General features: G+C 47.4%; 2 protein-coding genes across 11 annotated transcripts in view; one reads left to right on the top strand and one right to left on the bottom strand.

Moving 5' to 3' along the window:
• LOC144155153 (septin-7-like) overlaps nucleotides 1–5,998 on the top strand; it is a 97,587-nt gene extending 91,589 nt beyond the window's left edge. For 4 of the 5 annotated variants that reach the window (XM_077686432.1, XM_077686429.1, XM_077686428.1 and 1 more), the window contains exon 12: nucleotides 1–2,524. This exon is cut by the window's left edge and continues 1,405 nt beyond it. Coding sequence is in view for 1 of the 5 variants with exons in the window: in XM_077686427.1 (XP_077542553.1) it covers nucleotides 4,436–4,487 (52 nt within the window). In the remaining 4 variants the exon portion in view is untranslated. Of the gene's footprint in view, nucleotides 2,525–4,435 lie in introns of those variants that run through there. The other variant, XM_077686427.1, reaches the window with a different exon arrangement.
• Nucleotides 5,999–20,203: 14,205 nt separating this feature from the next.
• Nucleotides 20,204–46,831, bottom strand: LOC144155152 (uncharacterized). Of its 6 annotated transcripts, XM_077686422.1 has the most exons (7): nucleotides 46,710–46,831; nucleotides 45,564–45,634; nucleotides 43,048–43,121; nucleotides 37,085–37,165; nucleotides 29,294–29,395; nucleotides 24,418–26,266; nucleotides 20,204–22,099 (listed from the first exon to the last, which is right to left on the bottom strand). In XM_077686422.1, exons 5-7 carry the CDS (start codon nucleotides 29,374–29,376, stop codon nucleotides 21,389–21,391), a joined length of 2,643 nt encoding a protein of 880 aa, XP_077542548.1. In that variant the 5' UTR covers nucleotides 29,377–29,395; nucleotides 37,085–37,165; nucleotides 43,048–43,121; nucleotides 45,564–45,634; nucleotides 46,710–46,831; the 3' UTR covers nucleotides 20,204–21,388. The 6 variants fall into 6 exon arrangements, with proteins under 6 accessions (XP_077542548.1, XP_077542546.1, XP_077542549.1 ...); XM_077686420.1 differs by lacking the exon at nucleotides 37,085–37,165; XM_077686423.1 differs by lacking the exons at nucleotides 37,085–37,165; nucleotides 46,710–46,831 and adding an exon at nucleotides 46,189–46,207.
• Nucleotides 46,832–71,619: the final 24,788 nt, after the last annotated feature.

Below are 71,619 nucleotides of genomic sequence, written 5' to 3'. Positions count from 1 at the left end.
AGTAAGGGAGTCACAAAGACTAAAAAAAGTCAAGAAAATTGCACTTCGTCCACTGCAGATAAGTCTCTGGAATGTGCAGCTTCTTCTGTGGCTTTTATGTGAAAGGTACAAGGGACGGGGGAAGGGGGGGGCGGGGAGATTGTTTCGTGCACAAGTTACTTGGCAGATCTTTCCTGCCCTCACTGCTTAGCTCGCTGTGGCGGCCACTGGGAGGGCCGGTTTTGAAAAAAGCTCCCTTCACCACAAACACGCCTTCATTAAAGGTGACACAAGTGGTGGCGAATATGCTTCTGCTGTGATCTGTGCTGCATTTACAGTGATTATTTTGTGCATCTAGCATTGAGTGGATGTTTGTGCTTTCAGAAATTCCAAATGCAGTGTGCTTATCCTACAATGCTGGCACTTATAATGCAACAGTGCTTGTAAAATTATGGGTGCAGTGATAACCCAGCCAGAGCAGTTGTCACCAAAATGGTGAACATGAATCGCACAGTTTACACTTGCTGAAAGTGAAAAAGGTTAAAAGTCTTCCCACATTTGTTTGTTATATGGGATGATCAGTAGACATTCAGCCATCTTGGAGAGAATGTTTGTCGAACATAAGCACGTGCCTTGAAAGTTCGGTAGTTATTGGCAATAGTTGTAGTAGAGCTTTAGTGGGTAGTCAATAAGGCTTCTCTTTTATTCTTTTAATGGAAGTCTTGGTTCATGTGATAATCAATGTACTGAGGCTTCATAGTAATTTTTAGCACCAGTTTGTTTATAATAATTACTAGGCAGTTTTAGAATAGGGGAAGCCGGCATTGGGGGCCCCCAAGAAGTTAAGGGAACCCAAACGCAACGCGCTCGCGTGCGCCGAGTTTTAGAAGAGGGCGTCCCCACCAGCCCGCAACCGGCTTGCGCTTGCGTTGCTCAAGTCGGCTCGGGCGTTTGGAACTTTAAACGTAGCATCGTGACAAATATTTGATCGCCACTATCTCTACAGCTGCGAATGACAATCCCTAACAACTTGTCACCGCACTATCATCCCCTTCTTCTCATATGGAACTTTATTTTGGCGATAATTGCCGTTTGAGCGAACGGTGACCAAGACATCTGCCGTGGCCTGTTTTGATTATACCGCGCAGGTGCCGCCATCTTTCGGCCACTCGCTGCATCGCGCACCGCGGTGCAGGGTTGGACCGTGGAACCTCCACGGCCTGTCTGTGTAGGCTTAGCATTGCGGCAGATATCTGATCGGAGCTTTTAAAATCAGCGTTGATAACAATTCCTAGTACAATTTTTCACCACACTAACATCTACTTTCTCACATGTGGAACTTCTTTTTCGCGATCAGATTGATTGGAAGAATGGCAACAAGCTGTTGCTATTGTAGTCTGCGTCAGTTCGAGCCGCTTAGTGGGCTGAGCGGGCAGGTGCGGCCGGCGTGTGCGCGGACCGTTGCCAAGGGCAGAAAACGCTTCACTATTATTGCTTGCTGTATCAATTCCTTGCGAACGACGCGCGGAATCTACAAATTCAGCTCAGCGATTGTCGTAGTTGATCGGGTAGATCGGGAAACGAGCCGTAGGTTTCACTTCAGCCGTGGTCACGCACAGTCTCGCCGGCTGCGAGAGCGACACAAGGAATGCAAGCTCCTCTTGGGCCCAGCTTTGAAGCGCCCGCTATTTCGGTAAAATAGCGTGCGCGCTAAACGCAAACCCAAAACCCCAAGGACGGCTTGGGTTCTGCGCATGTGCCGTACAGCGCCCCAAGGCGCTTGGGGACCCCCTCCTATTCTAATGCTCCCTACTGACTCTGTTCAGGACTAGTAGCTTCTAAATCACTTTGTGCTCTTGACCCCAGTGACTCTGGCTACATAGAACATTGGGGTTTTATTACACTCCAGTACCAAATGGGAACATAGAGCAAAAATCTGTCTGGCTGGAAGTTACTTGAGCAAACCAACTTGCTGACATTTGGCTAAGAAAAGCCAAGCTTGATCCCTTCCTCAGGTAACTGCATCAAAGCAGTTGCTAAAAATTCAAGCTAATTTTTAAACACCAGTTTTCTTTAGCCAATTTCCTCCAATTTTCAGCCGATACATATATGGCCTAAAGGCTGCACCTTAATGCTTGCTGCATAGTGTATATAGTATGAGGCTTCTTTTTTTATTTGGTGCATTGGGCATATTTGCCACTACTAGGAATGCTAAATTCATTTTGTGCAGCTAAGACCAAATAAAGGGACCATAAAAATCTGTTTTGTCTTAAAGTTATTTTATTCCAAAGGGTTGTGTTGTCTGTTACAGAAGCATGTTTTACTTATTTCTTATGAGTGCGTACATCTTTTTTGTTGGAGACAGTTCAGCTGCACCCTGCAATCTTCTTTCTCTCACCTTTCGCTTACTGCAGTTTAAGGTGGCACACCGTTCTCCTGCAAAATATTTATCCTGCACACCAAAGAAAGGCCTAGTTTCAGTTGGGCACTACGTTCTGCATTTTCAGTTTTATCATGTTGGTTAATAAATAAAATGTACTAAATATATGGTTACGCCGTCCTTTGTCTCATTGCATGTTTGTATTATCGCAGGCTTCAGTTGGCCAATGAAAAGGTTACTTGGGTAAAGGTCTTACATTGGGCCACAAGCCTAGAAGCTTTGCACTAGGGTACCAAATTGGGCTATGCTCAACTCCCAACCCTTGGTGGACTGCAGAATTTGTTTGAATTAATGCATGGGGACAAAACAAATCAAATGAAATGCTTCTCATTTTTGAAAAGTTTATTGCGTTTTCCTTTGGGGGGGGTTTGAGGTGTGGCTCCTTGGGAACATGTTGAAATGCTGCTTTTCTGCCAAGCTAAAAGGAGAAGCTTTGCAGATGGAAGCCAAACCAAAGAACCTCACAAGCCAAGTTTGTATGACAGTGTCAGCACTTCATGCTGATTAACTGTGGCTGCAGGTGACAGCTATGTGAATGTTTTCATGCAGGCGTGAACAGAGTAAGGCATCCTTGCAGTTGGTACTCTTAAAGGTCCTAGCCAAAAGCCCACATTTTCCTTAATCTTCTGTCAAATTAGGCTGTAGCTGAGGTGCATATTCCAACCTCAAATGGCTTGCAGTCCATCTGCACCTAATGGTCAGTCAGCACAGTTGTGGCTTGTGCAAAGGCAACATTACATGGGTATTTTCTATCAGTGTGGTTTGCATCTGGTCCCACTGTATTCCAGTGTCCTGCATCCTAATCAAAAAATGGCACACGAAAGGGCTGATGGCGCAAAGAATAAAAGGAATTGAGTTTAAAAGAAAATTATTACCTGTGCTGCACAGCCATATCAAAGGCCTTCTGAATGCCTTTGAACAAATTTTCTAGCGAGTGGTTCAACTGTGAATGGGAAGTTGCCGTGTAGCGCAGGCATTTTGATGGGAGTAATGCCCAGGGCCTCAGGAATGTCTGAAAAACATACTTAACGTAGGCACAGCTCGATGGCTGTGGGTAGCGATTTCATTGTGGCCTTAAGCACGTTTTCACTAAATGTTCTTTCAGATTGGCGGTACAGATACGGGTGTGTGCCTGCATGAAATTATAGTAGCGCCATCATGCGGCATCCATTAAAACCTGCGATCATATGACATTGCTCAAAAAGATGGCAAATGGCAATGCAAATGCGGGTATGTGCCAGTCTGACTGGCATCTGCACTATTGTTCAGCTGTTGTAGGGCTCAGCATTACAGCGACATAACATTTGACTGGATAAATGCCTAACAAGGGAAATTAACCAGGGCTCTCAGTTGTAGCGGAAAGGAAAAGGTTGCAAGTAGTGCGTAGGTGTCCTCGAATTCCTTTTTGTGTGTGTGCATGCATGCGTGCTGGCTGGCTGGCTAATTTTTTGCTTGAGAGACGTCACAAATGTCACTTCTGGTCACAGATGGCTGGCTCCCTGGCTAACCAGAAGTGACACTACATTTATGCAAAAGTGCATAGCAAGCCCCTGGCTGTAGGTACTGTGTGCTGAATAAACTAGTGGGCAATTTTCAATTCCAGTTGCTTATGTTCCCTTCAGAATTTTTGCTGAACATTGTGCATTTTCGATATCAGATTATCAGTTGTATTAATTTTCTGATTCCTTGTCAATTTCAGTGTATCTGGGTGCTACTACTACTTTATTGCCCAAGCAGTCTGGATTTGAGTGTTGTGTGCGAAGGAGGGCATGGTCAAACATTGCTGGCAGCATGTTGATGGTGCGATGTGAGGCAGTGCAAGTTAATTTCATCAGTAGCCTATTTGAGCTGTTTTGCCTCATGCCCACACAGCACCACTGGTCATGCCCTTGGTACATGCGTGGCTCTGTCAGGGCCAGAGCTTTTTCTGCTTGTACACAACAGCATCTGGCTGTAGTTGCCGGGTGCATGGCTAACAAGGAGGCTGTGTTGTTTACTTGCTGTCGCTTTTTCCAGACAACTGGACGGCAAAGAGAAGCGTAAAGAGAAGAAGAAAGGCCTTTTCTAGGGGCCACCCTTGGCAATCCTGCAGGGCCATCGGAGACAACCAAGAGACGTGTGCACCACCCTTCCTTACCATTATCCTCTCCTTTGTGGCCACACCTCCCATTCTTGTCCCAGAGCCACCATTTTCAAGAAGTGTTCTCCCTCTTGTGCGTGGAAAAGAAGCCTGCTTACGTTGGGTGCCAAATGTGGTGCGTGCCAAGCAAGCTGCTCTGGGCAAATCGTCCACTTGGAGGCGTGCAGCACGCATATATCGACGTTTGGAGTGCACTTTCTTGAAAATGGGCACACACACCTGGGAGGAACAAACTCCACTTGCAGTAGTGTGCCGGCAAGTGTGTTCGAGTAGTTTTGTTTTAATCCTTGTGGGTCACGATTTGCCAATGATGCTTTCCTCTGCTTGAGAGTACAGATTGTCAGCGTAGCCTCTGGTTGCCAACATTTACGTGTTGTGTGCCATTTTGCTTGGCTCCCTTGCCAACTACAGCATGCAGGTTCAGCCTTGGTACTACTCGTGATGAAGCTCATTTATGGCCAGAAGAGACCAACAGTGGATTCTGATGTAGTTTTCTGGCCGTGCGTGAGGGCTCTGCCCAACCTCAACTTCAGGACAGGCTAGGGTTGATTGACTAAGAATGCGCAATTGTAACCCCCTGCTCTTGATGTATTAAACGGATTATTTGCTTTTGTAACTGGAGATGAACAATGCGTGTGCCATCCATCGCTGGTGCATCCTTGTGTGTGCACGATGTGGCAGAACAAACTGGTCACTGCTAGCACCATTGTACCAAAATGCTAGCCAGGAACTTTGATTCATCCAATTCCATGGCTTGTTGCACAAGGTTGTGACATTGTCTAGCGCAAGTGCATTGCTGTCGTTGGTCCCCGGTGCAGCCTGGCGTCGTGCCCCTGCAGTGCGACCCAGCACCCCTCACTCAACAGCGGTCACACAGCAGAAGGCCCGCCAGCGGCCTCGCCAAATAAGCTCAAGCTTCTGTGTCGTTGTGGTGCGCTTTTGTGTACGCACTTAGTTCTGTTTGCCTGCATTTCTTGGCCCCACCAATTTTACCTGAGGATGCAGAATGTCTCAAAGTGGTGTGCCATGGGCCCGACTTTTTGCATACATTCCCTTGAAAGAGCATCTGTTTTGCTACCTAGAGACATGGAATTCCCGTGGCTTTTCAGTTTACACACACACATATATATATAAATATATTATACATATAGTAAATGTGTGCAAGAAAGAACCTTGTTTCAGGTGGCCAAAGAATTCTGCTTGCCTTTTGTTGTTTAGTCTTCGTACGCTGATTTTTTTTTCCATATTTATAGCCATTGTCTAACTTGTCCACTATTTATACTTGGTGCCACGAACTGCGTGTCGTACGTGGTAGGCGTATCGAGAGAGGTGTCTGCTTTAAAGTGATAGCTCTCATCCTTACTGTCAGCTCCCGAAGTGTAAAAAAAGTTCCCGCTATTGTTTTTGTACAAATTAAAATAATAAACTGTCTCTCATTCCTCTGTGTTTCTCTCTTCGTCCGGTGGCCAGGACTGTAGAGTGCCATTACTTTTGTATGTGGCTTGGCAGATCCCACGTGTCAGTCACCCCCATTGCTCCCATGCTTTAGGGAAACACTTGTCTGCCATCTGTCAACAGGAAGTTCAACTAGCAGATGCAGCATCATAACCCATAATGAAATCTCAATTTAATTGGAATGACGTGCTTAATGCCAGTAAAAATTACTGGGGGCATTTGTGTATGCTTGCGTGGTTTCTAAAAGCATTGAGCCTTTAGCAGCAACTGTCATCTTCACTGGCCAATACTTCCCCTTGAGTGGTTGTGCGAATTGTGGTTCGGTACATGTTGACATTGCAGCCGAACGGCAATAGATTAATGGTGTGTGTAGAGTGCTGTCCGGTGGTAGCAACATTCAATTTCCAAGTCTGCATCGTGGGCTCGTCACCAGCCAAAGCCCAAGAAGCCAGATGCTCACGAGTGAGTGAGAGTGAGTGAGTGATTTATTGATACAGAAAGTGGAAAAAAAGTGAACTGGGGATATTTTGAACTCATTTGGAGTTCACCAGCATACAACCCAGTCTGGGGGAAGGGGCTAAGAGAAAAAATGGGGACAAAAAGGGAGAGAGAGAAAGAAAGAGATAAGGAGTGCGTAAGGCTGGTCGGCAGGCATTCGGCTGCAGCCGTTGTATGAGGTTCGTCTCCTCGAGGAAGGCCAGGAGAAGTCTGAATGCTTCCCGCCGAATGGAGTTTGGGCCAGTCGGGAAAATTAGGTCCTTCAGGGTGTCGGTAGGCAGCCCGAGACGCTGGAGTGCGGCCCGAAGCTCTGCTCGCGGGGTATCGTGCTGGCGGCAGGAGCAGAGCAGGTGCTCCAGGGTCTCCGGTTCTGGGCAGTCAGCACAAGTGGGCGATGACCGGCGGCCTTGTCGGTGCAAGCGGGCTGCCACGTTGCAGCAATCGAGCCGCATGCGGAGGAGTATGGAGCGGGCTTCCCTGCTGATGCGGCCAGGCAGGACTTGTGGAGCTTGGCCGCTGATAACTCTGGGGTCCGGGTGCATCGTCTCCACCTCCCGCGCCAGGATGGCTTGTGCGGCGTCGAAGGGCCTCGGGTCGCTGGAGGCAGGGACCCCATCCTGGCGTGCAGCACCTCTGGCCAGGGTGTCAGCCACCTCATTGCCGGTGATTCCGACATGAGATGGCAACCAGTGCAGCCGCAGGTCACAACCGCGGTACTGGGTCCTGGAATGTGGACTCTTCCCCAAGGCATATTTCTTTACAAAGACATTTATTTCTCCTCCAAGTCGCTTCAGGCCGGGCACATGATGATGATGGTGATTAGTGGTTCTCCCTTTGAATAGGGGTGTCGTTGGACTTGCCTGTTTTGTTCCACTTACTTGCCCTACTCCGAGCTAGCATAATAGATTTGCCTCTGCCTTCTCTTCCTCGCCCCTGTTTTAAGCTCCCATCGCCCCCTCCCCTTTTTTCCTCCCCCCCCCCCCCCCCCCTTCCCCTCTGTTCTAAATTCTCATCTGCATGATTACTCCGCTGCGTACCCATCCCTTTCCTACTTTTTCTCCACCACCATTCCAGCCGCCACTTCATCACCTCCATGGCCCTGAAGTTGAGGCTCCCCCTCGCCCCAAATCCCAGAGCCCATACTAGCGTCGTCTCCACCTCGCCCCGCAGTGGCTGTATCTCTGTGCAGTCCCTGACAATATGGTCTATAGTTTCCTGATCACTGCCACAGCATGCTTGTGTTTCATCCTGCTGCCTGTAGATACTCATGTATGACTGGGTTCTTGGGCACCCGGCCCGTGCTTCAAAGAGCAATGCAAAGCAATGCAATTTCTTTGGCAATACGAGAGCAATGCCTCTCGTATTGCCATAGAAACCTTCCTTCCTGATTTCTAGGTTCTCTGTCCTATAAGTCTCCAGGGTTTTTTTCACTTCCATCCTCAGGGCCCACTTCGTCGTCTCTGCTGACTTTACCTGCCTTTTAACTGTTGCATATACCCCACTTTCCCCTACGAACTTTCCCTACCACTCGGTCAACTGTCTGGTCCTCCGTTTCCACATTATCTTGCTCTGCGCTTCCTTGCCTCAAAGGATGACCAGCCCATACCCCGTGCCGCTTTGTTCGTAGTTTTGGTGTGGGCTCCTAGGGTCAGTCTGCCTACTGGCCTCGGAGTTACCTCAAGGCCCACTTGGGTCTCTGGTTTCATGCACAAAACCGAATTTCCGATAGTTAATCCTGGTACCATGACCCCCTTCCAGACTCCCCTTACCACCTCATATTTGTTGTAGCCCCAGAGGGCTCTGTGCTTCATTATAGCCACATTCCATCTTTTTTTGTCATGCTCTTGGTGAGCCTCATGCACATGCGTCTAATCTTCGCTGTCGTTAAGCCATACTCGTAAATATTTATGCTCTTTCACCCGTGGTATCTCTACTTGTTGCACTAATACTGTTACGTGCTCCGCACCATTGTTAAAGGCCACGATCGTCGATTTTTCTCTGCAAAAGGCTAGCCATGGGTGCGTCGCTTCTTCACCGCATATATCCATCAAGGCCCGCATACCTATCTGGTTGTCTGCCAATGTCGTCTGCATACATTAGTCTTAGAACTTGTTATTCCACCATTTGCCCGTTTTTCGTGTATGAGAAGTTGAACCTCAGCACACTGCCCTCTAACTTCCTTTCTAACCCTGCCATGTAGATCATGAACAGCAGTTGAGAGGGGACAACCTTGTTTTAAACCCTTGCATGTGTATACAGGCCTATTGTATGTTATCCCCTCCCATACTATTTGCACTTGGTTCTCCCAGTATAGCTCCCTGAGTAAGTTAACAAATTCTGCCCGCATTCCCTCGTCCTCCAAGATAATCCATAGCCGCTCCCTGTCTACGTTATCAAAAGTCGCTTTATGTCCAGAAAGGCTCACCAGAAAGGTTGGTTTTGCATCTTCGCCACCTGTATGCATTGGCTTACTACAAATAAGTTGTCATCTAGCCTTCTGTCCTCTTGAAACCCATTTTGGTTCCCCTAGTATCCTATTTTCTTCTACCCACTGCTCTAGTTCAAACTTCACTTCCATGCATTGCTAACCTGTACAGCACTGACGTGACGGTTACTGGAGTATACGAGCTCGGTTTAGTCCTGTCTCTCCTTTGCTCTTGTAAATTAAGTTCATCGTGCTCGTTTGCCACGTGTCCGGAATTGCCTTTTCTATTCCTGTCACACTGATGATTATGATGATTAGCGGCTTCCCCTTTGTAACAGGGTGGCGTTGCACAGCACACTACCTGTTAGACCAAGCGCTACCTAGTGGTTAGCTTTCAACACTGCCGCAGTCTTCTTGATGGTCTGCTAAATAAAGCTTGCTGTTCGTCCTATGTGGCTTAGCAGGTTGCATTGCGGTTTTTAACGCTTACGTGCTGGGTTCGAGCCTCAGCAGGTTAAAAAAATGCTCCCTTAGTTCAAATATATGCATTATTTTCATAATTAAGGGTGGTTTAGTATCTTTTACGTTGCTTAAGGTGCAAAGGGGAGCCTATCACCATGTTTAATTAGTTTTTTCATCACACTGGAAGTGCCTGGCCTGCAGTGACTTAACAGCGAAAGGTCACCGACGGTACTAAAAGCATTCCACGGAAATAACATGCAGCCGCCTTTCACTTACAAAAATACACACATCACTACTACAATTTTTCTATCAAAGCGTAACCTAGCCAAACCTGCCAATATTAAAGGGGCAGACAACCGATTTTTGTGAACTGCATGTTGTCTAGCTCATATGAAAGCCAGCGTTTTGTATACTGGAGTAACCAGTAGAAATTTATAAAGTCTGAATGGTGGTGACACGTGTCTAAACGCAACACTGCGTTACGTATCCAAACAACATGACGATTTTAAAGCGTGATTTAAAAACCACATGAAGGAATAGGGACGGTTGCACGTTATTGTTGTTTTAGCTGGGGAAAAGTTTTCAAATTCCGCTTTTTATCTCGCATGCAGTTAAGGGGGACTCATCTGAACTTACTAATTCATGACCCATGGACTTAAAAAGCATTATGTACAGATACAAAAGGTTTTACGGACACATGAAAGAGTTCCGTACAGCCTTGCTTGCTTCTTTTGGAAATATGTAATTTCTTTACTAAAATAAAAATTACACACACATTTTGGTTTATCCAGTTTTCACTTTATGTATTTCAGCACAGAATTGTGGCATATTTCCAAAATGGGTAAACTGGGTTGTTTGGAGCATTTTCATGGATCTGCAAAACTTCTCCTACTGGAGCACGATGGTTTTTAAGCCCGTGGGTCATGAAGTGTAGCAAGTCCCATAGGAATGTTGACAGGTAATGCACGGCTCACTGTCATGGTTGCTAGTATTCCTTTTGGTGGGACATGTATGGCTGGTAAAACTAAACATTCCGATTTAAAACGTTCTAGGGCGCTATCAGCAAAACCGTTTCGGATTAAGGTGTTTTAAGTGATGCCCTTTGATTTGGAATAGCGAAAATACACCCAACAAAAATCGCTTGTCTGTCCCTTTAAAATTCCAAAAACTTGGCTAAGCCATCAAAATTATTTGACCAAAAACTAAAGAGAACTTTACCATCCCTTCCTCAAGAACGTTGAGAAGAGCAAAACCTTCACTAAAAGTGGGCCCAACCTTTGCTGAAAGTGCGCCCAATCGATTGTCAAACCTTCAAAGACTCAATTCGCAAATGAAGAACGAATCTATGCGACGATTTTTCGCACACCAAGCATATCTGCAAACGATCTAAATGTATACCAATATGTGGTATGAGATAAAGGCATACTATGGTATCCCTTCTTCGTAATCGATGCGTGTATTGCATCTAGAACCACTCCCTTTTCATGATTTTCAAGTAACCGTTTTAAGCCAACGGAAGCCCGATTTCACGCACGTGCCATGTGTCCAGACTCCAGAGATCTTGTATAGGAGCTTTCTGTCATCAGCCAACCGGTCTATAGGGAAATGCATTAGTGTTTTAACAAGATGCCATTGGTCCAACTAAGGAAGCTTTCGCTTTAAAAATGCTTGAGCCACACATTGTATCGTGGAGCTAAGATGGAATCTCTACACTGCCATAAATAAATTGGCCATGAGCCGACTGCAGCTGTCAACTTAATTGGCCAATCCCTTGAGTGGGTACACACGGTGACCATTCAGAGCTCTGTACTGAGGAGCTATGAATCTATTAGTAGATGCAGAGCATCTGATTCACTCGCCTTGTCCCTCCGGCGTCGTCGTCGGCGTTGTCCACCCCTCCCCCATTCTCCTCGCCGCGCCAGCTGCGCTCTCCGCCGCTCACCCCCTCTCCTCTCCAATAGTGAACACTCTCTGGCGAGGGGCATTGGATTGGATTCGATTGGATTGGATTGGATTAAAGTGGATTGTTTTGCGTCATAGCCGCTGCACGTTGCGTCATAGCCGCGGCAGACGCGCAGGGGCCGGCGCATGTGCAGTACTCGCTCTTCCGCGGTTTCCTCTCCTTCGGGCGCGCTGCGCATATAACCGGTGTGCCGTTCTCCGGCGAAGCAACATCCACGCTTGGCTCAAACACCTAGAGTCCACGCCGCTTTACAAGTACGCCAACGTCGTCATCGACTGGGACCGGCTTACGCAGTCCCCTCAACGTTATGCGCGCTATAAAACGCGGTCCCTTCGCCACTCTGCCTATGCGTCGCATTTACACAGGGGTTCCCGCGAGGGGAGGTGGGAGTTTTTCGTTGCTTCATGGAACTAACATGATACACAATGTAGTTGCGAATTTTCACCAGGGGAAGCCGTAATGCCTTTGCATTCTAAGCACATAAGCTGACTTATGTGTACCCCTAAAACCCTGTGGTGCAGGCGTCACTATGCACCATTAGGTTCGATACTTCTTCCTCCTGCTGACAGCAGGTGTCGTTATCATTGGCCAATCTTCTTGGGCGACCAGTTCATAGACCATTTGCAACTCTGTACTGAGAAACTATGAATCTATTATGGTAGTTTCATAGAACCAGCATGACACAAGCAATGTAACAGGAAAGTATTGACAGGGGAAGCCATAATGCTTCCGCAACCAAAGCACATAAGCAGGCATAAGTGTACCTCAAAAGTCGTGTTTTATGTGGTGGAGACTAGTGGTTAAGTCACTTGCCTGTCACCGCACGTCCCTGGGATTGATTCGTTTCTGCTATTCTCTTTTTAAGTCGGACTCGTGGAATTCTCTTTTTAAGTCGAAGACTCATGGAATTTCAGGGCCATCTGTAGCTCACAGCACCTGGTTTTCCACCTCATGGACATATAATGCTTTCATATTAGAAAAGTATTCAGTTTTCATCCAGCTGTTGCATTTTTTCACTGGTGGACATCATGTTCAGAAACACACCATTACCAAAAGAGGAAGGGGAGCATGTGGTCATCACATTCAAGGCGGCGTGTTGCCACTGGCACGTATTAGGCGCTGTTGAAGTGCTGGTTGTTCACATTGGTAGGGATTTTTTGAAAACACTTGTCTACATTTTTCCATATTCCGTTAACTGGCTTCATTCCAAGTAGTCCGAGATATTGTTTCGCGTGTACAAGAGGTGATCTACCATCATAAAGGTACAAGTGTGAGCATGGCCACTCGAACTTATAACTTATAAGTGCCTGCACAAGGGCAGGAATCGTGTCAAGAAGTTGCTACCATTCCACAGGTATGCATCGTGAGAATTCCATTGTGTACAGGAAACCTAATTTTAGATTATTTTTGTATTGTGACTGTTGTAGGAATTGTATTTACTGTTTATAAAATGGTCTTGCAGTAACAAGACGCTGCCATTACTGTTAATGCCTCACTGATGGCGATGCACTGCAGGACGGCATGAGAAAAGACTGTCCAGACAGCGCTGGCTTGACTGGTGCGCCTCTCTCGGTCCGTCATCTTCAACGGCGTCCGTCTGGCGTACTTTTCACGCCATGGAATATGGAAGTCGCCCTCTGGAAGCAGCAGCCAGCGCTTGCCTTGCATCCAACAAGGATCCGGCACAATTCGCTCCCGACGTTGCCCGGGCCTTGTTTCCAGCCTTTGATGCTGTGCCAGTGGCAAAGCCGGTTCCGTTCCCCCTGCCGAACAGTGTGGGCTTACAACCAACTTGCGAAGCCATTTCGGGAATCCAGTCACCGTTTACAATGGCTGAATTCTTGGCCGCAATCAATCAAGCTAAACTACGTACTGCTCCGGGTCCCGACGGCATTACTTACGAGGTGTTCAAAAATATTGACGACCCAGCTCTCACGATGCTTCTGGACTCCTTAAATCAGGTGTGGCTCTCTGGTAAACTCCCTGAATCGTGGCTTCGGGCGGATATTGTTCCCATCCCAAAGCCCGGGAAATCACCACATGAACTCCGTAACTTGCGCCCAATTGCCTTGACATCTACGCTGTGCAAGCTGTTAGAGCGGATGCTTGGCCACACGTCTTCAGTGGTGGCTTGATACTTTTCAGTGGTATCACCCGGCGCAAATCGGATTCAGGCCTCATCTTGGTACTGAGGATGGCTTGGAATACCTGTCATCTATGGTTTTGGTGGGAGGCCGTTCTCGCCGTGTGAGGACTGTGCTAGCCATGGACATATGCAAGGCGTATGACAATGTTAGCCATGCTGCCATCTTAGAGGTACTAAGTTGTCTCCGCCTCCCAGACAAAGTCTGTGTCTTTGTCCGGCACTTCCTACAACACCGCTCTTTCTCCGTACGCATCAACGGTGGAAGTTTCGGCTCCTTTACACCAGTGCGCGGTGTGCCACAAGGGTCTGTTCTGTGTCCGCTACTTTTTAACATTGTCTTGTTGCCGCTAGCCTGGCACCTGGCCACTATTAAAAGACTTGTATTTCCTCATGTACGCGGATGACATCACTGTATGGACAGTCCATCCAGACCTGCCAAGCCGAGTGCCTCCAGCAAGCGTTAACAGACTGCCAGAAATGGTGCGAGTATGTGGGCCTCACGCTCTCTCAAGAGAAGACTGCTGCACTTACAGTCGCCAACGCTTGGGGCCGTCGCTCCCTTGCAGTATCGCCGATTGTTCTACAACTGAACGGTACCGCCATTCCCATTGTCGGACACCTTCGGGTTCTGGGCTTAGAGATATCGGCCTCAGGGTCGGCAGCTCAGTGGATACGATCTGCTCGACAGAAAGCCGGACAACTGCTCCACCTTGTTCGCCGCATCTCCCAAAAGTCTGGCGGGGCTTGCTGGACGATGGCCCATCTCCTAGTGCGTTCTGTACTACAGCCAAGGCTCGTGTACCAGGCACAGTTCCTGCACGACGCAAGGGAACTGGGACCGGCTGGAGGCTATTAACAGGGCCGCCATGCACACTATTACTGGACTCCCCCGCCTAACACCGATTCCACAGCTCCAAGCAGAAGCCCAACTAAACACGCTTGATGAACTCATTCATCAGCGTCGTTCCGCACGCCTGCTGAAACGTGGACTGGTTCCAGAGGCAGCAGCTCTCGCCGCGTACATGGGCCAGCCGCCGAATACGATGCCAGCCTTTTCCGCCGCAAGGCCGCCCTGGCTGTTCCATCAGGTGACGGACAACAAGCCTCTGACAAGGCTACACGTCCGTACCTCGGGCCCTCACCAGCCTCCAGATACCGTCCTTCATGTCCCTGACTGGGCGCCTGAGACGCAACCGCTGGTTGTCCAGGCTTTTGTGGACGCTGGGGCATACGACTGCTTCGTCACCACGGCCTTGACGTGTCCCTCCTACCCTTCCCTAAATCAAAGCTGCGCGTACGAGTCACTCCGTGCACTCCCAAGCCTGCTAGCAGAACTTACTGCCATTAGGGATGGCCTGCAGGCACTTGCATCGACTTTGACTACTGGGGACAAGCTGGAACTTTACACGGACTCAACGGCAGCGATTTGGGATTTGCGTCACGTTGCGCGTTGTACAAGCTTCGCCGCTCGCATTCACGAGGTTATGGACACTTATCCATGCCCTGTCCGCGTTTCCTGGATTCGCCGGGACACGCTTTCTGCCCACACTGTGGCAGATCGCGCCTGCCACCGAAGAGACCTCCCACGGCCACTACCACTACTTCGAGTATCTACCCTAGAAGAACTGCTGGTGGAAAAAGAAAACCTCCGCCGCGCCACGCGTGCTTTACTTCCACCGCGTGGAACTGACCTCCCCAGTGGGCTCGCTCGCTGGGAGGTGGTCTTGCAGCGGAGGCTTCGAGTTGGGGTGGCGTTATCCCCACCAGTTATTCACGCTTGGCCTGCCCGATACCACGTTCTGTTTGCGGACACCTGCCCCTTCTGTGCGACTCCTGCGCCAGAAGCTGACGTTGAACACCTGTTGTGGACTTGTTCAGGTCTTAGAAACGCCAGAATCCAACACCTCCGAGGCACAGGGCTCCATCCTGGGAGACCCCCCGATCTTAAGCGTTGGATATGGAGACCCCAGTACCGGTCTCTTCTTGGCTTTCTGTGTGCAACTGGTGCAATGTTGTACCTATAAACCTCCCTGTTATGCCGTAGGGCAATCTATCGCATTAAAAAAAAAAAAAAGAAAACCCCAACATTACACAATGGGAGGGCACACGATCTCCAATACATATGCAAAGACCAAATTAACAATGCTGCGCTAACTGAATCAGCACATTCAGATTGTTGTAGATTTGGACTTTGGCTGATTGGACTGTGGACTTTCTATTTGTATAGAAGAAAGCTTTGCATTTCAACAATCTTTCTTTCAAAGAGAGGCATTAGATTTTTTTTTCTTTTTCAGAACTTTTCCTTTAGAGTTCTGGCGATAAAAATAAGATCGGCAACTAAATAATCCAAAACGTGAGAGAATATTCCCCAAGCATAACGCTGTACAAGTGTACCACGATGCATGTTTCAATTACGTTAAACTTGTGTTTACCCTTCCGTTTTGGGGTATTAATTTGTAAATTTTGACAACGGTTTCTCACTGTTTGTTGGTATAAATATTCTGTATTTTTAGTCATTCTGTTCGCAAATAATTTTTCTATTGCACATACAGGCGCTTTATGCTTAGTTTTTTACTGGCATCAGTCATTGCCTCAGGTAGCCAAGCAACCCGTCAAGCGATTGCTGAACGGCTTTAAGCTTACCTAGCTTTCACTCAAAGTGGGAAATCTAATAAATAAATGAATAAGCGAAGAATTTGCTTTTGGGCTTTGGGTGGTACATAATGCAATCACATGCCAGGCGGCATTTTGGCATAAAATTCAAGCACCCATTTCTGTATATGTCTTATGCCACGATTTCCTATTGCAGGTGGTTGATGCGGGAAGAGTGAGGTGGGGGGGTGCTGGCTGTAGACTAGATTCTACAACGCAGTCAAGTGGTGGGAGGAGTCGCACAACCCGCCAAGGCCGAGGCAGCTGTCAAGCTGCACTTCGGCTCATCAGTCTCCTGGAGAAATGCGTGAAGGCAGCTCTGCTCTCTCCATTCCGTCGTTCTGTGGTCTTCTATCACTGGCTCTGTGCCCATAGTGATACAAAAATGATCAGAGCGCCATGAACACCTTGCTGACATGCCCCATCTATTGCTCACGCAACACCAGATGAGTGCACCTTCGGCTTTGCTCTCTCAGCAGCTGCACAGTGTGTATCAACCACCACGTGACCGAGAAGGCACTTGGCACGAGACGGGGTTGTGCGTCACATGTGGTCTTTCCCCACCACTGGAACACACGTAAGGGCTCTAAGCTTGCCACAGCGCAAGTGAGGATGGCATGCGGGGCAATGCAAGTGCAAATGAATGAGCATATGCATACAGGCGAGAGGGCAGCTGCGCTGAAAATTAGTGCATGCTAGTCGCAATTGTCCAACTTTTAGCGCAAGGGTGCTGGATATGCCACTTGCGAAAAACCTTGTCCGTGTGCGAAACCAACCTGTGCACGAGCCTGCCGAGCTAGCAAGAGGAGTGCGCCTGTTTCTAGGCAAGGCCTGGGCATGCACAGATGACTCACTTGTTAACGGAAAAATGCAAAGCAAGATAGAAGAGGATGCGTCGTTCTTGCTTGCAGACAGTCTTGGCACTGCGCTGCTTCATTCAGCTGTCACTGTCCTTGATGAAACCTCTAGTTAACCAGCGTGATCCGGTTAGGTCAGCTTCATAAACAAGACATGCTAAAACATGGGGGAATACCTGCAACACAGCTACAGTAGCTCCCTGTGCAGGTGTGGGAACTGTACTTACGTGCTTGACCAAAATAACCAAGCAAAGATAGTGTTGCAAAGCTTCTCGAGTGCTGTCTAACACGCAATATTGGCCATCTCCTTAAATTTGCCAGTGAATTCAGTATGAAATGTTTTTAAGGAAACAGTATGCTTTCATCATTAATCTGCAGTAACCCTGAACGTAGTGAACCGGAATGAAGCATTTTTTAGAGCCCTGAAGTTCTTAAAACCTTCAACAAGCCTAGCCGCCATCCAAGGTCATGAGCGTACCCAAGACGACATTTGCAGTGCCAAGTTCGGGGCATAATAGCAATGGCAAAGTGTTTCCAGTTTCCAATGAGGTGACGACTTCGTCCCATTTACAGTTCCTATAGTTCTCACCAACACTGCTCATCATCTCGCAGGGCGGCAGTACTTCACATGGGGCTATTCCACTTCTTCCAAAAACAAATGAGCACCTCAAGACTAAATATTTAAACTCGTACGTCCATATGTGAAGGTAGTAATATATGCAGAGGGACTCCAAGTGGACCAAACCCCAAACACCACAAAACATTCAGAACACCCTTTTCTCATCGCTGTAGGCAATACAATGTCGTACGTTTTCGTACACACTGCAGGGAGGTGTTTGGACAAGTTCTGCCCAGCTCAACCTATGCCGCCGCCTGGAACAGTGTGCGGGAGCTTGCTACTCTGTGAAGAGTCAAGCAAGCTACTTGAACTAGCGGGCAAATTGGATTGCATTTGTACAAGCATCATGGACTAGAAAAGAAAAAAAAAAATATATGTTTTTTATCACAGCAGACTTTTCGTAGGAAGATTTATAACGAAGGGGTGCAACATGGACGAGTACGTTGGTTGGTACTTCGGCATGCTCTGTGGAGTTTGTGACCTTTAACCAAGTCCTCGTGTGATCAGCACGTGTGAATGCCACAGTGCCACTTGCAATACTGAGACTGAAAGGCCTGTTATGGACAGAGTCCATAATGGCTCAACCCCACCTTAATGGCATTGCAAGCCTGGCCCAAAAAATGCTGATCATGGGCACAAGTAAACCATTACGTGTTGAACTACCACTTCAGCAGTCATGATTTAAAATCTGTTTTGTCATGATTGACCAGGCAACATAGTCATTTTGCCTGCACTGCACAAACATTGTGTAGCTGGCACAGTCGTTTTGAGGGTGGAAGGTCTAAAAAACCCAACATAGAATGTGTTTCATCAGTTGCATTTCATGCAGTTAGTACTGAACGGCAACATGCACAGCTGATGGAAGTGCGGTACGTTAGACCAACACGCAGCTGATCATTACCGAAATGGAATTAAAGCCTGTCTTCATAGTTCCAAAGGAAGTGCATCATGAGTTATTGGGAAATCCAGGAGAATGAAATAAGTGCTACCGACAGCCAGGGCATGCACTACTGCACTCTGGCTACAAGGTAGCATGCGTCCTCACAAATATCGGCAACCAGACCCTCTCAGGAACAGGAACCAACCCTAGAAGGGATTGGGAAAGCTATGAAGGTATAAATTCGCATTAGCAATGGCACACCCTCGCGGTGGAATCGGCCAAGGAGCTTGGAATCAATTCATATTGGCAGCAACCTTCCTCCAGTGAGTCAGCATTAGCTACAAAAGGGCACGTGTCTTTGCACCGGACCGTCCACAAAGCTAGCCAGCCGTCCGATTCCAGAACTTGGGGCGTATGCAACTTCACTCAGCTCCACCTCAACACATTGCCTTCCAGTCTATCGGTTAGGTAAGTTGCGGTGCATACAGAGTATCTGCAATGATACACAGCACATTTGTGGTGCATGCCAGTAAAACTTGATTTGTTGCTTTTTTTTTTTTTTTTTACTGATGGTTATTAAAGCCACTAAACAGGAGAAGCGAAGACCATTTTGACCAAAGTGGAAATCATTCTACCTGAATCCATTACAGCCTTCTTCTGTTATGTTTTTTTTTTGTCTGGTCACAACATAACAAAAGTGGTCACACAACTACACTGAGCTGCACTAATGGTAGTTCAGAGGAAAGACTGCCACAGGCTACACTTCCGTATCAAACTCCCTCAACACAGAGCAGATGCAGCCAACTTCCGTATCTAACTCCCTCAACACAGAGCAAATGCAGCCACTTCTTTGCACATCAGGCCATATCTGGAGATGTCGTAATCAAGCGCATGTATGCAAGCATAAACGCAACCTCGCTTTGAATGAGCCATACATCCATCGATTACGAGCCCACTGCTTTTGGCAGCCCGAAGCATCTCTCTTCCCCAGCCTGTACTGGCTCAGCAGCGTTTCATTAGCTTGGCTGCACTGGACAGGCCGTGGTTCATCTCCACTGTACCAGAGTTGCCACGTCAATGCACTTCTCCAAAAACTGATGCACTTGCCTTTCCTGAACAGCTGCAAGAGATGTCCTTCCGCACAGCATCTTACGCTGAGGTTTTCTGCATGAAATTCCCGTAGACCCATTGCTATCACGTTGCAATGTTGAAGTGACGATCAAATGTGGACAACTTCAGCTCGTTGCACGGCAACACTCATCTTACCACCTCCATGCCACATTCACAGTGTAGTGGTGAAGTTTGTAATACATAGTAAAGTAACATGCAATGGTCATCAGCCACATGATCACTTACACTGTCTGCCTAGAGTTACAAAATGCAACTAAAAAACTTAAATCTTTTTAAACAAAAAAAACCGTTACACAGATAAATAAAATTCAATTCATGCATTTAACAATTGATCTGAATTATAATACAAATATTTTATAATAGTTGTGAAATAGACAGAAAAACCTACATATCGCTAAAAAAATTTTTAGGAGTAATGCAAGTATATTTGTGTTCAGTTCGGTTATATTTAAAATCATGATGGCAGACCTCTCTTGCTGCTGAATGACCAAATTAATATGGCTTCTACGTACTGATCACTATTTAAAAAATAATAAAAACACATTGTACAAATTGGTGAAATGCATTCCTATAAATAGCAAACACAAGTTCACTTTTCAGGTTTAATTGACGTGCAGACTTCATCATGTAACAAGATCATGCGTAACAGTGGTTCTGTTAGGAACTCGTGCACATCTTTGTTTTAATTCCTTTCACTGCTATTTACAAGGGAGTAAAAGCAAACATCGTTCAATGTATACATACTGACCCACTCTGCAAGGCTGAGTGAGAACATATCGAAGGTGGAAGGGTGCGCTTTGCAGCCTTGCATGAGTATTGATAAAAAAAAAAAAAAAAGGTTAAACTGTAGACTCAACTTTTCTAAAAACAAAAGTGGGAACATCAAAAGCACACCCTTAAAAGAGATCCACCTGTTACATAACATATGGTTAACAAAAATAAATAGACATGCCAACAGGGGAGGGGGCTGAACACCACAGTCTATATTGTACGCACATCAGCAACCACATTAGAGAAGGCAATGTTTTTTTTGAGAGTTTTTGTGCATAAATGAAAAGACAGGATGGGGATGAGAAGCCTGCAGACACTTCTTTTTCTTGAAGAAACGAAGGGAGAGGGGTAGAGAGAAAGAGAGAGAGAGCTGCTGAACAGAGCAGCCAACTGAGTGGGCGAAAATGCGCACGCACGTGAAGGGCAGCATGGCCACGTTGCCTTGTCAACTTTCACCGCTCAGGAGGGCCCCTAGCCATCCAGGCCTACACCATTCACTAAACATGCTCCTACACACTCGAGTCCACATCGCCCCCAGGGGCCTGCAAAGCAGGGCAGCTGCCGTATGCAGCCACTGATGCAGGGAGAGGGAGTGCAGGCACTGCTGAGCAGCACAGCCACGTCCTCCGCTCATGAGTTGGCCTTGTCAGCTCTGCACCGCCGTTGCTCTCACAAGTCAGCCAGGCCCCAAGCAATTCCTTTCTGTCATTTGGACACATTCCTATGCCTTGCATACCTCCCCATTTTCAGAAATTTCACCCCTTTCCTCTAAGGGGAGAAAGAACTAAGGGAGGGGAGAACTGCCACACATAGCAGCCCATGCAGCAGGGAGAGTGTGCAGATGCTGAAGAACAGCGCAACCATGGTCCCCTCTCCTCAGCTGCCCCTGTCGACTGGGCGCTATCACCAGTGGGGGGGGGGCCCCCAGCCAAGCCATGCCCAGGAAAATGTCACTCATTTAGACGCACTCCTATGCACTTGGGTGAGGTCGCTCCCCATCCTCCTGATGGCCTTCAGGCTTTTTCGACTCCAGCTCAGCCGCATCCTCCTTCGAACAGTTTGGCTCGTCCACATCCATGGCCTCTGGACGGGTGGCCACAGTGTCATCGTCCTCGTCCTCCTCCTCCTCTGAGCTGTCCTCCTCGCCAAAGTCCGACGTGTGAATTACTATCATGCCATCAAAGGAGCACAGACACCGGTCGCACTTCTCAATGTGGCACACGCGAACACGGCAGCGCCGCATGTGCTTCTCCTTCAGGTGGCTGGTCAAGTCCTCAACGTCCTCCTTGCAGGCCGCACACCAGCTGCCCAACTCGGGGTCTGCCGCAGGAGCCTCCCTGACGGTGGGGGCCTCTTCTACTGGGTCGGGAGGAGGGGCAGGCGCGGCCACAGGCTTGGGCACAGGCTTCACTGGCACACTGGTGGCTTCCTTTGGCTCAGGCTTGGGTGCAGACTTGGACAGGATGGCCGGCTTGACGGGGGCTGCCGGAACCGAAGGTGGGGCCACCGTTGGCCGCTTGGCCGGCCGCTCTTCCGAGGCAGCGGTAGACGAAGAGCGCTTCATTGCGCCACTATGCACCGTGTACACGTGCGTCTCGAAAAGCTTGTAGAGGTTGAACGTTGCTGTGCACACAGTGCACTTGTAAGATAGGTGAGCCGGCTTCAACACCACACGGTGCACCTGCACAAGGAATCAGACAGTACCAGCAAATGGTGAGACTCGCATAGAAAAAGAGAGAGGGAAAAACAAACGGCACTGTAAATGTCCCATAGAAATTGGTGAGGAAGCAACGTGAACACAGGTGATCGGTGGACAGACTAATTTTGGACTTTGAGGGGAAGAAAAACTACCTAGAATACGGGAATGGTCTGTACAAGGGTACCAAACAAGTCCACATTTCCTAATGTAAACGCTTGTCACCCGTGTCCACTTTAATGCAAACCCTTTTTGATTCACACACTGAAGAGCGGGAGCTAGATTTACAAAGTCTTGATAGCTATACTGCACATTGTGGCAGCATTCCCTGCCAGAACGTCCAGACAAATTCTTTTCCTCAGAGTTAACTACCGATTGATTGACTGTTTGATAGGGCTTAACGCGTCGACGCTACACAAGCGATGAGGTGCACCATAGTGGAGGGCTCCAGATTAACTTTAACCACGTGGGGATCTTTTAACTCTTTTGTTACCGCGAGAAATTGACCGATTTTTGGATGTCTAAGAAAACATTTTTCTCTGCTAAAACATTGGTTAGGCACTAATTACAGGAACACAAAATGCAGATGATTTAATGCTCTTTCCAATAACACCAGTTTTTAAAATGTTCTTGTACATCACAGATGCGAAAAAAACATCGAAATCAAAATTTTTGTCGTGTTGTCGAAGAAAATTATAAAAAAGGATTGTATAAACAAACCACCCGTAGCAGAAAAATTTCTGATATACATTTTTTAGGGAAACATTTCAAAAACACGTCCTAGAAAAAATGTTGACTTGCGGGGAACAGTTTGTCAGATATAAAAAAATGTTAGCACGTGTGGTGCCCGTGCTATGCGGTGAAGCCAAACCTCCATTTCAAAATAAGCGATTTCGGGTGGTTCCCTGGAAGAAATGTGGTCATTATCAGAGGCACTAATTTGTCCCCACATGACATTAGAACATCTTGTCAATGACTGTCTTTGCGTTTACGGTCAGCACAGTATTCAGGACAAGCACGCGATATAGAAAAACATTCGTGCAGTTGAAAACGAAACTCCATGGTTGATGCTTGTTGACGTTCATTTCCAGTTATCTCTCAAAACGTACACTTGTGGTTTAGTATCACCTTCTGAATCACTATTGTAGCTTCGCTTGCAGGAATGAGGTGCAATGCGCTAGAATCTTGCCCGCAAACTTTGGCCGAGTTGTTGCGCAATGAAGGAGTTCAGCACTACGAGCCTCCTGCATTGCAGCACCACCTAAAATTTTTGAAATGAAACAATACCAAACCTGTAGAAGACTCCGTCCGAACAGACAGTTCAAATAAGGAGGAACACTAGACCTCCGGAGATACCCTCGTATGGAAACGAACAGCTGGCAGTGTGTAAGGCCGGTTTAAAGCGCTCTCTCGTCGGAACTGATATCTGGTGACTGGGTGTTATCTTTTGACTTGCATTCGAAGTTCTTATCACAGAAATCGGGTTAGGGTTGGATGAAATCAGCAGCGGCATGCATTTTTCGAGGATCAGTAGTGGACGCTAAAGGTGCATGGCAGGTAGGCTTGAAGTTAGGTAACTGCAAAGTAGAGCTAGATATAAATTTCGCGATGCAGAGACGAAACCGAAACTTGTAAACTGTTTGTGAATGGCCCTGTGGTAAGTAGGATTACAACACAACTTAGAACAACGTGCTCAAAGGCAATAAAACTACCAAAAATCATAAAGTAAACTGCAAATAGCCACTGATTGATATCTTCAGGCGATTTCGGGGATTATTGTGCAAACCTGACGATTGAAAATTGTCTTCTGAGTCACCATTCGTGCTCTGATAACAAAAACCAAACGCTGATGCAGAGTAATTACGAGTGGCACGCATTTTTCCTTTGTAGCAGCGACGCGCGATGACTACGCCCCTTTCCCACACCCAGGTGATGCAAACGCGTGTCAAAAATCACGTTTTTGTTGCAAAAATGAAAACAAAACCGATTTTGAAAGGGCATTTTCTGAGCTAACTCCAAATAGCTTTATTTGTTCCAGAAACGCCTGGAATGCTATGAAAAGGGGCTCCCAAAGTATCGTTCAAATTTAACGATTTTGAATAGGCTCGGTAACAAAAGTTAACGTGCACCGAAATCTCAAACCCACAGGCATTTTTGCTTTTCGTCTCCATCAGAAAAGCGGTAGCCGCGGCCAGGAATCGAACTCGCGTCTTTGTGACTGCGACGGGTAGTTATTAACTACTATCATTATTGTGTTGCCGTTTCCGTGGCACACACATGCAGTGACAAAATAGAGCACAGACCTGGCTCATGTGGGCAACCAGCTTGGAGGCGTAGATGCGGCCACACACAGTGCAGCGGCCGCCGTCCTGGCCCGAGTTGGCCAAGTCTTGCATGTTGGACGTCACAAGACCGTGGGCGCCAAGCAAGTGGCGCTCCAACCCTTGGTCGGTAAAAAACCGCCACTGGCACTTCTGGCAGTTGAGGGGAGGACGCGAGGCAAGCATCTTGGGATGGATCTTCACCTTGTGGATCCACTGCATGTGCGTTCGCAGCTGCTCCAGGTCCTTGATGTAGCCATCACAAATCTCACAAATGACGAAGGCTGCCCCCGAGCCACTGGACTCGAGAATCACGGGTGTCCGTGGCCGCTGGCCTGGCTGGTTCTGCGGGGGCTGGCTCTGTGGGGGTGGCGCCCCAGGGGCACGTGGAGCGGGCCGGTTGGTGCTGCTCCCATTGTTGGAGGAGGGTGCCGGGGCACGGGCCAGGGTGACAGTTAGCTGGGGGCTCCCGTTGAGCAGCGGAATCACCTCCGAGCCACCCCCGACCACCTGGAACACCTGGCTGGACGTGGGTGCGGGCTGGATCAGAGCCAGCCTCGGGCGGCCACGGCCACGGTTCAGCGAGGCAGCCGACGCTAGCTGCTGGTAGAGCGGTGGCGCCACCGTACGGGGCCCAGGCAGTGCTGGGGATCCATTCCGGTTTAGGGTGGCGGTGTAAGTGCGATTTTGAGTGCCCTTAGCCTGAGGTGCAGCATTGCCCCCGAGTGCCAGGAAGAATTTTTCGTAAGTCTTAATGTCATCTATAGTGATGGGTTTGGCTGTAACACCAGGAGGTTGGAAGTCTCCCGACGGCAGCTGGTTCATGTTATTGTTGAAATATTTCTGGCAACGGTTCACGTGACCACTAGCCTTGGTTTTGAGGTTCGTCTCAAAAGGGCAAAATGGGCATTCGTAGAACTGCGGCGGTGGCTCCATGGTTGGGAGTCTGTTGTGGATTGCCTCCATGTGGAATACTATAGCCTTGGCGTCGCGTGTCACAAAGGTGCAGAAACTGCACTGAAGTTCTCGGCGAGAAGTGAAGTGCGGTGTCAGTAGGTGGCCGTCCAGGACCAGGCTTGATTCAGTCTTGAAATCGCACACCCGACAGGGTTTCGCTTTGAAAGTGTACGGGGCATTTGCAATCTTGGATTGCTGGTGGGCCTCAATGAGTTTTCGGTGCTCATCTATCATCTCTTGCGTACGACCACCTGCCTTCTTCATTTCACGCTCCTTAGTCCGTATAAGGTCCCTGTTAAATACTTCCACTGCTCGGCTCAGGCCTAACCCAATAAGAAACTCTCCAGCCGTGCTTCCAAAGAAGTCGGCGACAGAGCTGCCACCTTTTCCCAGTGGTGGCACTCGCTTCTTTTCTGGCTTCTTCTCACGAGCTGCGCCATTCTCCGTCAAAAACCGGTCAGGTTTCTTAATTAGTAGTGGAGTAACTAAGGATGGAGCTTCCAGCAGGGCCTCAAGCTCTTCCATGCGAAAATCGCCAGTCTTGGGCATGGTCACTGGCACATACTTGCCAATTTTGACATAACGACGAAGAAACTTGGGCAGTCCAGGCTTGACTTTTCCCTCTTCATCTGCTCCTTCATCTTCGCTCTCCTCCTGCTCCTCTGGCTCTTCTTTTGCTGCCACTTCTTTGGTAGTTTTGACGTCCGAAGAGTTGTGCGATTCCTCTGAGGGCACAGAGTTCTCTTCTGGGACACCGTTGCGGCCTGGCTCAGGGCTTGCTGAATCCACATCATTGCTGTCATCCGGTTGGGACGCGAGGCTGCCATCTTCCTCCGCCTTGGCACTCTCTGCTGCTCCCTCCATCTTCTCAGCACTGTTCAGCAAAGAAAACAGCAGTGTGACCTTACTTGAGGCATAACACGCAAGGCAGCCAGCCCACAGATCCCAAAGGATATCAGGGTAACAAGCTTAAAAGGTTATTTGATGCATGCAAATGCATGATACTGCCCTTTCTCCTGCAGACCCATTCGAATCCAAAGTTGAGGCTGTAAGCTGTGAAAATGACCGAGCCAATTCTGATTATTCTTTCTTTCTGTTAAAACTGCTTGCAGAAGCTCACCACTGATAAGAGCACACTTGTTAGATCTCAGGACTGCCAAGTGTTTAAACAGGACAAAGAAAGGAAGGTATCTCCAGAATTTGGCCCCTGATTGAATCACCGAGACAGCACCAAAGCATGTTAGGTACTGTGGCACTGCAACATTAGCTCATTAAGCTACATAAAGCACTTTTTACTCATTTTAAACAATACAGCAGGCCACAAATGGGTTCAAGCACAGCTAGGCTCAAGCACATCACAAGTCAGACCAATTATATAGTGATTACCACGGATCACACATTAGAAGCAATACAGATCATATTCAGGCAGAAAAACAAGTTGCACTTCAAACAGGTTTTAAATAGGCTTCAGTAGGATTTCAGGTCAGAATAATCTGATGTGGCTACAAATCTGATATACTCGGAATTAATTGTGAAGGTAATGACAGCCCTTAACTTTTCAGAATGATACTGGCAAGATGTTATAAAATTTTGGTAAGACATAATGTAAATATTCAACACTTTCGAAAGCTGAGTCGGAACAAGAAGTTTTTCACACAATCCCAATAAGAGGTTTATAGCCTCATGCCCTGGTATGGTGGCGACACCGGCGCCTGAACTAGCGCCACCTCCGGCTGGTGGTGGAATTAAACGGAAGTTGACATTGCCAGTGCGCTGTCCCCGCACTGCCCCAGCAACAATATGATGAATGATTGTTCAAACCAGGGGGCTCGTTTCAACAGTTTTAGAGAGATAGAAAATGTTGGCACATTCTTTATAAGAAAACCACAAAAAGTGGTCTCCAGCTACATGCCACAAACAATGTTTACTGCACCTGGGACGAGCTTGCGAGCGCAACGAAGTAGCCATCCGATGTCTCCAGCAACAGTGTTGGGCACATTACAAGTGTGGGCTACGACTTTTATTTAGGCGGGTACAGTGAATGGTTGAGAGTTCTGTTGTAAACACACGGCACACGCATCCCTGCATTAAGATTTCAGCGAATCGAAGTGAAATAGTCGGGGCAAGCTTCACATGCAAAGCCAGGTGTCATGGCTCTGTAAACATGCTGATGCAGTTGCTATGTTCGTCAGCTCATAACTGAACACCGGGACCACTACTGTGAGCCCACTTTCAGCATTGACATTAGCGCTAGTGTTTCCCCTGTCTGCATCAACGAGTCGTGTGAAGTTAGCCGCATATATTTATGTCGAAGCAGCCACCGCTGCCACACGGGCAGAAGCTCCGCGCGTACACGTTGAAAGGGGTAAGCAGCGATGAGCACCATAATACAGAAGAGGAATCAAACATAGATTGTTAACACATAAGCGAAACGTAATATTAAAATGCTCGGCGGCCGCGTCAGTGTGACCACCGTATACGGGCAGTGTTTTCAAGCACAGAAAAAGCTTATTACGCTTTTAACAAACTTCGGATATAACGAATAAATTCATTGTGACGGTCGAGTTCTTTATTAGTGGGCTCGACTGTAGATAGTTTTAGAAGAGTAGAAATAAGATGGAACTCCTTCTCCACCAAGCGCGGCTTGTCTTTTCTTCTTTCCCAGTCCTATGCAAATTGATCTCGGCACAGACTGAGCATGCCAGATAAAAGCTAGAATAAAAGTTATGAGGAAACCTAAGCACTCATTATGATGTAGTGAATGCGAAAGCATTATTGTGCAAATATGGAACGTGTCCCCTCATTACCATTATTTGTTTCCGCTAGCGTCTTTTTTTTTTCCCCGTTATTATTACCGACAGCCTTCGCTAGAGCCACTAGATCAGGTTTGAGAATATCGGCACTATTTTCTCTCAATGTTGAATGCCATTGGTTGAACCGCGTCACGACATTTATGCTTACCCCGGAAGACCCATGGGCACAGACATTTTGGTGCCCCGGTGTTGCTGCGTGCGCGCATTCAATAAATCGTGATTTCCGGAGCGCAGTGTGGCTGTATGACGCATTGAAAGTGAGTTTTTAAGCCCCAGACAGAGTATAGCTATGCCGTGCTACTCTGTACTGGGCTGTTTCAACCGGCCGGAAGGTGGAAGAGGCCTTCTTCGCTTTGCACTGGGAAAGAACAGTGGCCTAGCATAACCCACAGCCACAAGAAAAGCATAGCATATTTAGTGGCTCTAGAGTAACCTAGAGCCACCAAATAAGCTACGCTAGCGTAACCAAGCCTGACCCTGTCGCACCGGCACGCTGTCTTGAAATCCTCGAAAAATAAACACAGCTGTCAAGGTTGCCAAGCGGCACCCAGACCAATTCCGCCCGTCAAGGTTGGCCACAATTGGGCGCATAAGCTGGCCACCCTGGCGACAGGCACCAAAATGACAGCCAGCGTGCACCAGTGTTGTTACTCTAGCCTTCGCCAATGCCCTTGTTAAGCCTGTATCTACAATTAACGTTGCTAATGCTAATGCTTTCACATTAAAGAACAAAATACATCTTTTGCAGCTTTATGCACCCTCGCCAGGATGTGAGTCTACATGGAGTCTGCAGCTTGCCTGGATGGATAGCTAAAGCCTTCAAGATTGCTAAGCCTGGTCAAGCAATAGCAAATGCCCGGGCAGTAAGAAACACCTCTGCACCCATTTCCAAGTGACCCAATATCAGTAATTTGTTGACACCATAGCCAACTATGACACCACTACCCTAATCACTCCATACCAAGAGAATGAAGCCCACACAAGCTTCACTAGTTGCGGTTTTTCCTGTCCCTTCAACAAGTACGTGCCGCATTAACAGCCAAGAAGCACCCCCAGGTCTATTCCTACCCGCTTCCCTTTCAACCTACGTTTGGTGGTTCTGCTCCCCCGGATCCTCGACTGTGCCGGTCGGCATTGCCTCCGTTGGCCCTTCCTCTTTAGTGGACACCATCTTTGGTGCAGGAGCCTGCCTGGAAAAAACAAAGCAAAATAAGCTGCTTCCAACCGCTTTAACATTCCCAGCTGCAGATGTTCAGCAAGGCAACTTCTAATTCGAATAGTCTGGTTGGGTAGGTGGGAACAAGAAAACAAAGAACTCCAAACATAAGGTAGAAACGAGGAATTTGAACATTCCAGAACTAGCTCATTTCCTTCTTCAGGGGTGACTGGGCCATGTTGCAGCAGTACCTTAAGGACAAATGGCAAAAGGTGGCAAGGTGTAGGCATGAAAAAAGCCACTGCAATGGAGACAGCACATCCACACTATTTAAATAGTGTTTGGCATAGCTTTTTGGGCTGCCCTTCGGAGCACATTAGGCCCACAAGTACAAAAATTTATCTTTTTTTTCCTGCTCTGCTTTAAGGCACTGAGAGCGTGAAAAGAAAATTGGAAAGCTGCTGTTGCGTCTGCTCATTTGTGGCCAACATAGCTGCACTGCATAGTCCCCGCTAGGGAATGCTGCCGAGTTGCCACTGAGCTCGCCTTTGCATGTGCACGCACAAGCAGGGCAGTCATGCAGCACGCACTCACAGCAGATGTCCTGGTGTCTTTGCATGTGTTGCTTGCATTAAGTAAAGAACAGCGCTTTTCTTTTTTTTCCTAACACAAGCGAAGCTCATTTGCCGGAGCTCAGCACCAATTTTCTATGTAGCAGTGGACGTGTACCCCGCCCAGGAGCAGAACAGCAAAACAACAGGAGCAGGACAGAAGCAGAACAACAGAGACCTTGCAGAACAGAGACCAGGAGCACAGCAACACAGAGACCTTGCATCACAACATCAAGTGGAATCATGAGAAAAAATGGACCTTTTTCCAGTAGCGATCTGCGCACGCGCGGGCTGCCGGTCCGCCATTCTTGGCAGGCGCCTCGGGCAAAATAAACAAGCGCGCCCCTCGGTTTTCTGCGTAGGGAGCGGCTATAATCTGCACGTTTTCTTTTTTTTCTCTCTTTGGACTCCTCGTAGTGGGATCGTACCTGCATACAATAATGGCTTCCTAAGAAAAGGGGCGAAGTCGCTTGAGACTGACCACGCTTCCAGCACATGGGTGCCAGTGAGGGGGTTACGAAAATGAAAAAAAAAAGGGGGGGGGGGGGCGCTTCGAACACGGCAGATTAGTCACGAGAACGTTCGCCTGCTACCGTGATATTCATGTGAAAGGTGCGGGTGACGGGTCAGTGCGGGAGGGGCAGCAGGACCAGGATATTTTGTGCACGAGTTCTCCGAAAGCCAAACTTTCTTGGGGGTGTGCCTTACTGCCATTTTTAGTTCACCGTGGCGGCCGCTAGAGGGACCGGTACTGGAAAAAGGTCCATTTTATACTCAGTTCCATGCAAAGACCAACTCTGCTGACACTAGCCACCTAATAGAGAAATACTGCAGCCTCATCACATGACTCAGACATAGCTGTTGAGAATGGTACGTAAAAAGGCAACACAGTATATTTAATACTATCACAGCAGGCACAAACAGTTTCCAATGTACAGCACAATTAACGCCTAAAACTTCACACAAGAAGTTGCGCTTGAAATTATGGCAAAAAGCTGCTAGAAATGCCATCTTAGTCATTTGATGGCAGCTTGTGGTTTTGCCACTAGCAATCAACTCTATATTTACAGAGTTGATTGGTAAAGTTGAGTTCTTTGCAGCACATGCGCTTCTGTGTGCATGTGTGGTCTGTTTTCTCCTTATTTTAATCTTTGTAAACCTAAGCAGTACAGCACAGCGTTAAACCTAAGCAGTACAGCACAGCATTTCCACAGTTCAGATGTGCCCACTAGCCCACAAGCAAGCACTCCTTGATTTCATAGACAGTGAGGCCTGCAATTATTTAATCTGGCAAGTACCTACACGTATAAAAATTCCATGGAACATTTGAAGTCCCCGCTACCAGCTCACAGCATATGTGCACAACCCATCATTCCCTTCACTACAGTAAACTGTTTTATGCCGTGTGCCCTTACACACACAGCATGAAACAGCCTTAACAGCCATGATGCCCTTTCCATTTGTGTTCCAAATGATTGTTTCTCATAATTTAGTGATGGCACACGTAAGTGGCTTTAGAAATTGTGTGCCAAAGCTACAACTGGGGCTATGAGGTATGCTGTTGCAGAGGTCTAAAGATTGATTGGGAGCATCTGGGTATCGTTAATGCGACATGAACTATCACACACAAGAGGCACTTTTGTTCGTACCTAACCACATCGCATTTCCTCTACCCTCTATGTGCATTAGCATCAGCAGACTGCACTGGCCCAAAATGTGCCGTTTAGTGGTAGCAATAGAGATATTTTCAAGTTATGTGTGAAGAATAACTGATGCGGTCCATAGGCCCGAACTTTGCTAGCAAGAACGGCTAGCTGCACAAGGGGTGGCATGATGCAAACAGCCCTATCGAGAGCTTTGAAAGCCAACCTGCAACTTGCGATTGCAATATTAACCATAAGTGATATAAAAAATGTGAAAAATTATTAAAACAAGTGATTAAAAAGAAAGCACGAAGTACTGCTGTATGGACAAGAGGCAGCAACAGCACTCCAAACCACTGATAAATTCACGCTCCCATTTCGTAAAATTTGCCTCGACAACCAGGACAGCGTATGCATGCATGCAGAGACAAACCATTCGTAACGGCCCCACTTATAACAATTGTGTTTAGCCACATTGCCAGAAGAATGCAAACAGACAGCAGCCCTAAATATGCATGCATTGCACACTATGAGCATGCAGCTGATCCCACAGACCACAGGGAAAAAAAAAAAAAAAGCCTTACCAATAAGTTTATGCTACCCTCTAGGCCATGGTTTCTCAAAGTGGGTTCCGCGGAACCTAGGGGTTCCACAGGCCCCCTCCTCGGGGTTCCACGAGCCACTGATAAATATTCCCTCGTTCCGCACTCGCCAAGTAACTTAGAGTAGTAGTAGTAGTAGTAGTAGTAACTTTATTGGAGCTCGAGGCGTTTTCAGACGCCAGACGGAGCGGTTCCCAGGTCGCGGGAACCGTATTGGGCCAGCAGCTCCTGGCCCCTGGCCGTCAGCGCGAGCTGGGTCGGCAGGGCGGGGCTGGACCGCAAGGTCTCCCATCGCTCGTGGAGTGGGGTAGGGGGGGTGGAGGGAGGGTACGGCGAACCCGAGGTGCTATCGATCTAAGGAACCTCCATTACGATGCCCAAGTGTCAGTAAGCACATCTCAGTGCACAACACAAAGGCGCGAGCTGCGCAGAAGCTTGTAGTCAGCCAGACTCCGAAAAAGGGCCATGTGGTTAAAACTATTGCACTTAAATCTTGGCCTCACATTACCCCCCTGCACATTTCTCCTGTTTGAAGGTGGGTGCCGCTAGTGTACGCGCTCGCATAAAGTCGATATTCACGAGCAATAAATTCAAAAGCAAGCAAGCTTGCTTCCTTTTGAATTTATTGCACGTGAATCTAGGAATGAAAAATGGCGAGGGGGGGGGGGTCCCTGGCACTTAACGGAGCTTAGCAAGGTTCCCTGGAACCAACATGCCTGAGAACCCCTGCTCTGCTCTAGGCTAAGGCTTTTCATCGTACATGCTTAGAGAGGCAACGACCAATTTTTCAGACCTGACGAGGACGAAGAGGCCATTATATCAGGCCAGCTGAAAAAGCAATAATATGCTTGTGGGTGGTTCTAATATAAAGAGGAGAAGTAAGGAATACGTGTGCCCTTTGGACTGTGGGAAAGAGGGAAGAAAGGAAAACCACAAGTCTGATAACAGCAGCTTTGCAAGCTAAGTGCCATCAAGACAGCGAAGTCGCTTTCTTGTTCAAAAGCAGTGTTCACGAGCAGTACTTTCTCTTGAAGCATGGACGACAGTTTGAAATGCGCCACCGCTGTTGTCCTTCTGGGCTATTTCGCAATGCTGATAACAAGGAGGCCTCTCCTGCATTACAAGACACATGCGCCAGGTTGTAGGCCCCCTCATTACCAGGGGGCCCTGAGTGACCGGGGACCCATAGTGATTGGACACGAACGTCTTGCTGCTGATCCCTTGCGACACAGTACTTCAAGGAACCGAGCCAGGGTGGCCCAGTGAGAGCTTGGATCATGCTAGCATTGTCGGTGTAAGTAGAATCGTCTTAGCGTCCAAAGGGATCACTTCTGATAAGCCAAGGGTCCAACAAAGGCTACTTCTATTGCCTGCAGTTCAAGCGCAGTAGGTGTCTCCTCGAGCTTGTAGACGTGTGCCAGGAATCATTCACATGTTGCCTAAGGTCCTCGAAAGTGCCTGACATAGAAAATGGGAATTTATTATTACCACGGCCAGCGTCGGAGAGCTATTATATAAGCATCTGAATTTTCACACAGCCCCAATAGCAGCTCAATGCCTGGATACAGGGTGCCCTTATGAGGCAAGACACACAAAAAGTGGTGCACACCTGGAGCATAGATTGACAAGTATTTGCTTTGGAAACATATTGCATGAGTAGCAACATTTCCCTTTACTTTTTGCAAGTTTCGTGAGTGAGTAACTGTCCATATTCTTAATTGATAATTTTATCACTAACATTGCCATAAAAAAGGTAAATTGGCTTTCAAGACACTTTAAACTGCTGTTTCCTATGTGCTACCCTTGCCTGGCTGTTTTTACACTGGTCTTTTTCCTGTGCTGGCTGTTCTACTTTTCCTTTAGAGAGTGCACAAAATATGAAAAAAAAAAAAAAATTACATGGCAGTGTGCCCGCACCATGACTAGGGAGCCTACATGCCTCAATGCCCTGCGGCAGACCGTGGAGAAATAAAACTCACGTGCGCCCCTAAGCCCCGCTCAGTGTCAAAATGCCAGAGGCACTGAAGCGCCACAGGTGGATACAATGCTGGAGCCAGCTGCCAGTCATGGGCACGCTACCCATAAAAAGTAACAGTGTTACAGTTCCCGTTACCCAAGTAGCTGTTACAGCAACAGTTAGAGAGTTTCAAAAAGTAACTAGTTACAGTTACAAGTAACTGAGTAACTAGTTGCCGGTAACGCGTTACTAGTAACTAGTTACTGCCCAAGACTACCCAAGCTGCAATGCCTGGGTCACCGTGCACGTCACGGAAAGACAGATTTGTACTCCAAGGGCAGCATGAAGATGCACTTTTCTTTCTCACCACTACCAAAAGTTGTAAGGTTTAGGCAAGCTACTGCGCCTGCTTGCTAGTAGCTTTATAGCTTGCTAGTAGTACGACCAGCCTTACAGATAGCGACCTGCCCATCGCAGCCAGCGTCAACGGGAACCAGCGTGCCGAAAAACTGCCGCGTAGGGCCGGCACATTCCGTCAGGTGAGGCTAGGTTTATTCCCCAAACTCACCAGCTTCGCTTCTCTCGCTGTGGGATCTGCAACTGCTCGCATAAAAAGTAGCCATCGTACCAATGAATGCCGACTGTACAGATTACTACCTATAAAATTGGCCAGCAAAGAGAATTAATGATTAAGTCTAGACCGGTTTCTCAGCTACGCAAACACCACTGTACACAAGTAAACCGCACTACTACCATGTCTACCAGCACAACTGGCATTTGTTTTACTTTTGAGAATTTCCATTTATTCAAAGATTCTGAAAGTTTGTCAACTTTTACTTTACGTAGAGGAGCTTTCTTTTGACGTGAAGCTCATCTATGCACACATCAAAGTTCACGGCGAAGGCTCAAATTTGTATAAACACCCCAAAAGGGCCATTCTTTGCGTGGAGGGGCCATCATTCTTATGGGAAAACAACGTTCTTCCAGCAAAGACAGCACTAATCGACAGCACCCATTTGAGCAGCTTGGCAGTTTCACCATAACTGGGGTGCAACGCTTGTAGGAGCTCCCTCAGGATGGCTTACAAGACCAAGAAATGGCAAAATTGGGTACGGCAGCCGGCCCCAGTCAATGCTTGTGGTAAGAACCAGTTGTTTTCAGGATACCTTTTTGAGCCCCTGCCCCCATACCGAAGCGGTGGGAACCTGGTGAAAACAAACTGGCTTTACTGTGTGCCTACTGGGCTTGCTCAGCTGTACGCAATAAATACCATTTCATACGATATGTTCACTGAAAATACAATGGAAAAATGTTTCAGGATCTTTCAGCATATTCTTTCATGAAAACAATTCTTTTGGCTCGGCTTGTCGTCGAGCTTATAGATTTTGATTAGGTTGACTATGACCTACAACCTTGGTATCACACTCACTGCAGCTACGTTTTCAAGAATCACTATTCAGGCTGCGACTACACTTCCTCCACCGAAGCTGAAGGCCAATCAAGACTGCGCAAGACATTTCTGACGCATGCTCGTTTTTTGTTGTTATACTCGTATTATGCGTCATAAGCCAATGGGAATTGACTGCACGCTGAGTGCATCCTCCTGCTTTTCCTTTTTCTTTTGATGCACTATATGAAACGGTGCACACAAAGTGCTTTTCCTGTTTACTTTTTTATCCATGCTAACAACATGGGCTGAACATTTTGGGGGTTTTATTGTTTCGGATCTATCACCACAAGCCAGCCTAGTTGGAATTGACGCATCTCGACGAATAGCGCACACAAACGGAGGCATGAAAGGAAAAATGAACAAGCACTTCAGATGTACGTGCGTTATCGAACGCGTAGAAAGCCACGGAATGCATTAGCAGAAGGTTAGCAGCTATGCACACTTTTTTGCTGGTGACATCCGCGTGGGCGCGCTTTAGGTGGGCGCCAGCAGCGTCGTGCTTTTGCCAACCGAGCAAAGTAACCATTTCACATTAAAAAAAAAACTCTTACTTAAAGGGGCCCTGCAGCACTTACCATCGACTACTCATAATGTATTTTGGCGTAAAGTTGATTGCCCCAGCAATCTCCTCCCGCAAGAATTATGAAAATCCGTTCACTATCACCGAAACTACACGCGATGAGAAATCGCTCATAATTGTTCCCTCTCAACTCGACCGTGGACAACGCGACAAAAGCTGCGCGCTCTCTCCCGGAGAGGGGAGCGACTCGCGGCGTTCTCTTCGACGGCCTTCAATATATCACAGGCCAGGGGTTTTTATCCTCTTCTCCGCAACGTGAAGGAGTCTATATCCGGTCTGGGGCCACAAAAAAGCAGGCATGGCTGCCTGCTCTCAAGCGCGCGCTCAGGCTGGTAGGGCATTTTTGAAGCAATAAACATTTGTTGTCAAGTGGTCTCATTAAAAGGGGAGTATTGAGTTTGTCACCCAAACTCCACGGGCACTCAAAACACAAAAGAAACGCCAAAACTGTGTGTACAGGTTTAGACATAGAAGAGGTTGGTACACAGCGCCGACGACGGCGGATCGTCACACGAAATGCGAGAAATAAGCCGCGCAGTTGACCAGCGACATCCAATAGGACAGCCATGGTGGCCTCAATGACATCGTTTAGGCCATGCCAGGAGTGCATAATGAAGAAAAATGAAGAGAGCGCGGTTGGTTTTTCCACGTCTTTCCCAGCGATTTGCGCGCTCACCGCTTCACGTGCATGTGTAACATTTGGCTAAGGTATTCTTGGCAGTGTGATCTAAACGTAGCGCAGGTTTACTTGCATTGCTCAAAGAGTGTTGCAGGGTCCCTTTAAGCAAACCGTCGAGCCCACAGAAGGTGTGCACTTCCCTCTGGGTGAATCGGCAAAGACTGACCACAATGAGCAGAGAAAAAGACAAAATAACGATACCTGGTCAAGCAAACTCATATACAGCAGAGCAATGGGGATCAAATGCAGCACCACCAGCCGGTGCAGTGGCATCGGAAAGAACTAAAAAAGCCAAACAAGAAATAACAAATTCGGCACGTAGAATCTCTCAGCATGGGCAGGTCGCTATCTATAAAGCCGATCGTGCTAGTACCCTACTTGTACCAACGCTGCATCTGGCCGAAACACAGCGTTGAAGCAGACCACGCTTTGCAACAACACATTGCTCGTTACAAACAGCTGCAATTGTGTATAATCCCAACCACCTTTTTGTATTTCACTCAATTTTTTTTTTCCCACAAAGAATGGTTGCAAAAGAGGTGGCACAATGAAGACAGCTGTATCAGTTGTTATGGAAATCAATCTGCAACTTTGTGGCCACAATATTGACCATAAAAATAATAGTGTCTAGAGTTATGCCCGACGGAACCCAGAATTGAAAACTAAAGTTACATCCGACAGAACTTTAAGCCAGAGTCTAGAGTTACGTCCGGTTTAACTTGTAAATGATTGGAGTTACATCCGACGGAAATAAAAATTAAAGGTACGCCGGACGTATCTCGACCCCAGATGTTAAAGATACGTCGAACGTACGCAGACCCCAAAAATCTTACGATACACCAATATGAAGTCCCTGCTCCGTTGGAGGGACTTTACGTCGGACATAACTCGATGCCCAGAGGGTAAAGAAAGGTACGGCGGACTCACAGTGCAGGCCCGTCCGACACACCCGCAGGTGTATCCTGAAGTTGTGCTATGTGGTTCCCTTGGTCGCTCGATTGTTCGTCTTGTTGGGCGTCTGTTGGTGCGACCCTGCCTGGCTTTACTCGTAAACACAAGTCCTAGGGTCGAATCCCCCTGGTTTTCTTTCCTTTTTTATTATTTTTTGAGACAATGACCATTGTTATGCATTTTTCTATAATTTTTATAAGATAAACGTTCTTAGGTGCCAGCCGCCACTCGTAGGTTTTCCCCCCGCACGCAGAGCGAAAAAAAGAGGACCCATCTGTAGCTTGTGATCTATGTCTGTGTTCTTTTAATCAAGTCTGTGCTTCCTTGACCAGCCAAAACAGTGTGTTTAATCGGCACAACCCACAACTGTGAAACATTCACTCTGTGTGCACTGTAACAAATTTAACTTTCGTTCCTCTTTCATAATGAGTTTATGGTCAGCCTGTCCTAAGTTCCCGAAAATTAAACCATGTTTTTTTTTACACTGTGTGGACCGTAAGCTAAATGATACCGCTCCACATCAGCTTCCAAAAATCGAGTGATCGTTGCAGTGCTTCGTGTAATGAAAAGCAGCGCAATACGTACCACTGCCGTCCATCTTCTAAACATGATGCAGAAATGCATAGCAATGGTCATTGTCTCAAAAAAAAGTAAAGAAAATTTTCGGGCTGGGGATTTGAACCTAGGACTTCTGTTCACGAGCTCGAGAGGGTACCTCGTCGCCACGAAGCCAGACTACATCCCATCTTGAACAGCTGCTTAACAAGACGAACACTTGAGCGACCAATATCTCAGTGGTAATCTCGTCCGATGTAAATCGCATGAGATCACACAGGAGGCTCTTCCTCCATGGCACCGGATTTGCATTTCCAGAAAGAACCACATAGCACAACCTCATGATGCACCTGCGGGCCACCCGACGGGCCTATACAGTCATCCACCAGCTAAGTCTGCCGTGCCTTTCTTTTTAGCCTCTGGGCATCGGGTACGTCCGACGCAAAGTCCTTTCACCAGGGAAGGGACTATATTCCGACGTACCGTAAGATTTTCAGGTCGGCGTACGTCCGACGTACCTTTTTTTAATTTTCACTTACGTACCAGACGTAACTTCTATCATTTACAGGTTAAGCCAGGCGTAACTCAAGACACTGGCTTAAGGTTCCGCCGGACGTAACTTTAGCTTTCAATTCTGGGTACCATCGGACATAACTCTGGAGACTGGTTTGAGGTTCTGTTGGATGTAACTTTAGTTTTCGACTTTGGGTTACGTCGGACGTAACTCTAGACACTGCGTAAAAATAAATGGCCAGAAATTAATTATTCAGCAAGACATTACTGGCGTGTAATGGTGCTCTTTGTGATCTCATATTATGTTAACCGTACGCTAAAAATATGCCAACAATGATGTTACAGCAGACATTAAACTGTGTACCATTGATAAGTTTGTCTATTTTTTTTATAATCAAAGCAGCAGTAGGACCTACACAATACACTGGCTACTTGATCAGAAGCGAAACTCCACATCTCACAAACAGCTACAGATCCATCGCACTCAAGAAGCTCCGCTAAGTTTGCCACAACTGCTTTCACATTTAGTTTGTGTATGCACGTGCATGAGTATATGTTCTTGTGCTGAAGTCTTAAAATAAATACGTTTCCTCAATAATCACCTTTTTACCGTCTTCAACATTGTGTACAGCCATACTGTCTTAGAAAGATCCAAAAGCGTGGCAATTTCGTTTCACTTTAATTTAATTTTATTTTTTAATTTAACTGTCTTTAAACGAAGAAACATTAAACACTGAGCACATTTTATGCAAAACTCTATACAAATTTCTGTGCCTCTAGGATCACGTGTGCTCCACGATTACCTCCAATCCACGTACATAATCAGGGAAGGCACATGCAAAAATTGTTTTGCTAAGGTTTCCCATTGCTACGTGTCGACGCTAGATACCAGATTTTTGAGCCACAAGGCTCACGTTAGCAAACTGCTACACCGGACAAATCCCAAGAAAATTAAGAGAAAATGTGTTCATGCCTCAAAAATTCTATGACACCTAATCACTCCTTATTATGTCGTGGATACAAAAGCATTAGTGTTTAAATGCTGAACAGATATGGCAAGTTGGCTGTCTTCGCCGTGTACTGGTGTTCCGCTGCTCCCATTGCTCTTCAGCGCAGAATTGCTGTAGATGACCACGTTTCACAGATGCTGTCGAGGTAGATGGTTCAGGGTCCACCACCGTAAGATCAAGTGTCCCATTGAAAACAGTGCGACCGTTTCATATAGTCATGACATGGTTCCCCGAGTGGCGCCACCTTCTTCCCATCAGCCAGAACGGTAATTCACTTTGTCTTTCATCATCATACTTTTCTTTCTGCATCTTTTTTTTTTTTTATCTGTTGCTATGACGGTGAGGCTTGTTCAATCACCTAATTGTTAGCCCTTTATATACACTACTAGCGGGAACATCCTAGCTACTTGTCCAAATGCTACTTCCGTAATTTGGATGCTCAAATCACTCTGTAGGTCTCAGTACGGGTCGCTAAGACATTTCTAAGTTTCAGTTTTGACAAAACGAACACCGAGGTGACCGCCATGACAGGAGGGCGCTCGTGACGTCACCGTTCTCGTCGCACCTCTGCCAGTGTGGACACGCGGGCAAGCGCCCAGACCAGCCGTGGTCTATCACAGACAAATTTGTATATATTATTTTTATAATCAAGAGCAGCAGTAGGACCTACACAATACACTGGCTACTTGATCAGGAGCAGAACTCCTCATCTCACAAACAGCTACAGATCCATCGCACCCCACCACCTATACGCGACGAGCAGCATGACGTCAGTCCAAAAACCGTGACGTGATACACATGACGGAACAGCGCGCGCCAACCGCAGCCAGCGCGTTGGCCCAGTCACGGGGGCCCTCACGTCTGGAGTTTTGGGCCAGGAGGAGCAGATGGCGTCATGCTGATGCCGATGGTGAACGGGTATCCGATCTGAGCTTTCTCATGCGTGCAAAGATTAAAATGGTTGTAAAATATGTTACACTAAGCGGTTACTGTTGAAACTTGATGGGAGATATCTCCATATACAAAGGAAGCCTTTTACACAGTTATCTCAGCTTTGAAATTTCGTGCCCACACTCCTTTAGGCTGTCAGTCATTTAGTGTGTTTTCCATAGGCCCTTAGTGGGCCATCTCTTGGCCACTGTGGCAACTGTTTATAAAATTCGGTAATTTACTATCAACTCCTTGTTTCCGTGATCATTTTCGCCAGCAATGGATAGAGATCAGTGCAGACTGCTGCACTAACAGCTGTCATTTTCAAAGTTGGTTTTGCCACAAAGTAAGGGTAGTCCATTTTGAGAGGGTACACAAGAACACGACCGGTAACCGCATGGTGCATTAACAGCTGTCGCATGTTGCACACCTTCTACTATTGCATCATGTAGTCACTGCCCACTTCATTTTTGGTGCAGATAGAATTTTGTTTTGCACACAGTGCTCATATAACCATGTTCTTTATAATTATGTTATCTTTACGCTAAAAATATGCAGCCAAAGTCTACATACCGGAAGCGGCACTACGATAATTTTTCTACATGTCAGCCTATTCCCAGAAAGCTTGACTGTGCGTTGTTCCATAGGATATAATGCTGGGCTGCTCAGGAAGACAAGCACTAGAAACAACCTAAGTGCAGCAGCAAGTTATACCTAGACAACTGCCTTCAGAAATACATTTTTATGTTCCTAAGCCCCTATGCTATTGCCCACACACTAGCCCCAACACAAATTGTTGTGCAATTATTTAGGAAAGTCATGAAACACCCTAAGCGCCCCCCCCCCCCCTTTTTTTTTGTCCAAGCAACCCCGAACTCGAATTCTCTATTCCGCAGAAAGAGACCTGATAATGTTTTCACATCAGAGTGATACGTGAAAAACGCTGAAAAAATACAGCAAGAAAAACTCACTTAAGCTGAATTCTCGCATATAGACTCAATGCAAAGAAAAATCCAACTAACATGAACAGCCTCAGACGCACATTTCTGTTAAGAGAAACTTTTGTAGCGAATATGGCAGTCTTGCCGGGGCACCCATGCGACTGAAGATAACACAAAAAAATAAAAAGAAACGCTTTACAATGAATATGACTACCTTAGAAGGGCTGTCTTGATGGGCACAGCTGTCTTGAAAAGGTCCCCGAGGTTCCTTCGGAGGACACTTCTGACTGTGACAAGGTTGCTAGCACAGAGCCTGCACCTACGACGTGTGACGCAGCAGATGCTTGTTAAAATTCCTTAGTGAAATCTTTGAGCATTAAGAAGGCGCCGGAGGATTGTTAAGCTCATTAGGCAAGATGCCGGTTTGCACAGCAGCCACTAACATGAAAATGAAACTAAGTAAGAGTGCTTAAAGACAGTTTTCTACCAAGTTGAGCCAAACAAATGTTTTTTTTTTCTTGGCTATTTTTACTAAACGTTGTCCACTCCGTTCACAGTTTTCAAGTAACATCTTTGGATGCAATTTCTGATTACATGAACAAGTCCTTTTTTTTTTTTTTTAACAAGAGTTTACTGTAATCTGAAACAGGCGTTGCGCTGCTGAGCACGAGGTCGCGGGTTCGATTCCCGGCCGCGGCGGCCGCTTTTCTGATGGAGGTGAAAAGCAAAAACGCCCGTGTGTACGAGATTTCGGCGCACGATAAAGATCCCCAGGTGGTCAAAATTAATCCGGAGCCCTCCACTACGGCGCGCCTCATCGCCTGCGTTGCGTCGGCGCGTTAAACCCCACAATCAATCAATCAATCAATGTAATCTGAAACAGCCTTTCAACCCTGTGTTTAAACTGCAGCGCCAAGGGACTAAATTACGTCAGCTCATGAAAATGTTAACATTTAGAGGATAGCACATCCCATATTGCAAACAGGCATGCCTATGAGACAAATGTTTTTCTTGTTGTAACGTATTTCCCCAGCAACGAATCAACGCACCAAACGTAAAATGAATGACACAATTTAAATACAATATTTTGTCGCGCATGCAAGGGCAGAGCAACTTTTTGGGGCAGTATCAGATGACCTGTGCCGTGTCTCAACCTGAGCAAATCTGATAAAACTTGCCAGGCAATAGGCCAGTTGGTGCCCTGCGATTCGCTGGCACTGTGAACCCACACATTCCCTTAAAAGTTAGGCCCCCCTTAACATACCTCTAGCGTCAACTGCACAGCCGCACAATTAGGTCGACTTTTCCGTAGGCTGGCTTTTCCACACAACGTCGAAGCTGCGCACAAAAGCCAAGTGCACCAAGAGCATTCATAAAACAAGACTATGAACAATTTTGTGCGAGCAAATGGCTTTGAAAGTATGCCCTGTGACAAAAACCATCGTCAAAAACCGCTAGTCCAGAATTTTTTGGCACATTCATGACAAAGACTCACTGACATAATCGCAGGTACCAGTCAATATTGTGCTGTACGCAAATACGGCACTACATAAGCATAGAGGGAAACAAATTCCTTTTGAGTGTTGTGGTGATCAGAGAAGTGGCAGTGGTCAGTCCCACGGAAGGGGTATGTGCCAGTGAAGGCGAAGATGCGGTGCGGAACATGACCTCGGGCAGAACATGAGGGGTGGGGCTGGACTAAGTGTGCGCAGCGGGACCTGCTAAGGAGCGGACGGGACCTGCTAAGGAGCGGACCTTGGGGGAACGGGACTTCTAGTAAAGGTGTGGTTTTGCAGAGCCTTGGTGTGTTTCTGGGGAACCGCGGCTGGCCCCACGTTCAGGGCGCCAAATGTGGTACCGGGGTTCTTGCACCCGACCTTACTATCAGACAGCAGTGGCTTTGACAAAGATCTGCACATGCAGACAACCAGCAGACATCCTGGAACATGCAAGCGAGCTCTTGTGCGCAAAGGTAAGCATCTATCTAGAGTGAAAACCTGCCCCAGAGGTCTTAGCCCAAGGTCAAGATGTCAACGATATATCAGTGCATGCCTGGCAAAATGAAACAGCTTCGTTAAATGGCCACTGAAGTGAGTTGTAAACATTCTCCATTTACATTTCTTGACAAGAAAAGTGCATTCGAAAGTATCATTTCTCTTGCATCAACCTCCCTGCCGATCTGCTGACACCTCGAGACACTGGCAAGTCTGCAGGGCTACACTTAAAGAGGACTGCTTTCATGTTCAACCTGCACAACCTGCCCGTGAACAAAGAAACCAGTGTGACAACATTACAGTGGTTGATTCGGCAGCCACTACCACACGCTTTCATTTCTTCCACTAAACAGTTGATGTATTACACGTGAAACTGCAAAATGCAGCCACAAATAAAACTTGAATAATTCAATTCACATCAGTGCCCCTTAGACATTGGAGCCTTTCAAGGTCAACTATATGAGCACCTGAATCTGGCACTCAAGAGCAATTAAGTCTACTACTATGAGGAATGCCTGCACTGATGAAAGCTTTGCAGCTGCACTAGTAATGGTAACACTAAGACAAACTGACCCTCAGAACTTGGTCTCACAATTTTTCTATCATCCGTCTTTTTTTTTTGCTTTGCTGTCCATTGAAAGATTGCCACAGAGCAGACGCATGTGGGTGTTTGTATAGACCTTATGCAGTGTAATTCCGCACATCAAATTATCTATATGTTGGACCCCTCTTCAATCCCCTTCGAATACAATGAATCTTCGTAGGACTATTTGTTCTCACTTAAGCTACTCCCCTCGTGCTTATGTCATAACCGAGTCGGTGAATTGTGCCACACAACATCTAGCACCTGCATTCAAAAGGGAATCAAAAATATGGCTCTGTCTGAGGACAGCTATCCGCACTTGAACACAGAGAAGCACTACCACCACTGCACTCTACTAGTGTGCTGAAATAATTAAACCACATGCGTTGTTCCAACAAATTTGCCTAGCAACAGTATGACAGCTGATCAAGGCAGCACTCTATGGCTGAATTACAGCAATGAAAAAGACTTCTGCAGACACAGTGCATTTTCAAAACATTCAACACAAGAGCTCTGAAACACCCGGACATAGCGAGTTGGAGACGGGTATGAGCAAGGTGGGCTGGTGGATATGGCTGCAGCATTTCGTACAGAGCAGCAGCCTTTCTATGTGGGGTGAGTTTATTCCCCTGGAGAGGCACGTACAGCACGACCCTCAGGGCAAAAATGGATCACCCATGTGCATATCTTATATGCTAGCCTGTTACCCAACTCTTGTTCACACCACTCATTTAACCTCCTGTAACTGTACGGATAAAATGACCACAAATCAGGTTTCTAAGCTCATTGGTAGTGTTTTCCAGGAACTGCCCAATATATGTTACGAGGTACAGGTGTTTCCTATGGTGTGTTCATACCAGAACCTAACAACAGGTATGGCAGTGCAGCCAGGCAATGCAAGAACCCTTTTTTTTCCTACTAGGCTAGATATATTGAACCCAGCCAGCTCAGAAATCCTCAACACATTGCACTCAGCGTCAATCTAACGTGACTAACTGCACGCATAGTAAAAGCGAAAGAAAAAACGCACAGGTTACCTTACCCTCAATATTGAGGTCATAATACTTAGAGCAAAGTAACCAGGTGATATCAAGAGCTTCTTATCTAAACCTTTAACAGCAACGCGCGACCAACCATGCATAATCACCAGTAGACGTGCTTTAAAGGCAAGTTTATTCTTTTATGGGAAAGAAAAAAAAATACCATTTGTGGTCCAGATGTTGCAGTTGCTGCAGCGGAGAACTTAACGGACGTCCTGGCGAGCCTGTGCCACTCTAGCGGCCAGGAAAAAAGAGGAAAGCGGCATAAAAATCGAATTAAAATAACTTAGCTAGGAATACCCCTATTTGAAAGTTCGGCGACCGCACAGCTCGTGCTCACACACACTGCACGATATCTTCGGCTAATAAAGACGACACAGACTGCTACACCTCGGGAAAATCAGTACTCGAGCATCGAAGACAAGGTAGGATACTGCACCAGTACCTTCTGTAACCACAACAAAACAGGCGCGAAAGCTAATCCTGAGCTTGTTTGTTTATATATATCGGAGCCTTCATTTAGGGTCCTAAGCACGATATGAAGTGGTGCCTTGGAGGCAATGTAAAACAAAGCTGACCCAGAACAGAAAGAAAACAGACTTCCCGGAATTCACAGAAATCAAGTAAAATCTCACGTATGAGCAGCTTTTCAAAAAATTGACACAGAAAAGGTCAGTGCAACACCTTATACAATAACGCGAGGTTCCACCACCGGCATCGTTTTTTTTTTTTTTTTTTTTTGGCGCGTTATGATCGGCGAGAAAAAAAAAGCGGTACGTGGAACACACATTTGCCACACGCTCTACTAGAGCATTTCAGAGGCAGCAACATTTACTCGGAACAAATGTTAACAGTCAATTTTTGGGCGCAGTAGAACCGCTGACAGCGAGAAGTCCGGAGAGCGAGTATCCGGCTGACGAACCCGGCTGGAGACGTTTGCCACACGAGAGGGCGTCCGTACTCCGTACTCCGTACTTCTCACTGCAACTTCCCACGGTATAAAAATCCATCGTCGTTTTATACGTCCCAACGAAACACAGTACGAGTTTAACTGACGCGGCTAACATTTAAATTAAATGTGACCGCACTGAAATGAACGGATATTCTAGACGTGAATACTTCTTTCAAAATGTGCTGAAATAAACCAGCCTATTGGAAAACAGGCTAACTAGGCCTAATCCACCCTGTAAGCCGCTTCAAATCAGCGATGCCGGTAAATGCCTGTCTCCGCACAATTTTTCTAGCTTGTCGGCTATCAAAACGACAAAAAAATGCGTTCAAAGCACTTCAAAAATCTGATGTCGCTTACTTTTCCGCAAAATCTCCCGACAGCAGCGCAGGAAGCGGCTCGGCGGCAGGGACGCTCCTGCGTACGCGAACCAGCCAAAGTGAATACCAAAATGGCGCCCGCAGGTCACGTGACGTGGCAAGTTAATTTGTGGTATTTTCTATTTAATTCATGGCTACGAGGTTGGGAAACCCCCTGAGACATTCCCGGGAGCTCGGCATTTAGTTTGGACTTCATTAGTCAATTCCTTTTCAGCAGAGCGACTTGAGCACGAAGACACACTCCCACCCCTCAGTCCCGGAGCAAGTGGACTCGCCCAATGGCGAAGAACGTTTCTCCATGGAGGGCCCTGACACTTCCGGAAGTACTGGGAGCAATCTCACTGGCGGGTGCGCTCTGGCGCTCTTGGCGTACTGGGCGCTCTGGGTCCCCTGGGTTGCGCTCCTCACCCCGGCTCTGCACCGGTTGCTGCCCGTGCGCATCTGGAGCCGAATGTCCCACAGGGGTCCTTCCAGGAGCCCAGCCCAAATAATTCCACCTTAGGTCCATTACCTGACAAAGACTCTGTAGGTCCACACCTACAACTTCTGCTAACCTTCGGGCTTCCGTTCTCAGCAATGTCTGTTTCAGAAGACACGTGTCAGGAATTCTGATGCACCGCCTTGAGGAATCTAATGTTGCTTCTTTGCATGGCTGCCAATGGTCAAGCAGTAGGATATCATGGCGTGGGCTTGGTGCCTAAACAGAAGTTGTTTTCCTGGGATTTGAATGCCGGTGGATGCAAATACAGCCACGGCAAGATTGCTGTTCCAGCATCATAATGGCCTTCCCTTGGCACTACAGACTCGCATAACAACATTCAAGCGTGTGTGTCGTGCGCCTTATCATCGGTCATCATTATCATCATCCTATGCGTGACTTCCTAGACTTCCAATCGCTCCTATCCTGCGCTGTCCGAAACCATTCTTTGCCTCAATTTTTTTTTTATCTCATCCTTCCATCACGTTATGTCTTCCCTACTTCTAGCCCCGTGTAGCTGTATTGTAAATGTATTGGAACTCTACCATGCCACATACCGACCGCAACCTGCGTCCTCCGCCTCTGGCATTTGGGAGTGGAACCTTTTTTCGACACAGCATTGTTGAAGGAAGTATGCAAGACCACATTTACCATTGTCCGCGAAACCACTTGTTCCTGCACTATGTACGTGGGCTTTTGGGAGGTCATCGATTGTCGCTGCGTGCAGAGCTCTCGCAAGTGTACGTATTGCGAGTATACTATAACAATAGATGAAACTCTGCACAAAGTGAAGTGGCTGAAGAGAAGAGTTGACAGGCAGCAAGGGTGATAGTTTGACTTGCTCCTATACCAAGCGCGAACGATAAGACTGTTAGATGAACCCGCTGCTGTTGCTCAGCGTGTACTGCACTGTACTGTACCGACTGTAAGACAAGGTCACGGCCTCAGTTCCCGGCCGCGGCGGCCGTTTTTCTGGTGTAGGCGAAAAACAAAAACGCCTGTGTCAAGGTTTCGGCGCACGTTGAAATACTTTGGCGGTCAAAATTAAACGATCGCCTTTTACTACAGCGCGCCTCCTAACTCGGGTTTATGGCTTCGGTGCGTAATTCCCTCAATATAACTTCGTCAGAGAACGACCACGGGAGATGAGAAGGGCCCAGCACCAGTGATGACGGTGATGGTCCTCCCTGGTGATCGGCCAACTTTGCGTCTAAGGAATAAAATATCCCGTGTCCGGAACCCAGCATCACTACAAAATACATTTCGTTTCGTCCACTTGAACGTCACCAAAGTGATAACCCTCCTTTGCGCAGCTGGCAATTGACCTGCGGGTATTCATAATGTGGTGCCCGAGCATATCGGCAATACATCGTCAAGCCGGCGTATCAAAGCGCGCGAAGCACATGTCCAACATTGTTTGTGCGCTATGAACCTGGGGCACTGACAAGACTGCGCACGTTTGTAAATACAACATGCGCTACAGAATGTCAACAAAGCTACCAAGGCTATCAAAGCAACATGATCATGGTGCAGCCAAAAGCGCACCCAGTTGCCAGTTGCGTTCGTTGGTTCTGTGGCACGCATAATATCATTTGCGTCATTCGAATTATTTAAGAATAGTGGGTCGTTTCTGTTAGACTTTGAGCCCGTCCAGCAGCTGATGCACGGTTAATAACAAACAAACAAAAAATAACCTTTCCCTGAGAAAGCCGTCGAGTGCGAAAAATGCGGAAATGACCCGCCTGACCTGGCAATTAATCCTGCAATAATGGCAGCTGGGCGGAGCCTGCACTCATTCATGCATGCCAATGCTGCGCGCGTGAATTTTCTTTGTTCGCACCATGAGATGCCCTGTTTTGTCTATGCACTGCCCCTTCAAATCTGTCTATTAGCCAATGAATGCCCCGAGCGGCCACCGCAGGAATGTGCTGTCAACGTGCATAGGCGAATTTTTTTTACACTAGATTTATCTGCAAACTGGCCATATTTTCTTTTTTGTTTGTTTGTTTTTCCTCTCTGCAGGTTCCAGGTGGTGCAAATGGCATTGCCATGCATTCTGAGTGATTCTTCCGCCTCTTGGACATCGTAGTGGCATAAAACTTGTGTCTGTAGCAAATGAGTTGCGGCCGAGTGGATCTTAATCCCGCAGTTCGGAACCCGTGGAGCGTAGATTCCATTTCCAGTTACCGAGAAGTGCGATATGTTTCGCAAATTCGTGTTAAATTGTACACTTGCAAGCAGAAAAATTGGAAGATGGGTTGGATACTGCTAAAGACATTCCAAGATCAATAAAAAGCTTCGAGCAAGAAGTCGCGCAGAATCAAAAGTTGCTGCACAGTAGGTAGCGGGTTCGGGTCCCTGCGGTGTCTGTGTCTTTCGCGGAAGCAAAATACGAAAACGGCCAAGTACGCAGTCGCCCTCTAGATGAGATGCTTGGATGCGCTCAACCAAGCTTGTTCTTTTCGTTACTGCAGTCTCTTGGGAGGGGCGAATTTTTAATTATGAATTTTACGGAACTAGATTTATATCACCGCTGCAGCTTCGGCACGAAAAGCTGTAACCTTCGCACGTAAAAGAACAAAATTTGATTTGTTGGCGGGAAAGTCGTGCAAATATTTTTCAGCGCCCAAAAGGATGCACTTATCCATCAATGTTGAGTAGCGGATTTTTTACATCATATTGATTAGCCAACGCAAAAGGACAAGAACACAAAGAAAAGATGCACAGGCAATACGGGTGATCTCTCTCTCTCTCTCTCTCTCTCTCTCTCTCTCTCTCTCTCTCTCTCTCTCTCTCTCTCTCTCTCTCTCTCTCTCTCTCTCTCTCTCTCTCTCTCTCTCTCTCTCTCTCTCTCTCCTGCTGTTATCCTTTTACGCTGTCTAAACGCTGGCTAAATGCTGATTTCAGCACGAAGTAATCCAAATGTCTGCTTAAACATTCTGATTTTTGCACTGCGCACAGACCAGGCAAAAGGTAGCAATTTGGTCTTGGTGGTTCAAGAGCGTCGCTGAAAAATGCCTCGTTCATATCGTGGCAACCATGCGAAGGCAGGATGCACCTTTCCTCAAGCTAAAATTACTGTTGTCAATGTCACCATTGATGTTAAGACTCTTGTAGGTGATTTCGCCTGAAATTGCCATGGGTCCAGATACAGCCTGGCTGCGCCAAAATTTTCATCTTTTGGCTCCGATTTCACATTATTTTGACAAAAGCTGCTGTTCAACATATGGTGCGTTCTATTTTAACTCACCACTAAGCTTTAGAAGAAAGCTACGACAGTAACACGAGTGACTTTTCCGGTTTTTTTTTTCGTTTGTTTTTTGCTTACAGGTTTTAGGCTAGCGTACATTAGTTACTATAGCCGTACGCAACTTCCTAACGATTAGGTGCCTAAAAGTCCGAATTACTTTTTCATGACTGCTTCCAAAACTACCCCACTTTTAAAAATGCCAACTCTACTTCGAGGTTAGGAGCACAACTCACGGAAGCGTGTATCGCCAATTTATTGAGGACAAAACACCAGGACGCATAGGTCTGGCCGTGATCCCAATTTGGACTTTTTTTCGAAAATGGGGTAGTTCTGGTTATTACTCAACTTTTAGTTTTCTCGTAAGAACATGGATCCTCCAGATAATTAAAAAGTTCATTTATAATATTTTTGTAATTAATCATCTGGAAGTTGCGTATTCGATCGAAAATAATGTACTGTTGGCCTTAAAACATACCTGCAATGAAAGAAGGGGGGGGGGATTTGTGTTATTTTCACAACTTTCTTTTAAATCTCGTGATTTTGTACTTGTACGTTGTACTTGTACTTGTACTTTTTTTGCTGATTTGTACTTGATTTGTACTTGATTTGGTTTGATCTTAAAAAGACTGTGGCGATGTATAATAAATCACTACGTGTATGGCTCACATTCTTATTTCAACCTAATTATTTTATTTTCCGTTTAGAACTAAGTATGCATCGTCCTCGTACGAATGGTACACGCAGCTGGCTCTACTATTCGTCGGTTATTTCTTTGAATGCCATGTTGTGTGCTTACCCCCCCCCCCCTCCTTCTTGCGATGGAAAACTGTCGTTTTATAGGAACTGCAATTATTTGAGAATGGTTAATGTGCACCCTCAATAAACCTCTTCACTCCAGCCAACAAGTTAATATTTCAATTTTCAATTTATTTATTTTCATCCTATATTACACATAGAGCATTGATATAAAGCATATGTAACTATATATACAAATATAAATTAATCTTAGCGAAAATCTAGCACCCATGATCAGCATGCATCTCACCCCCCCCCCCCCCAGGCACACAGACGCACACACCACACCTTTCAAATTTGTTGCCACGCACTCGTGTTGCAAAACAGATAAGGGCGGCATACGACACGTGTGGAAGGACCATCGATACCACCGTAACAAACTCGGGGGGAGGGGGGGGGGGGGGGTGCGGGGCGAAGACTCTTCCACCTACTAGGTAGGAGAGGTGCTTCTCCACTAGCAAACTCCGTTTCCGTGGCATGCACATTATGTATGCTAATAAATTATTATTATTATTATTATTATTATTATTATTATTATTATTATTATTATTATTATTATTATTATTATTATTATTATTATTATTATTATTATTATCAGTGTCTTGTGCCCTGTGTTCCGACTGCAATGCACGTACAATCGGTACTCGGATTACCTTGATATATTTAATGATTGCCCTACTCTGTTTCGCAAACATGTCTGTGAGTTTGTATTGGCGTAACTGCCAACTTTTCTTATTCTGCATTTGTCTTTTATCCTTGAGTTCATGCCCTTAAATGACTTTCATTCCGTAACTTCAACATAAGCTATCCTTTCGTTTTTTTTTTGTATTTTATTTTGTATTTGAGAGATGTGTACATTATGTTTCGTGTGTTTCTGTTTCCGTGCGCCAGCACAAAGGCCCCCACGGCTGTTCCTGGGCACGCAAATAAATGATTGATTGATTGATTGATTGATTGATTTTACAGAATTGCCTGTCGGTGCCGGGACTGCTGCTTTCATGACGTATGGCGTATGTTCCCGGGTAAAAATACTCACAGAGCAGACACGGCAGGTGGGGATAGGAGGGGGGATGATAAAATGGCTAATCAAATAACTAGTACCAATCAACCAATTACATATATACACCAATTACTTGTTCCAACGAACTACTGGTTTCAATCAGCCTAAATAAACAAATTATTTTAATCAACTTCGCTGATGCCGAACTTCGCAGCTCTTCCACTTGTTGAATGACTAATAAACGTCTGATGAAATCAATTATTTCAATAATTAAATCACAATCAATCAACAGTATTGATCAATGAGTCAATCAACCAATCAATCGCTCAGTTTAAATCAGTCAATTTTAATCAATAATTTCAATCAATGGTAACTGCAGCAGATGCTAAAATTTTCCGAAAATTTTGTCCCGAAATTTTTTTGTTGTACATTTTCCTTGAAGGGACCATTAAGACAATATACAACCAATCTACTTACATACACTCAACATACAAACAATATACTTAAATGGTTGTATTTGAAGGAACTAGCATTCGATAACTCGCTCAACTCCATTCCGGAGCGGAACGACATTGTTTCCAATGGCAAAAAAGATCAGTAGTCAAAAACCTTCGAATTTTTCCGCTGCGAAACATCAGCAGTCAACTCACGATAAGAAGCATTTATTCTTAAGAATGTCCGTGGGTAGGCTCCGCCAAAGTGCGTCTAAGAGGCCGATCACTGATATCAAATAACCAGAGTAGGCCAATGACTATATCATACGACATTTGATGCGATCAGCGCTGTGACAATATGCAAGCATGACGCAAGCATGACGTTTTGCACTGCCACAGCGCGGATCGGCTTTTGTGGGCTTTTGTGAGTCAAACCATGTCTGGAATTGTGATTCGTCAAATTTGCTCCCTTGAATGCAGTGACTGGACATTAAGGAAAAGCACTGTAGAAAAGCCGATTCGCGGAAATTTTAAGAGAGTACATGCCAGGTCCTCTACACCTCAGCCAAAACCTAGAGAGGCGCTCTTGTAAGTAGTTCGCCCGACAGCAACCAGATATGTGGGGCTCGAGTGGTGCACGCGGTGCGCGTGAGATCTGTGGAGGCCATGCTGCAGCTGGTTCAGATGTTCGAACCAACTGCTGAGCGATACGGTTCGGCGCGCAGCACCCGTCGCGCGCCAGGGGTCACGACAACGGCCGCGGGAAAAGATTATGCGGGCGTGCTACACACTCATTGTAGGCTCACTTGATTTTTGTGTGTGCGCGCGTGCGTGCGTGCGTGCGTGCGTGCGTGTGTGTGTGTGTGTGTGTGTGTGTGTGTGTGTGTGTGTGTGTGTGTGTGTGTGTGTGTGTGTGTGTGTGTGTGTGTGTGTGTGTGTGTGCGTGCGCGTGTGCGTGTGCGTGTGCGTGTGCGTGTGAGAATCAATGCGGCTACAGCCATTTTCAGAACACAGAACTGAACTCATTTGGGGGTTGCTGTATAGCTAGCTAAGCGTCATCGAGCCCCCTACATTACTTGTATGTAGCGCTGGTACGCCCACTGATCTCCAGATCAGTGGGTACGCCTCTCAGTGCAGGGTTTCTACTAATTTCAAGTTATTTTCGTAATCTATAAATGACTTGTAAAGAGGTTCATTAAACGCCGCGGTTTTCTCCAATACCATGTTGATGGCTTGAAAGTGATGCATTATTGAGTACCCTTTCCAGAACCCAGCCGGCTCCCTCGGCTGTTCGAAATCTGTCCCTTAGAGGTGATCATGGAGGTAATTCTCGTTTGTGGCGTCAGTATTTTTCAAGGCCAGTGGTACCTTTAATGTCCTGAGGCGTTAATGATTTTCAAGCTTTCCCACTACATGACCGCCACCAGCCTTAGTTGATCCGCGGTTATTCCGTCGTCACATGCTTCTTTGCCTCTATTCAGTCCCGGCATGCATGAGCGGCTTTCCCGCGTCGTCTTTGTTGGAACCTCGCGAGCCAAGCTATCCGTTCAGTATCGTCTCCGCGCGTAACGTTGCTACAGGGCAAATATGTATCCTTGCCGCTGTATGTTATGCTACCAGTTCAGTCTCTGAAAGCACAGATTCCCTATATAATGGCCAGCTTTGTTTCCCTCGAGCTTCCTCCCGCCTTTAGGTCATGTTTCTTCAATCCCGACATGCGTTACGTGGGTATACGAATTTCAATGTTCTTGCTTCTGTTAATTTTGACAGCTCCGCATGTTAAATTCGCTCTTTAATGCCTGCCCCTTTCAGAACCCTGCGTTTATCAATCAAGTCCTTTCTTTAGATGTGTGCTATCCAGGTCTTCGCCCTTCTTTGGTTTCTGCTGACTGTGGTTATCTGAGGTTGCCATTCAGTGTGTTTGCGCCTGCTTCCTCCTCTTCGGTCGAGACCGCAAATTTGTTCTGAAGCGCTGTTCAAAGCACCTGTGCCCTGTTTCTTACTGATTGCAGGTTTTTTCCCCACCCCACAGCTGTCTTTTCACCGGCCTTGTGATCACTGCTGTTGACCTTGCCTAGTGCCTCAATTATACTGCACAAAATTTGGACTGGCACTTAGTATGAAGTCGAGTTCGTTTTCACTTTCATGGTTTGGGCTTTTCGGTATCAATCTCCTGTTCATTCGTTTTCAGATTAATGCATTCGTTATCCTCAGGTTGTTCCTCTCCGCAAATCTAACGAGTGCATTACCTCGGCTATTCCAAAAAACTACTCCGAGGTTTTACACGGCACGCTCGCCTATCTGCTTATTTGCTACTTTTGCGTTAAGCCTCTCATCGCAATACTGTACCATTGCTGATAAGTATCATCGTAGAAGCTATTAACAGCATCTCCAGTTAGACGTTGGTCATATGTTGCACAAGCTTTATACCTTTTTAGTTTGATCACAACGGCCACCACCCTATCGCTAACGCTGCATAATTCTTCCACATTCCCCGCTATCTCGTTGTCCAGCAGGAAACATATCCCGAGCTCCTTCCTTTCCTCATGCACAGAATATGCCCGCTATTTAACCCCTTAAAGCGCTCACCTGTTCTTCCGAATTTCGCTTAGTCCTACGACATCCCGTTTAACGCATTGAAGCTCCTCTGGTTGCACAGCTAAGCTGTCCTCGCTCGACAATTCCCAGTATTGAGCGTTGCCAGGCTCAAGTTCCAGTAGCGGCCCGTCTGGACCCACGCTTTCCCGGTCACAGAGAGCGCCCTCTGCTGTATCGCCGACTTGACAGCTGGTGTGGATTGACCGCGGGGCCCATGAATTAAGTTTTTTGGTTCATAGGGAGGGGGTGGCGGAATAATATACACCAGGGTCGCCAGATTCTGTGTTGGTGGAGAAGTGCTATTTGTATCCCAGGAAGCCTTGGTTGCACCTATCGCTATCTATAGCGTATACCCTCACAGGTGTCCGGAGGTGTTAGGTTTTCACCGGACCATGACGGCCCTCCAAACCTGAAGCCTGGGCTCATTTGCCCACAAAAATACCGTACACGGTAGGTGAGTTTTCCCACTACCACTGTGATTGTGCGCTGCTTTTTACAGCTTCACATTACTTTACCTGGATTAATAAAGGCCGTCATTCTAAATGCAAAAGGACACATACCTTTTCCTTCTGTACATGCAAACGAAACAACTGGTTGGCGGCTTTTTTTATTGGGCTTGTTCTTTGGCATGCGAGGTGTAAAGGACCGCCTTAAAAACACCAGTTCCCCCCGTGGGTGCGAATAAACCTCTTAATAAGAAGTTTGCAACAGTCCAGGTGCGAGAATGAAGGGGAGAGGATGTTGGACGAGTTTCAAATCGGCGCTTTTCGCACCGAAGCTGGACATTGCCTATGGGACGTCGTAGTGGAGGGCTAGCATACTGGGGATCTTCAATGTTCGTGGCCGTTATCGTGTGCATAGGTGTTTCCTTTTTTCCCCCCTCAGACAAAAAGAAAACTGCCGCAGCTACCTCGGGCTCAGAAGTGCAACGCTCTTGTCTCAGCCACTGAGCCACTGCTGCGGACGATGCCAAGGTGCCCCAAAGGGTACCAAGTAGTAAAGATAAGGAAGAAAAAAAATCAGGGTGGATTCCTTTCCGAAGGAAATGGTGAAAACATCGAATATGATGTGACGTGGGGTCACGGTGTGCCACCCTTTCGTTGTCATTCAAAGGAGGGGCGGAATGACTACTGTCTTGTGACGCTCCTCCCTAGATACACCGCTACAGCCTCATTGAATGAAGAGCAGCTATGCCACTAGTCAATGATCACGGGAGCAGCTCACGATGACTCCGATGGGGACGCCGCGAAGTGAGTACGTGCGTCCCAGCGGACAAATTGTCGCTTGGACGCCCCCATTACAGCTGCAGGGTGAATGTGCATGCATCACGAGGTGGGTGGAAATAAGCCCCCCCCCCCCCCCCCCCTCCCCAAATTTTTCCATCGCTTCCAGATGAGGACACCGACTAATGGTTGTGTCGATCTCGTCACACATTTCCCTCAGAAATACCGACCATAAATTTCTTGGAGTTACATTAGGTCGATCACTATCTTGGGCCCCCCATATCCGTCACCTTAGGGAACGCCTGCAGTCGTTTATGCCCATTTTCCGGATGCTGACAGGCAAAACACGGGGCTGCTCAGTGCCTTCACTACTACGACTTTATAAGGCACTATTCCTTGGCCTTCTGCGGTACAGCCTCCCAGCGCTGATTGGTTTGTCTAAGAAAACTTCAGAGTGCTAGAAGGTGCACAGGCTCAAGTTCTGCGCATCTGCCTGGGCCTTCCAAGGTGCAGATCCACGAATGGAACTCTCTGTGAAGCAAGGTGCATGTCAGCCCAGACACTCCAAGCTCAAGAGTTTCTTCGCACCAGCCTCCGTCACGTAGCCCGGTGTGCTGACCATCCTCTAGCGCAGGTGTCTTCCCCTCATGTACGGAGCGTCCTACCGGCCAACTTAGAACGCCCAAGCAAGCCTGCCTTTCCGCCATGGAAAGTTGCAGCATGCAATATATGCATCAATATACCAGTATAGGCAAGAAATCATCTCTGCCTGAGCCAGCCTTGCGATACTTCACGCTAGAGCATATCAGCTCACGTTATCTTGGCCACGTTCACGTGTATACAGACGGGTCCGTGATGACTGACTCGTCAGCTATAGCAGTGTGGATACAGTCGGTGGGACTAACTGTAAAAGAGAAACTCAGTCACAAGACGTCGTCCACCTTCACTGAGTTGGCTGCTATTAGGACAGCACTCGTTCACATCACCAATAGTCCCGTTCGGCAATGGGGGATCTTCACCGACTCGCGGCCTGCCCTGCAAGCACTGATGAAGCCATCCCACCGCTGCAGCCAACTTGTGCGTGATCTACACGCATTGCACACACTTGGACTACGAGACGGGCACTGCATCTCGCTTCAATGGCTGCCAGGTCATTCCGGCATCCAGGGGAACGTCGTCTCTCACGCAGCAGCGAAATAGGCACACAGTCTGCTTGTGTCGATTGGAATCCCGTATTCCAGACAAGACGGAAGTACGGCCGTGAACTCACTGGGACGGAAACTGCAGTTGCCAGCTTGGCAGGGCCCTCTTAGGATACCCTTGCCTCTGCAGATTGACCCTCAATGCAATTTCCAGCTTCCGCGAGGCCTACAAAAGCCAACAGAGGTGTTCTTCACCGACTACGCCTGAATGTTGCCTTCACTGGTAGCTTTCTTTTTAAAATAGGCTGGGCAGACTCGCCATTGTGCTCTGTGTGCTCTGTGAGCACACAATACAACTCATCGCGAAACAGCGAAAAGAACTCTTGTGCGGCTGCTACGTGGAAATTCTTTAGAGCTGCATCACTTTCTTGGTCCGTGGCACGATCAAGCTGACGCGGCGCGAGGGACAAATGCTCTGTTAACTTTCTTGCCTGCCTCGGGATTAATCGAGGTTCTTTAACCTTGGGATCCTCAGATTTTTTCTCCTAGTGCTGTAAATTATTCTACGTTCCGAACTGATCTTATTTTCTTCTCCCCATTATTCATTGTTGCTGTGTACGTCTTCCGCTTTTTTTTTTCTTTTTTCGCCCCACTATGTTCACCCCCATCTGAAGTATAGCAAGCCCCGCCGTTTGTGGGGCTAACCTCTTCAGTGTCCATTAAAGATCTCTCTCTCTCTCTCTCTCTCTCTCTCTCTCTCTCTCTCTCTCTCTCTCTCTCTCTCTCTCTCTCTCTCTCTCTCTCTCTCTCCCCCCCCCCCCCACTCACATTCGATCCTCTACCCCCGCTTGCCTCCATCCTTGCTCTCTTCACTCCGAGTGCAGCGGGCGCACCAAAGCCTCCTTCACAAGGAAGGCGCGCGCATTCGTTATTCTCTCCGGTTTTTTTTATTGATATGAGATTTGCAACCGCGGCTGTTCATCGGCACAATTTTCGACCCGGGCCGCAGAAACGAATGTAAAGCTCGGCATCGGCAGTGCAGTAGTGTCACAGCGAAGGAGGACGGTTTATAAGAAGGGGTCGCCGCGATGACATCGGCTCGATCGAGCAAGCAGACTGACTAGCACCGCGGCCTACCGCGTCAGCCCGGAAAATAGAAACCACGGGGAAGGGCGGTGTATTGGCAGGGCCGATCAGGCGGCCACGTTTGTTCGCGTTTCCTTCCCCCTCGTATTGATCCCACCATCGCTGAGCGCATGCGCGTAGAGGAAAGAAAAGAGACGAAAACAGTGGTGGTAGGAGGCATCACTACTGCGCCTGCGCACCACCGACCTGTGGAACATGCATGTGGGAGTGACTGCAGTGACTGGGTTCGATGCCTGCAGTTGCACTCCAGAAACCTGCTCGAGCGGCACCGATGACGTCACTGTAAGCGGCCCCGAGACAGAGTGGGCGCTTTCGCCGGCAGCGAGATAAGGCGCGCCGCGGCCTCGACCAAGTGACGAGACCATGTAATACGGCACAGTGCATGCGCTCTGCAACAGCGCTCACCTTGTCCATCCGGATGTTCTGTGGCAGCGAGATCAAGCAGAGCTTTCATGAAGTTGTACCTCGGTTATGAGACGCGGCGTAGTGGAAAGCTGCAGATTAATTTAGACTCCCTGGAAATATTTGACATGTACCAACATCCTCTGCATACCGGCGTTTTTGTTCCATAAAAAAGCAGCGTAATGGGGAAATAAGCACCGCGATCTCGTGCTCGAGGATCCATAGCGCAATGCCCCAGTCCCACCGCGGGAGATCCGATGTGCCATTCATGCTTGTATCGATATACGTACTGATTCTGCAGGAACGTCTCGGTAACACGCTTATGGTTTAATGTAGCTTATGTAACAATAGAGATATCTATACGTCTTCACGATTGATTGATTGATTGATTGATTGATTGATTGATTGATTGATTGATTGATTGATTGATTGATTGATTGATTGATTGATTGATTGATTGATTGATTGATTGATTGATTGATTGTGGGTTTTAACGCACCGACGCTTCACAGGCGATGAGGCGCGCCGTAGTAGAGGGGCTCCGGATCAATTTTGACCACCTGGGGATCTTTAACGTGCGCCGAAATCTCGAACACACGGGCGTTTTCGCTTTTCACCTCCACCAGAAAAGCGGCCGCCGCGGCCGGGAATCGAACCCGCGTCCTTGGGCTCAGTAGCACAACCCCACTGAGTCACCGCAGCAGCTATACGGCTTCACACTGAGCTCCAAGAGCCATTACTCTAACCTACAATCCAGTTCAAATGAAATGCCAACACGAGTAGGTATGGACGTTGAACGCAAAACATTCACAGGTTCGCTCATCACAGGCTAGATCAGTGCATGCGTTGTTTACATACGGGAGTGCATGGAGACCTTAATTCCTACATAGCTGCGCCCCATCTAAGTAACTGCGCACTTTAAAGAATAATGATACTTAGTTTTTGCGTGTTTAGGTTAGTATTTACGCGTCCATGCTTCCCTTTTTCCCGGTTGTTCTTGTAGCCAAGTTTTTCGTACTTCAGTTTCTTACACCAGACCAGCCATTCGGCAGAACATATATCGATCACGGCTTCACGGCATTATTTTGCTGCTCTTAAAAATACTTAACTTCGGACCGAGAAACCTGAAAGCTGGTCTTGAGTCCCATGTATTATTATTTGAAGCGGTTGTAAAGTGTTTCGAAATTAAAAAAAAAAATATTGATGCTGTATCTAATTACACTAGCAAACAGAAAAAAAAAACATTATGTGGCGTAGCACGCCCATGGAGTTCCTTTTCGAGCGGCACAATTTTGGCAGCTCAGTTCGCCCTGCTATTGCGCAGTCGTGGGAAAGATATTGTTATTTCAACGGATGAAATAAACGTGCACGAGAGAGAGGGGGGAGGGACGCTTAAAAATGTCCTTGGGTCTGCTTCATCACAATGCCGATGAATGACCAATCACTGCGATTAAGAGGGCGAAGTTGGCTAAGATGAGGTTCGATGTGGCTCGAAAACTGTGACAATTGCAAGAACGACGTTTTGCATTGCGTAATGTCACATTTCGCACGTCCGGTCTCCCTTGGGCGAAGCGATTGGTGGCCATTCATTCAGCTGCGTTGTGCACGTGAAGCAGAACCACGGGAATTCTCCAGAGTGCAGTATGCAGTTTTTAGGTGCGGAGCACCTTAGGACCGCACAATGTCCGTCCGCGTCCGTGCGCATAGCATTTACAATCGCAAAAAATCACACAGGCACCGGCAGGATTCGAGCCTCTGTCTGGTAGACCAGAAAGAGTTAGTGTCCGTCGTCTTACCCATTGGGCTACGACCGTGAGTTACCCGAGAGTCAAACGGCTTACTCCCTTGCCTATAGCGATGCAGAGTACCTTAGGACCTCCCAATGTTCGTACGCGTCCATCCGTGCGCATACCACCATCAAGCGAAAATCAAGCGAAATTCGATTTGAGCCGTGAGTTGCAGTTTCATTTAGGGAATAAGCAAGGTTCAAATCACGGCTGAAATCGAATGACGGTCGGGGCGCATATCAGATGTCACTCGGGACGCAACTTCGATGTCATTTCGAGTCCCCGTACTCCGCATCCTCGCCACCATCCACGGAGTGGTGATGCTGCCACTTTTTTTAGTGAAAGTGCCAGCATGAACCAAGAGAGGAGCTTTCCCTTTGAATATAAAAGGTCAGTTCTCCGTTTATACATATCGCAAATCGCGCTCTTAAATGATGAAATGACAGGCCGCAAGGACAGCATGTCGTGCGGTGGCTTTGATGGGGTTCTTCGGGTCATTGACGTAGCCAGTTAAGCGCAGGCGTCAGGGGTGCATCGCGCTGGTTTCGAGGAAATGCTGACATCATGCATGCAAGGCGACGTTCTGGGGCGAACTATATAGTTCGCAGAAATCTCAATAAACTTGCGCACCGTTTGTGCGGTTGTCGACGCTTGCAGGCAGACTTGTTTCTCTCGGCAAGAAACGCGATGTCACTTGAGCTAGAGAGGGTTGGGGGAGGCGAAAAGATGTCAATATGTGCAAGAGCTTGACAGAACCTCAGGTTGAATCCATTACCCTTGATTGAGACGCGCCTTCTAGCCTAGACGTGGTTTCGGTTCTAAAAACCCAAATTTAAACCTTTCCAAAGGCTTCCACGCGTGACGCGGAGTACGGGAGATATTTCCTTCGCGTGTGAGCGCCACAGTTGTCCTCGCGGTATTTGGAATAGTTTCCGCCCTAATTTGGCATTGCTCAAGTGCGGGTTCTTGGTAGCGTGAACTGCAGGCCGCCTTTGCTGAACACTCAGCCGGCCGAGATTGCAGTTTTACGGCCTGTGGCTAAACACTGAAGGCCTTGTAATGAACTACAGTGGAATGACTACCGGCTTTAATTCTGCAATCGCAGCCTTGTGGAATTCGTAAAAACCTCAATTTTGTTAATGACATAGCCATGGAACTTCGCGCAGCGCGGCACTTTTTGAATCGCTTTTTCCGCCGTTGTGCTGTCGCCGGATGTCTCGACAATTCAGCGAACATTTTTCCAGTCACAGTTGACACGCCGTGCGTTCACCGGAAAACGTGCATACTCCGAGAGCGTGCGCTGTACACACGTTGTGCGGGACCCGCGATGAACGGGCTCCGTTCCGTGGGCAGCGTGGTGTGGGTGAAGCGAGCCTGTCGGCTGCAAGCGCCAAGGCCACCGGACGCGGGCCAGCTTCCAGCCGTTGCGGCGCACGGTACTGCGGCTGCATGCAGGCAAGCACGCAGCGGCCTGAGAACCTTCAGATGTCGGCGTGTGTAAAAGTACTCCAACAGTGTTGTTTGGGGACGTACATGCAGTAACTGAACAAGCTTGAGCCCATTTTACAGTATATACAGAAACAACGACAAACCCACCGCGCTTTTGTAAAAGGCGTTTTCTCGAATAGTGCGCGTGTACGCTCGGCAAGGGTGCACAGCAGGTTGAGAGGAGGAGAGAGAGAGAGACAACTTTATTACGCAGTAATGCGAGAGTGGTTCCTCAGTCCAGGAGCCCATGTGCTGTCCAGGCTGCTGTAGCCCTGGTCACAAGCAAGAGCTGGTCCTCAGGTCGACAGCTGGACAGCAGTATCTCCCACTGCTCAGGGGAAGGGGACGGGTTCAGGGGCGGAGAAGGATGGACGAGTGAGGGTGTGGACAGGCAACAGTAATCGAACCAGCCAAGAGTTCATAATTAGTAGCAAGTGCGTCTTGATAAATCTTCATTTGAAGAATGAAACTATTTCGGATTGGAAACCAGGGGAATCGAACACAGCTCGTGCAGCTCCATCGACCTGATAAGCCCCCGGGCGTGGGTAGGTGTCACAAACTGCAGGCCAGGCCCTCCATTTTTTTATATTCGGGCGGCCGACATGACGGCCTCCCGGACGGGGTTCGGCCATTTTGCGCCTGGCTGAGGAATCCGGGGTCCCCCCTTCGGCTTTGTGCTCACATTCTTTGTTTTGCCCTGCCAGCTCCGAGGACAATGCGATTTCGGATTGGAAACCAGGGGAATCGAACACAGCTCGTGCAGCTCCAACGACCTGATAAGCCCCCGGGCGTGGGTAGGTCGGTCAGGCGGTCAATTCATAAAGCTTGCGACGTTCCGGAACGCATTCAGCTGAAGTTCACGGGACAACCGGTGTCCCGTTCATTTCTTGTTGCGCTGTGCTATATGTCGCACCGTTTGCTTGCCCTATTGCAGTGCTGAAATCAGCAGACTTCCTCGGTCGGACGTTCTTCGCTTGTTTGTAAAGGAGGTCGCATGAAAGTCAGACGCAAAAACGGACTCTGGTGCGACAGGCGGTACCAGACCCATATCAACGTGCATGCGCGCAGCCACTTCCAAGCACCACGTCTTTGTACCAAGGAGGACTAGGCTGCCTGCCAGAAAATTGGGAAGCAGGCATACAATGTTATCGACCTCTTAATTGCGTTCAAAAATACCTGAAGACGTCAGTACTGGGAGGGTAGTCAGTCGCTCAACGGAATTAAGATGTCGATGACTTTTGTTTTTGCCTGCTCATTCTGATTTATCGACTGGGTAGCTTCCAAATGATGACCCACCACTAAGACGTTGTACTTATCCATTCGGCGTTGTATCGTGCATCGTACGAGTACACGAGTGTACATAACCGCGCTCACTCTACGGGAGCTTGCATTTCTCTGGTGACATGTTCTAATCGCTAAGCCTATATAATGCGCACACTATAGTGCTCCCCAGCGAGAGATACTGGCATTACTGTGCCAAATGGCGCTTTGGGCACCGCACATCAGAAGCTGTTGAGATAGCCGCGTTTCGCGTGAACGAAAGACGGCAACCAGGGCTTTGACTGCCATCCAGCGCGTGTAGATTCTGCGCTGTCACTTATTGTAACCATCGCAGTTGGGAGCGGACATTGAAAGCCAGTCTAAAACTCTCATCATCGTGTAATTATCATCAGTCTGGAATGCGTAGGCACTAATAGGCTGATTTGCGCTCATTTTTTAACCAGAAAAGTGCGGTCTGAGGTGCCGTTTCCCTCCCGTCATCCTCCGTGCCGCTTTGCTGACGTTGACGATGACAAACCACGGGCAAAAGGATTGCTGCCATGTCTAACCTGTTAACCTGTACGTGAGCAAACAGAGAGTTGATATTAACCGTTAATACGGAATAAGGGAAAATCAAAATTTTAAATGTTGAGTGCATGGAAGCCCACTGCAACCCTGCGTTGCGGTAGTTGCTGCGACGGCCGCGAAGAGCCCTAGTGGTTTTCTTTTGCGCCTCCCAACCTCAAGGGGGTTAGCAACCTTACGGCGGCCTAGTGAGGTCGCCCTTAGCCTTAAATGGACCTCAACTTCACCGTGTGAGGTGAGCTTTAGGTGGCTGTAACCAGGGGCGAATCCAGGTTTTTTTCTGATAGGGTGGGGGGTCAACTTCTATCAGTGTTGACGACGACGATGATGATGATAAGGAGGAGGACGAGGAGGATAGTCACCGAAATTTTGGAAAACCAGAAATACAACTAATAGAAAAAAGTATCAACTAGACTTTTTCTACGACCTGAGGGGTCGTAATTAGGGGTATCAATTCCGAAATTAAGGGAGGGGTCTGGTCATCCGGACCCCCCCCCCCCTCTGGATCCGCCAAAGGCTGTATGTAACCTGCTGAGGGAGTGAAGTCGGAGTTTTCTAGACCTCAACCTCAGCCGACGAGTCTGAGGTTGAGTGAGGTTGGGGCTGGAACTGAGGTTGAAGGGAGGTCACAGATCCGTGCACTTACTTTTTTACGTCGACACTGTCTCTAACATTTTATCATTAATATAGTGTGCGCCAATATCGAAGCGCATCCCCAGCTTTCTCACTCAAAATTCCAAACTCTCAGGAACCTATGGTGAAACCATTGCAGTAAAATGATATTTTGCATAAAACAGGGAGTCGACTCGGGTACGAGCACGATGAAGGCGGTCATCAGAACTCTAAATATTTTCTGTGAAATTACTTGTCAGAAACTACCACCCATACATTTCAATGGCACAGTTTCCATGGCCCCGGAACGTAGTAGAGCGAAGTGAAAAACTTGAAACTCCGCACCATGCAAGCTTTAGCCCTCTGTATAGAGCTGTGCGAAAATTCGTTGTATTATACTGAATAACTCTAGAGAAATCACTTGTGAAGTAATTGCGATGCGCCGAAAAGCTGCAGATGAGAGTACGTACATACGTCACGGCATCCGCATAAGAATCGACTCAATTAAGTGAAGATGATTCTGGGGAACTTCTTCGAAGCTCTGCCGCTAATCGGGCTTTTCAGTTTCGGTGTAATGAAAAGCAATAAGCAATAGCGGGATTTGGTGGACAGACAGCGAGAACATCTCCGCTGAGTACAGTAGGAGGTGTGAAAAGGGGGGAGAGGTTAGAAGGATACCTGATTCTAGTCTGTATAATTATCGGCAGTAGTTATTTTATGACAGATTCAGTAGCCTTGTCCGTTCTTCCTTCTATCTAACAATCCCGGATAGGCCCCCGACCCACCCTGCGTGCGTACGTCGCTATAGCCACTGGAATGAAACTTCGAATCCTGTTAGCTACGACAATTTATTTAATATTTATAAAATTTAATCGTTCGTTTAGTATAATCATTTACTGGGAATGCATTAGTGCCGATATTGTCATTTCTGTACGCATGTTTTTTACCCATGTTTTAGATTCCCTGCGCAAACACGTTTTCTCGGTGTGTACGTTTTATCTGCATTGTTCCTAAAGCCGAAAAATGTATGAAATTTGAATAAGTTATTAAGTGAATAAATAAATGAAGAGCTTGGGGTTGTGTAGAGGTTGAGTTAGAAGGGATGTTACAGGTGGGGAAGTCTATGGCGCTTAACGCATGCCGATGTTAGTTTTCATACCCGAACCTCAGCCTTCACGTTGACGTTCAGGGAGAGGTAGGGTTGAGAAAGTTGATTTAAGGTTGAGGTGAGGCCAAAGCTGGTGAGGCCATTTGCCCACCTCTGACCGTTTTAGATAATCTGCGGTTCTAGTCTTCCGTTACAAATAATCGTCATTTAAATCCACTAAACGGCCATTTAAAGACCCAGCTAGAGATTTCCATTTGTATCAGAAGATCTGGGCACCTCCGATGTTTAAGGAGTAAAATGAGCAGGAAATAACACTCCACAGAAAAACGTAAAACACAATGGGAAACCCTCCGTGAAACGGGGAGAATAAAACCGCATTGAATACGCTGAATTTTATTCGACAGAAGTGATCAAGAAGAAACGGGTGGTATATGAGCGGTGGCTGTCACTGCTCTCAATTTTTCAGTTCCTCATAAGCGGGAATCTGTGAAAATGATCCACAGATGGCTGTTGTCACAGCTGTTGTTGCCTGTTGACACTACGCAGCAGTCGGGACACTGGTGATTCAGTGGTTCGCAGTCACCACTTTCAGCTTTGGGGGGCCAGAACGTGGTGTGGTGGTGTGTCTTGGAAACTACGTGCAGCTTCAGATCGTGCCCAGCCCTTATAGGGTGGGCTTCTAATCCCCAGAGAATGAAAGCCGGTTGACAGCTATAGATGCATAGAGCGAGAACTCTTTCCACCAAGTAGAGCTACATTGCTGAGCACAGCACCCAGATTTTGGGGAAACGCCGTGCTTTATGACTAACAAGTGAACTTGTAAGTGGTCCGTATTTACAACTGCCGAATCACGGACGCCGCAATTATGAAGAACAGAGTCATCTAGCTTAGAATTCCCTTTTGCCACAGCGGTTGATGTGCTGAGGAGTACGCGTGGAAGATACAATTTTTTCTGCCAGAAATTTGATGCCACATCCTGGAATAGAGAGTTCATTCTGAGTCAGAATTCGAGTTATATTCATGTTACAGCCAACATTCTGTCCAGAGCAACCAAACGTTAAATTATGTTCAAAGCAACCTTCGGTTTTCGCAGCGAAATGGCGACAAAGCTCCGATTAAGTGTTCTTGAAACGTTGGGTGTCGATTTTGTTAGCTTTCGAGGATGAGTATCAGACTCTTACCGTGGCGACTGAAAGTAGGGCATCTGTGGCAGCCCCAGCGTTCTGTTTGCCGATCTCTTAGGTAGGAGATACTAGATACAATATTGTTTTGGTTACATGTTGCCATATGGTAGGAGCAGCTTAAAAAAAAAACTTTTGTGGTTCTTTCCAGTTGATCAAGGGGCGCTTGGAACGGTGTCTCTGACAAGTTTTTCTGTTTTTGCCTTGAAACGTGAGGCGTAGCGTATTCCAACTTTCCACAGTGCTGTGTACGAATCTCGCGTGTCGTCGCCGCACGACTCGAGCCCGGCTTTATGCCACGTGTTCCTCAGAAACGCGATCGTTGACGAGACCCGTTGGAGCTGCTCAGGCCGACCAGAGGTCAGACGTTCTCAACGTCCGATAACTGATTACGCGTGGGGCCGCCGTGCGCCTGTGGTTTTCCTCTATCTCACCTGATATCTGGCTGTTTTATGCGGCCAGGCGCATGACTGTAGGTCTGAGCTGCGAGCGCTCGTTTCAGCTCGACATGGGACGCTGGCGAAGGGCACTTTGTAGAGCGCTTGGATGCTCTCCGTGAGAGCCCGCTGCAGTTTCTTGACAAACATGTTTGTTATACCGTTCTTACCAGTTTAAAATGCTGGCTGTCAGCTTCGCTATAGCAATGTAGCCAAAGATAACGGAACGCTCTTGTCTGGCTGCGCCTGATGCCGATGCGTTGTCTTAGCCAGTCCTGTTCGCGAGAAAACTTGACTGCAGTTCCTTTTGCTTGGCGTTGAGCGTGGCCGTAACATGAGACCAGCACAAGTATTCAACATGAAACAAAGAAAAGTAGAGCTTCTGGTTTGTCATAAGGGCGCAGATTTCTTGCACGTTCAATTATCGACCACTCAAGCTTTCAGGAAAACATAGTTGATTGCCATACAGTGGCTTTACACGAAAAAAGATTCTTGTTGTAGTGCTCACGTAAAAAGGTTTTTTTTTCTTCTGTGCGTTGCCTCGCCGCACAATGCGTTCGCTTTTTCGCGGAAGGTGGCTTTCTTTGCGCATGCAAGCTCCGCGTAAAGATCAGGGAACAGCTGCATGTTTTCTCGTGTGCGAGTGAGGCATTCAACCTGCTCCAGGCGCGAACAGGAAAGCTCCGCCGTTTGAAACCTCGTGGCTACGTAGCTACGAAGGTGTAAAACGGCTGCCGCAAGCGTGGATTGTGCCGCTTTATTTCTGAGACAATGTACTAGTCGATGAAAATAACACTCGAGGGAAAATAAACAAATGCAAGCCCCCCCTATCGGCATATGGTCCCTTGGTTTGACGGGTCCACTTCGTGTCTAGCCAAAATAATAGAGGCAGCTTTCGCCTCTCAGGCCTCAGCAAATATAGAACGGGCGGCCAATGCTCACCTCTTACAACACGAGACCGGAGTTTAAATTTTGAGTAGTCAAAGAGGGCACTGGGGTGTGTTGTTGCCTGCCCCGTGTATCTTTTCTTTCTTTTTTTCTCCCTGAAGCCGCCCACCGGCAAGCGCTGGCGGCCCCCACCTTCCCGCTCCCTTTCTTTTTGGTAGCTGTTATCTCCTAACTTAATACTTCACAACGCTGCGTTACCGCACGGGGTGGCCGCTGGGAACGCACGCACGCACGCACAGCACAGACAGACACGGCCGGCGAACAGACGCACGCAACTGTCAGTGCGCATGCGCGCGAGCCAACGTGGGCGAGTCCAAGTGAGGAGCGACTGCCAGGGGTGTGTCGGTAGTGGCTGGGACGGTTCGGTAGAGTCGCGGTGAAGCGGGGAACGGCAGAGAAGGGGATGGGGAGGGTAGCGTGGATATTTCGTAGCAGGATTGCTCTCCGAGTAAAAATGCGGTTCTGGCCGGTGAGGGGAGAGCGCAACAAAAAGGTCGGGGTAGCGAGGGAGGGTAGTTGCGGAGCGGGGAACAGATGGGCAAGGAGGCAGGCCGGCTCCGAGCGCGTCTTTTAGCGCCAAAGGGGTCGACCGCTGAGGAAAGCGCGAAGAATGGCGTGCGCGGGGAAAAAGAAAGAGACGCGGGAAAGTCAATGTCGCTGTCCGTAATCCGTAATGTGCTAATGAAGGCCCGCCAGGCTCAAAAAATTGCACCGGGCGGATTTTCGAACCGGGGCATGGCACGGGTCGAACCGTTGCTGCCGACCTTGGTCGATGTTTAGCCCTACGTCTACCCTGCCGGGCCTGACATCATAGTGGCGTCAGTGCGCGTACGTGGCTCCCCGAGGAACGGATGGGCTAGCGCGCTGGGTGTACGCGCAGCGCCCGTCGCTGACGTCGTAGCCGCGTCCTTAGCTTACCGAGTAGCAACTGGGCGCTCCGATGAGTTGTTGCGCTAGCTAGTATTTTCGAAGTTCACTGGGCACCAACTAGCCCAAATGTCTGTCCTGAAAATCCCCTTCTAGTTTGCAGTCAGAACCTTCTCTCTCTGTGTTAGTCTGCCGTACTCAGATAAGTGACACGTACTGATAATAAAAGCGTTCGCTTTATATCGTACTGTATTGTACCGTGCTGCATTCCGACCAAGACTGAACGTTTGGCTGGTGTTTTTCGTTACGGCTTAACAATAGTATACACACGTAACTGATAGGTGAACATGGGAGCCTACGTATAAATATAGATGAAGGCAGCCGCAGTAATGATTAAAGTTAACAGCACGTACAGTACAATAACCAGCGCGGCTATGAAGCAAATAGAGCAAAATAAGCAAAAAAGGAACCTTTGGTCACGTTTCATACAGTGTCATCAGTACGATAGTAAGCCATAGGTCATGTTGGCAGGGTTACGTCAGAATAAACCCACGGACGCATTTAGAAAACAAAGTTGGGGAATTAGTAACTAAATCTTGGTACTCAGTTCTGATTTAGTGTAGATTCTGCTCAGACTCTTCGGATTATGAAAAGTGTTGTGCTTGGCGGTATGCTTTTGTGCCTCATGGAGTTAAACGTCAGCGCTACAGAACAAACACACCGTGCCAGGAATGATTTTTGAGAGCAAGAGAAGGTCTGCCTTCTGTCCTAAAGCTATAGGAAGATGAGCCTGGCGAAGCGATCGAAGGTTAACGATACATATAAACTTTCAATGAAAATAATTTTTTGGCTTCTACGCCCGGTTTCGAAGGCCTGATTATCTGCCTTATCGGCTTCCTATCACAAGTGCGCTGGAGCTCAATTTATTGCTGAAGTTAACAACTAGGTGCCTAACCTCCTTCCCATGCGGTGGTATTTCACCATTAATGAAACAGAAGAGCAAGATGTGAACTTTTCTTGTGTGTGGCATTACGTTATAATTTTGTGTAGATTTATTTACGAGGAGCTTGATGCGTGTAGACCAAGTAATAGCTCTCTGGGGAGTGGGACATTCGGCAGTGTTCAAAACATATTTAAATATTTTGATGCAATCATAATATAAGAGAAAATGAGTGTCACAAACATTCTTTATAAATACAGGCGCCTTATCATCCATAATGCGATTCAGGTGCTTGTTTTGTGTTTTTTTTTAAATGTATACTGAGCCCTATGCTGTACGCCCGATTAGCCTGACGCATGCGCTCTGCGTCTTAGGCGAGAACTGCTGGGCCCTGCCTGGGTTTTTTGTTTGCGACACGAAATTTTCCGGCTAACAGCTTTGCTGTAATAACAGTTTGTGGTAGACTACATGAAAAGGCTCAGTTGGCCTCTTCCTCGCGCCGCTTGCAAGCCGCATTTTTTAAATATTAATATGGTTGTCATACTAAAAGTGGCTGTAGCATACGCAGTGCAGGCTCAGTCGGCTAACAAGAAGCGCATAGAATGCAATTGGCCAGTAGCTTGCGGGTAGAATTTTGAGCCTGACTCAAATACAAAGACAACACGCGATGTCTTCAACAAGAGGGCATACCGCAGTTTTAAATATACGCGTCAAAACCGTAACAAGGAGATCACAAAACAAAACGCCTTCATTAGTGTAGGCGAAATCCCGTCAGGGCCGTACGAAATTAATGGCTTTATTCGCTTAAGCTTTCGAAACAAGGCCGAAATAAACGTTTGTGTCGGTTTAGCGGAACCCAAAATCATTTCAAAGTAGAATCAATCAATCAATCAATCAATCAATCAATCAATCAATCAATCAATCAATCAATCAATCAATCAATCAATCAATCAATCAATCAATCAATCAATCAATCAATCAATCAATCAATCAATCAATCAATCAATCACAAGGACAGCCAATAGGCCTTTGCACAGGAGCATGAAAGAACTGCGATGATACAACAGCACAATTTCATCATAACGAACGATGAGAACGTAGTCTTACTCCGGACGAATGTGCAAAGTGAGAACAGCAGCCTTAACGTGGACAGCATCCGATTCAAACAGTAATTCAAGCAACCGAATAAATTCCGTCCAACAGGAAAGA

This window comes from Haemaphysalis longicornis, unplaced genomic scaffold (genome assembly GCF_048455015.1).
Source record: "Haemaphysalis longicornis isolate Haplotype H1 unplaced genomic scaffold, Haemaphysalis longicornis Haplotype H1 scaffold_1, whole genome shotgun sequence".
Classification (NCBI taxonomy): domain Eukaryota; kingdom Metazoa; phylum Arthropoda; class Arachnida; order Ixodida; family Ixodidae; genus Haemaphysalis; species Haemaphysalis longicornis.
This window is presented reverse-complemented; position numbering and strand designations above follow the sequence as displayed.

Bases quoted from the DNA above. Each gene is read 5' to 3' on its own strand.
- LOC144155152 (XM_077686422.1), bottom strand. From the start codon at position 29,376: ATGGTGTCCACTAAAGAGGAAGGGCCAACGGAGGCAATGCCGACCGGC. The intron at 26,267-29,293 runs GTAGGTTGAAAG...TTTGCTGAACAG, and splicing joins GGGGAGCAGAACCACCAAAC to TGCTGAGAAGATGGAGGGAG. The intron at 22,100-24,417 runs GTCTGTGCTCTA...TTCCTTGTGCAG, and splicing joins TGGTTGCCCACATGAGCCAG to GTGCACCGTGTGGTGTTGAA.